Source organism: Hakea prostrata, chromosome 2 (genome assembly GCF_041222555.1).
Source record: "Hakea prostrata isolate BN-2017 chromosome 2, UWA_Hpros_2, whole genome shotgun sequence".
NCBI lineage: Eukaryota > Viridiplantae > Streptophyta > Magnoliopsida > Proteales > Proteaceae > Hakea > Hakea prostrata.
The window spans coordinates 13022500-13094588 of record NC_142601.1 but is presented as its reverse complement, the minus strand read 5'-3'; the positions used below and the strand labels follow the sequence as shown (position 1 = coordinate 13094588).

The window sequence follows — 72089 nt, the reverse complement described above, 5'->3', positions numbered from 1 at the left end:
TTCATTAGAACTCATTCCTTTCTTTGTATGTTAAATTGTATTATACAGATAGGTTTACCGAACTAGGAGAAGTTCAATACGATTGGAGCAACTCCTATGAAGAGAATGTAGCGGCACCAGGGGGTGATGGAGATGTATGTCATGAAGACTCCTACGGATGCATGGAGTGCACTTATAGCACCCATTGACAACAGAAGGAGACAAATCGCTTGGCATTTCGAGAAGTCTTTGGAGAAAAGCTGGATAGCTCCCCATATTGCTAGAACTACAGAGAACGCTTTAGCCCAAAGGCGAGTTGCTGGAATAAAACTGTTTTAGTTTAATTAATAGCTTCCGTTGAACTTGATAAATTTTGGAACTTGATTTCCTTTACTTCCTTTTCTTGATTCATTCCGTTGGTTTGGACTCCTGTAATCATTTTTATTGAATTATTTGAATTTATTCTTACTTATGATTATTATTGGTTGCATTTATTCTTATTGATGATAAAGCTGTGGATCCTGTGACGGATTGCACCCACAAGTTGTTGGGCGGGACTGATATCGGCGGGTGGGGTGTGACATTGTTCACCGCATCTCCTAGAAGTTCATAATAGACAAGAAAGACAACCGTCAGAAGCTCTTGCAACGACATCACAACCAGGATTCGATCCACGTCAAATCATGTCTTAGATGGAAAGTATGCAACGCCAGTTTTGGAAACACAAAACCTGATGAGATCATACATTTGACAAATCGGAATTCTAAAGTCAACCATAATTTTGGTACAAACATTACTAGCAGAACACAAAACTCCTCTTTCTTGAGTTGATACGGTTTTTAACCAAAATCCTCAGAAGCAAGAGTCGAGAAAGCATCCAAAGATTTCAGATCTAATCAAAGAAGGCTGTGGAGAAAGTTTAGTCCGGACTTCGATCCACTTCCTTTTGAGTTGGAAGATCAAATCTCAACTAGAGAAGATAGAAGAATTCAACCAAGCCAAAGTGGAAAAAGTAGAATTCCTGGAAGCAGAAGAGATCGAAAAGAGAACAAAAATCAGTTGGCAGCTATTCTAAAGTTCGTGGATCCGAAATTAGTAAAAGACTTTAGATTCTTGATGACTAGATCCAATGACTGGCGAACAAGGAAAACATGGAAGAATCCATAGATCGAAATCTATTTTTGAAGGAGATAATGAAGACTCCGTTACCTCACAATTTCAAACTTCCAATGTTCACAATGTACGACGGGAGTACTGATCTGCTAGAACATCTAGCTTAGTTCAACTCAGTCATGATGTTAACTAGAGAATCGGAAGCTTAGAAATGTCGGTCGTTCCCTTCTTCATTAAAAGGACTTGCAATGACTTGGTTCTTCAGTCTAAAGCTAAATTCAATTGAAAACTTCAAGGATTTAACCATAACTTCCTATGACATTTCCAAAGTAGCATGAAAAGCAACAAAACGATAAACAGTTTGGCAACAATCCGTCAAAGACTAGGAGAGTCGGTTCGCAGCTACATGAAGAGATTCAATCAGTAATCAATGCAAATCAAGAACCTGAATGAAGCACTGGCTTATGACACGATGTTCAGAGGCCTAATTGACTGATGACCATCTACTGGAATTTCTAATCATGAACAAACCAACAAACATTGCAGAGTTTACATCACAATGCAATTAGTATGCAAATATGAAAGAAGTCTTTTAGGCCAGGAAAGAAACTGATAAAGATGGAAGTAAGAGAAAATAAAATGGAATGTTGCAATCTAATCAAAAGGACTGAAGGAGTAATAGAAATTACTCAAGGAGTGATCACAGAGGCAGGGAAAATGATTCATGACCGGATCTAGATTAATGCACACCTCTGAACTCGAAAAGATCAGAAATTCTGATGCAAATTCGAAATCAAAAGTTTATAATATAGCCAGCACCAATGGTCGTGAGAGTGGAGGAGCGAAATCCAAACAAATTTTGTAGATACCACAAGGATCATGGACACGATACCTATGAGTGCAGAGTCTCCAAAAATGAGATTGAACGTCTAATCAATCAAGGATGTCTGGATTGATATGTTCAAAGAAGAAATGGGGGTCAACAAAGAAATGGTGAACAACCGAGGAACGGAAAGAGAAGAAAATGCAAAGAAAGACTATTGATTTGATTCTCCATCGAAAGATCACGAAGGTTCAAAACCTCAACAAAAACAGTCGCCAGTCATTATGATACTGGGGAGCATGGACCTAAACTCAATTGCAAAATTGAAGGCTCAAGCAAGGTTTGTTCATTCTTTAGAATCTCAGACAGTCTTAAAGCGGATCAGAAAAATGAAGGAGATAATCTTTAAAGAAGAAGAAATGTCTCGAATTCAGGAGGCTCATGACGATGCGATTGTGGTGATTGCTTGAGGTAGCAAACCGCGATGTTCATAGAGTTTTGATTGACACAGTTTCTTAGTAGATATCATGTCACATGAAGCTTTTTTGAGATTAAAACTTGATTATGGTGAAAGTAAATCCATGTGGAACCAGATTATTTGATTTATCAGGAGAATCAACTCCTGTCAAAGGAACTGTCGAGTTGACAATTACACTCGGATCTCATCCAAGAATAATGACAACAATGACAAAGTTCTTATTGATCATGAACTTGTCGGCATACAATATGATCTTGGAAAGACCAACCTTGAACTCGATAGAAACTGTCATTTCAACAAGACACTTGAAGATGAAATTTCCAACAGAGTCAGGAGTCGAAGAATGTCGATCTAATAACAAATTCTCCAGGCAATGTTACACAACATTCCTAAAGGACTCGAAAGCCCAAGGTAAAGCCTTGGCCTTTATTATTGAGATCATGGATAACAGGGACAAAGAAAAGATCTAGAGAGGAGAACTAGTAGAAAAACTTGAAAAGATCTTTTTCAAACTCAAAGATCCTGAGAGAGGAACGATGATAGGAGATGAACAAACTGAACAGGACAAAAAATTGTTGACAAAGTTTCTCATTCAGTTGTGTTCGCATGGTCAGCTCAGGACATGTCAGGACTGAGCAAGGAGGTAGCAGAGCACAACCTATGGATTGACAGCACAATAAAGCCTGTAAAGCAAAAAATGAGGAACTTCTCATAAGAAAAGCATGAGGCCATAAAAGTTGAAGTGAAGAAGCTGAAAATGTCAGAATTTATAGAACAAATTGAATGCCCAAAGTGGTTATCAAATGTGGTAATGGTAAAGAAGCACAATGGAAAATGGAGGATGTGTGTGGATTATACTAATATGAGCAAAGCCTATCCAAAAGACTATTATCCATTACCATGAATTGAACAACTAATAGATGTAACTTTAGGTAAGCTATTGTTGAGCTTTATGGATGCGTACTTTGGTTACAATCAAATACTTATGAAAAAGGAGGATCAACACCGTAGAGCGTTTATGACCAACCGGGAAAGCTATTGCTACAAGGTGATGCCCTTCGATTTGAAAAATGTTGGAGCAACGTAGTACCAAAGAGAAATGAACAAATTGTTCACTTACTAGATCGGCCACAATATGGAGTTATATGTGGATGATCTCCTGGTGAAAAGTAAGGTCAAAGCTGATCATCTGTTTGATTTGGAGGATTGCTTTGATGTTCTAAGAAGAAATGGGATGAGACTCAATTCTGAAAAATGTGTATTCGGGGTCTCGTTAGGAAAATTTTTGGGCTACATGGTCACACAATGAGGTATTGAGGCAAACCCAGGAAAGATAAAAGCTATACTAGATATGAAGTCTCCAAATAACATGAAAGACATTCAAAGCTTGACTAGGAAGAAAGCAACTCTGAGTAGATTTATATCTTGATCTAAGGATAAATGTGCACCCTTCTTCAAAGCATTGAAGAACTTGAATGCACAAAATGAGTTCAGATGGATAGAAGAATGCCAAATTTCATTCGAAGAATTGAAAAGGCGACTGATCAGTCCACTAGTGCTATCTCGACCGATTCCAGGAGAGACTTTGCAAGTATATCTATCCTCTTCAACAGTAGCAGTGAGTGCAATATTGATTCAAGAAAAAGGTATGCATCAAAATCAATTTATTTTGTGAGTCATACATTATTAGATGCTAAAACTAGATATCCTAAAATTGAAAAGCAAGCCTTGGCTCTAGTAGTAGCAGCAAGGAAACTTAGACCGTATTTTCAAGCACATTCCATAATTGTTTTGACTAATTAGCCATTGAAAAAGATTTTTCATAAACCTAATCTCACTGGGAGATTAGCTTCTTGGGCGGTGGAATTGACAGAGCATGACATAGGTTACAAACCCATAACTGCAATCAAAGCACAAATTTTAGCAGATTTCATCGCTGATGAGAGTGTCTTGCCACGCATGGATCGAGGAAATCCGAGTGAAATTCCTGGTATATGGATTCTCCATGTTGACGACTGGAGTCATTCTCAAGGATCAAGAGCAGGGTTTTAATCCTTTAGAGTCCAGCTATTTTTGTTGTTCAGAGTGAACTTCGCTTCAAGTTCCATGCTTCTAACAATGAGGCAAATGAGCTTAACCGAAGCCTTTTACGTAGAAAATTCCTGAAATTGTTTCTAAGTGTTCAGAGGTCTCAGTCGGTCGTAACCAAAGCCTCTGAATGATAAGAGTTCTTAGTTGGGCATAGTCGAAGCTTCTAAATGATAGGAAGTCTTAGTCGGGCGTAGCCGAAGCCCCTTCTTAGAAAATTCCTGAAAACTTTTCTAAGTGTTAGGAAGTCTTAGTTGGGCATTGCCAAAGCCTCTACTTAGAAAATTCTTGAAAATTTTTTTAAGTGTTAGGAGGTTGAGATCTCAATTGGTCATAATGAAGCCTTTGAATGATAAGAGGTCTTAGTCAGGCATAACCGAAGCCTCTACTTAGAAAATTCCTGAAAATTTTTTCTAAGTATTAGGAGGTCTCAGTCGGTCGCAATTGAACCCTTTTGAATTCCATCTATACCCACATGCCCCCATTCAAAAGTGGTTTGGTTTCTTCTGAAACTTAAACTTCATTGGAAATTTTGGGTCATATAAAAAAATCCCATTCGGGAGTACAAAAAATAGCTAAGGGTAAAAAAATTTCAAGTGCCTTGCATTCCACGATCGGTCCAGTTCTCGATTAGTTATTGGATTCTTTAGTTTGTAAGTGCCTGATCCTATTTGCTTCATGATCATGGATGGTCCTTCCCAGGAATGATGCAACTTCTTTTGATTCCAAGGGTTTGAAGCAGCCATATTCCTTAGAATTAGTTCTCTCAAATGGTACTGGCCGGCAATTTACGTTGGCATTGTAGTGTGATGAGATGCTTCGTGATACTGTGATAGTGTTGAATTTGGGCTATAACATTTGTTTGGACTTCGTCCAAGAGATCCAAGCTATCCAATAGACCTTGTTCGCTTGCCTTTTCTTCAAATTCCCGTTCTTTGAGAGTCCCAACCATTACTTCCATTGGAGCCAAGGCTTCTAATCCATAGGCCAACTTAAATGTTGTTTCTTCTGTTGGCATTCAAACAATTGTTTTATAAGCCCATAGCACGTTCGGGAGTTCTTCAACCTACAAGGCTTTATTGGATTCCAACATCTTTTTGATTCCATCTAGCAAGGTTCGGTTGGTTACCTCGACATTCTGTGCTCGATCATGTAAGTTCAACAAAATTGAGTGAATTGTGGGTTATCAAACAGTGTTCCATGATCGGTAACAAGAACTTTCGGGATGCCGAACTCTGTGTATGATGGACTCATAGTACAATTTCTCAACTTTCTTCTCGGTAATTGTAGCTAGTGAAATTGCTTCAACCCATTTGGTGAAGTAATCGATTGCCACAATCAAATACTCCTGATTGCCAGTTGCCTTAGTGAATTTTCCCATAATGTCAATCCCCCACATGACGAATGGGATTGGGTTGAGAATAGACGTCAGGGGTCTTGCTAGTCTTTTAGACACTATTGAATGTACTTGGTAGTTTCTGCAATGACGCACGTAGTCCAAAGCATCTTCTTGTATCTTCGGCCAGTATATCCTGAGCTTGAGCATTTTGTGTGCCAATGCTCGTCCACCCACATGAGCTCCACAAATACCCTCATGCACTTCTGCTAATGCACTCTTCAATCCTTCGGGCCCCAAACATATGAGTAATGGCCAACGTAAGATCTTCAGTATAATCTCCCAATTTGGATAGTGAATCTTGTTGCACAAACCCTTATAAGTCTGGCTTCTTTTTGGTCTTTAGGCAGCTTATTGTCTCGAATGTACTCAACGATCGGATCCATCCAGCATTGTTCTTCTTCCACGTAGGCCACTTCTTTGATCCTGGTACTAGGGAAGCCTAGTTCCTCAATATAGATCGAAGGTTCAAGGGTTTTCTCCTTCACATTGGCCAACCTTGATAATTCATCTGCCATGGCATTCTCCTTCCTCGGGACTTGAAAGACTCGCACCTCTTGGAATTTCTTCTTCAGGACCTGTATCATTTCCTGATATTTCTATAATCGGGCTCCTTAATCTCAAACTTTCCCTGCACCTAATTAACAATAAGTTGAGAGTCACTATAGACGGCTATCTTAGGTACGGTGAGTGCTTTTGCTATCGAAGACCAGCCAAAAAAGCTTCTCGGCCTCGTTATTGCTTGCCTCAAACTTGAACCTTAGTGCATACTGGATAATGAGCCCTCTTGGGCTCTTCAACAAGACTCCAGCCCCTGCTCCTTGTTTGTTGCCAGAGACATTCGCATAAATGTCCCACATAATCGGGGCAGTTTGTTTTGCCACTTCTTCAACAAAAGCTGTGGTTTCTACCACGAATTTTATGGCCGTTTGGGTTTAAAATCCACTTGGTAGTCACCAAGCTCTATCGACCACGCCACCATCTTTCCCGAAAGATCTGGCTTATAAAGTCTTTTCTTTAAAGGAAAAGTTGTTAATACCTAAATCGGGTGTGCTTGAAAGTAGGGTCTCAGCTTCCTTGTTGCCATCACTAGTGCCAAAGCTTGCTTCTCGATCTATGAGTATTTGGTTTCTGCATCAAGGAGTACGTGGCTGATATAGTAGATTGACCACTATTTCTTATCCTTTTCCCAGATGAGGACCGCTTTTACTGCCGAAGCCAAAGATGCTAGATATATTTGTAAGGTTTCACCCTTCTCTGATCGGGATAACAATATTGGTGGCTTTCCTAACATTACCTAGAGGTTCTCGAATGCTTTCTGGCACTCCTCTGTCCATCGTGCCTCTTTACTGCCCCTCAAATCCTTCAAAGCCTTGAAGAAAGATAAGCATCTTTCTCCCGACTGTGATATGAATCTGTTCAGAGCTGCCACGCGACCTATTAAGCATTGTACATCCTAAACGGTCTTGGCAGGCTCCATATCTATTAGGGCTTTAATCTTAATTGGATTCGCCTCAATTCCTCTCTAAGAAACCATGAATCCCAAGAACTTTCCAGAAGACACTCCGAAGGCGCACTTCTCAGGATTAAGCATCATTTGATACTTCTTGAGGACACTGAAGACTTCCTCTAAGTTTGAGACGTGACCAAAACGTGAAGGCTTTTCACGAGCATGTCAACTACGTAGGCCTTCATGTTCCTCCGGATCAAGTCTTTGAAAATTTTATTCACAACCCTTTGGTAGGTTGCTCCAACATTTTTTAGCCCGAACGACATGACCTTGTAATAGAAGCTTTCACAACCGGTCATGAATACAGTGAACTTCTCATCCACCTTATTCATTAGGATTTGATTATACTCTATGCGTCCATGAAACTCAAAGTCTCATAGCCAGTTGTCGCATCGATCAAGAGATCTATCTAGGGCAAAGGGTAGCAGTCCTTCGAGCATGCTTTATTTAGGTCTGTGTAGTCGGTACACATCTTCCATTTCCCATTCGCTTTCTTTACCATCATAACATTAGCTAACCAAGTTGGGCATTCAATCAGTTCAATGAATCCCGATCCCTTCAACTTTTCTGCTTCGGTTCTAATTGTTTCATGCTTCTTGATCGAGAAGTTCCTTCTCCTTTGGATTACGGGTTTGGCCTTCAAATCAATCCATAGTCTGTGCTCTGCTACACTTCGGTCTATTCCTTGCATATCTGTAGCAGACCATGCGAACACATCTACATTCTTTGAAAGGAACTCTTTCAATGCTGTAATGCTAGCTAAAATAACAGTATAGCAATAATCTAGAAATTCCAAATTAGATACTTGAAGTATAATGCTTTAAACAACCTAGCTAACAAGAAAGGAAAAAAGAAAGTCATGGCCATAAAGCTTGATATTAGGAAGGCTTATGATAGTCTTGAATGGAAGTTTGTGGAAGGAACACTTTCTAAGTTGGGGTTTTGTGATCAGTGGGTGAATCTTGTTATGTCTTGCATTAAATCAGTATCTTATCAAGTCTTGGTGAATGGAGCTGCTAGAGGTTCAATTGATCCTTCCAGAGGGATTAGACAGGGAGACCCCCTATCTCCTGCTATCTTTGTGTTATGTACTGAAGCCCTTAACTCTGTTCTCGTAGTTGCTCTCAAGAGAAACTTATTTCGGGCTAAGAGTAAGAAATAGGACTATTCCAATTTCTCATCTTTTATTTGCTGATGACACAGTGCTATTCTCAGAGGTCAATGTTCAGGAGTTTCATAACATCAAAGCTTGTCTAGATATGTTCTGTGCTGCAAGTGGTCAACAAATTAATCAACAAAAGTCTTCTATCTACTTCAGCCCTAACACTGCTCCTAGAATCAAAAGATGGTTGGCAAGGATTCTGAAAATTCTGTTGGGGGCCTCCAAAAAAATATTTGGGTCTCCCTTCGGAATTCAAAGCTTCAAAGAAGGAAGGGTTTAGAGAAATTCAAGAAAGAGCAAGTAACAGAATGCAAGGTTGGAAATCAAATCTCCTATCTATGGCTGGAAAAGAAGTGCTTCTTAAATCTATTGGCCTCACCATCAACAATTATGCAGCATCCCACTTTACTCTTCCCAAATCACATCATGAAAAAATCAGAAAAGATGCTACAAAATTTCTATGGGGTGGAAATGATAATAAAAAAAGATCTGTTGGGTGTCGTGGGAGAGGTTGTGCCAAGCAAAGGATAGAGGTGGGCTTGGTCTCAGGGATCCTTACATACAGAACTTGGCCCTGTTATGTAAATTAGCTTGGAAAGTTTGGAGTAATCCGGATGTCTACTGGGTAAGAATCCTGAAGCAAATTTACTTTCCAAACTCTGATTTTCTATCTGCTAAGGTGGGCTCTAATCCTTCTTGGGCATGGAAAAGTATTATAGAGGGCAGGAAGATTCTTAAAACAGGATTAGTATGGATTGTGGGGGATGGAGCATCTATACGAGTGTGGGAAGATTTGTGGATCCTCTCAAATCCCGACTTCAAGATAAAGAGCTGCAACAGAGATCAGAAAGGAATTGTATGGGTCTCAGAATTAATTGATGAAGACTCCAGAACATGGAGGAGGGATCTAATTAATGAAGTATTTGGCCAAGATGATGCAAAGGAGATTTTAAAAATCAGAATCAGCTTAACATCTAGGGAAGACAGAAAGTTTGGGGTCCAACAGAAGTGGTATATTCTCTCAGAAATCTACATACCATCATATCTTAAACTTGAAGGAAAGGGAGAGAAGCACTCAACCATCATCATCAAGAAGTTCTCACAGAGTCATCATAGATTCGGTGGTATGGAAAAATATATGGAATTGTCATGCAGCCCCAAAAATCAAACACATGTTGTGGAGAGCGTGTGCAGGAGCTTTACCTTCGGCGGGTGAATTATCCAAGAGGATCACAAATTTTGACCCTAGATGCAGCAGATGTGGTGAGTTGGAATCTACCGATCACATATTGTTAGACTGTCAGTTTGCACGCAGGGTATGGTTCGCATCTCCTTTGTCCTTCTCGCCGCCGGCTAATCCTTTGATGCATCAAGCAATTAGTGAGTGGAAATCATGTCTACCGAAAGCGAAGAAAGAGTTCAAGGAAGCTTCATCGATGATTGCATATGTTTGCTGGAGAATATGGAAAGCAAGGAACGAGCTCATCTTCGAAGGAGTGCAGTGGTCGCCGGAAAGAGTGGCTGAGAAAGCGACGGCTGAGGCGAGAGAGTTTGCTGAATGTTTCATTGAGAATAACCGAGAAGATTTGCAGCTTCAAAGAGAGGAGGCGATTAGGGTGCTTGATCGGTGGATTTGTCCGCCTGATGGGTTTGTAAAGATAAACGTGGATGCTGCTCTAAACAGGGGAGGGTGTGGGCTGGGCTTGGTGTGTAGAGATTCAAGGGGAAGGCCCATTAGAGGGTTAGCAATCCCAGCCCAATTTGAGTCGATCCTTGTTGGTGAAATGTTGGCACTACGTGAAGGTTTGTTATTTGCTGTGGAGGAAGGTTTTGGCAATGTCCTGATGGAATCAGATTCTGCGGAAGTGATCAGGTTCGTGACCAAGCTGGAGTTGATTCCTGTGGACATTCAAAACTTAGTGTGGGATGTGGTAACTCTTGCATCTCAGCTCCAAAATGTTTCTTTTGGTTTTGTTAAAAGGGAGTGTAATGCTGTGGCTGACTTCCTCGCGGGTAAGGCTGTGTCCGTTGCGTGCCGGACTCTTTGGCCTCTTTTGGATCCTGGGTTTCTGGATTTATGTAATCTTGATGCCTTGCGTGGGTCGCGCGTGAATATATAGACCTACTTCTACCAAAAAAAAAAAAAAAAAAAAAAAACCAAACCCCCCCCCCCCCTCCCCCGGGGGGGGGGGGGGTAAAAAAAGGGGTGTTTTTCCCTTACATATTTTAATAGATTAAGAATAGAGTCAAAGTTTAATCGGGTAAATCGATGATTAGATTAAATTAAACAACCTTAAATATTCCCTCTTAACCAGGAAACTCTTTTCTTCATCGAGATCAAACACGTGAGCTGACGCATTACAACGACACATCACACATTAAATATAACTTTCATTTTGAAGTGTGAAACCCGCAAGTGCTAAGTACTACCCAGACTAGACTACACAATCCATCTCCATCACCCATCACAGAAGGAGAAGCCTTGAAGGATACAACCAAGAATTTGATTACCCATTTGATGCCCTTACACCTACCGGTCCTACATAACAAGACCACAGTAATTTCGTGGCCCACAAAAGGACAACTGAGTAATTCCAATCTCTGACCCTCTCTGATCAACTTCAAATACTGTATTAATCATAATTGTTTAATGATAACCTCGTTATTCTCTAGCTCTTACATCAACTATTAAACAAAAAAGGTGATTTTTGAGATTATGAAAAGGAGAATCCCAAGCTCTTATGACTTATAAATATCACAATCTTATCTCACACATCCCTTCCCACTGTATTTTCTTTTGCAGGTCCTCTCTCAGTTTCTTGCTGTAAACGAGTGGACCTGAACTATTTATATCTAGTAACAGTAGAAGCAAAGGAGAAGGAGAAGAAGAGGAGTTGTTCAAGTTTCGGGTTTTGGGTGGATTAATCATGTCTGCAAAAGAAGACAACACAGGCTGCTGTGATCGACATTTATGTGACCCATGTAGATCTTTTGGGCAGAGGTGCAGTCGACTGGTGAAGGAGCAGAGAGCCAAATTCTACATTCTACGCCGTTGTGTCACGATGCTTCTGTGCTGGCACGAGTGTGGAGATCCTTGATGTTTGCCGTCGCCGCCGCCCGCCGGTGGCTCAACTTCCGACCTATCTGATCTATTTTTATTAAGTGTAAATAATATATATACACCAAAAGATCTTTTGTTTCCTCTCTCTCTCTCTCTCTCTCTCTCTCTCTCTCTCTCTCCTCTCTCTCTCTCTCTGTTTAAGTTTCAGGAGAAAATGTAGCTTGTCTGAGATTAAATTTCACCAGAAATATTTGTTTGTTACATTTCTGGGTGTTGTTCTTATCAGTTACTGAAGGTTTCTGAAAGTGGGTTTCTTGGATATATTAATGATATGGTTACACTTACACAGCAAGTTCCTTCTCTTTCTCTCTACTTTGTTTCTTCTTCTTTCGGCTCTTAAGTGCTAATAATCAATCGGACACAGGTGAAAACACCCATTTTGACAAGACAACGTTCTCAAGATGGGTCTTTAAGTATGTTTGATTATTCAATGATTAAAGACATTTAAGAAGAGCTTAACTCTAGCTTACCAAAAAGAATTAAAAAGAGCTTGACTCTCGATTGATTGATTGAAGATGTAGGTGTTGGCTTGGCCAAGGCTGTGTTGGTTTCAGACAATAAAAGGTGAAATAATAGGGTTTCAATCCGTTGTTCCCTTGTTCAGTTCATTTTCTTTTCTGGTTTTCGAAGAATAATTTCGTACAATCATAAGAGGAAGGTGTGGCCTGTGGGACTATCTGTCTGTGAAGAGTGAGCTGTAACTGGACAAGATGTTCTCCCTCCACTACATTGAAAACTTAAAATCAATGGACTAGTGATTCCTGAGCTAAACTAGTAGCTAGGGTAGGGACCTGTGGAGCTGAAGTGCTGAACCATCTGATGTCAGTAATCAACCAACAAGACTTTGCTCAGGTTTTTTTTTTTTGGCTGGGGGTTCTTATATTTTTCTGTAGTCCTACATAAAAAATTAATCGATGGAAAAAGTTATTACAAATATGGTTTTATCAGTATATAATTGAATCAGCTAAGGATTGGTGTTATGCCACTCAATTGATAGCCCAACCAAAAGAATCACCTTAATCAAGGGAATCTGCAACTATATTGCATGTCCTTGAAGTAAAACAAAAAATAAGCTAGATTTGCGACTACTTTGTCTAAGTAGTCATCCAACAAATCTTGGTAGTTAGCTTTTTACAAATGTATTCTCTACAAACAGGCTATAGTAAACCCTGTTCTAAAGCAAAACCAATACGGTATATCCAACCCAAGCACAAAACCAACTCACTTTGAGGAAGAAAAAAAAACCCTGTAGTTTCATTCGATTATAAGCATTTCCATTCTGATTTCGAAACAAAGATGATGAGTTGGATTAGCAAAGCTTGGATCATGGCTGCGAATGTTGGAGCCATGGAGGTATTGAAGGACAAGGCATATAATAGATGGAATTATGTTATAAAATCGCTTTATCCACACATCAAGGGCAATATCCGATCCTATTCACCAGCTAAAAAGGCGTCTTCTTTTTTGCGATGACTTCAAAGTTGAAATCCACTGAGAAGGTTGCATGTCAGAAGTTGAAGCAATCAAGGAGTCACTCAGAAAAGTTATGTTCTTGAGCTGTTGGGGTCCCAATTAACTTACTTTTACTTTTCATGTTTTATTTTCTTCGTCTCCCTTAGGATTCCTCAAAGAGTGTGTGTGATGACAAAACCCTGTACAAACGTGGCTCGTCTTCTCTGCCTACCTTCTGTCGATGACAACCCCTGATTGCCGCCCACACAGCTCGCGCCATCTGAGGCAGAGAGGCTCACCTGGTAGTCTCTTCGCCTCCCCTGCTCTTCTGTTTCGCCTCTGCCTCTCCCATCTCCACCCCCCACTTCCATCTTTCCCATCTCTCCCTCTCTACTTCTCCCATCTCCTCTCCACGACTCCCTTGCTCTTCAGTTCCGCCTCTGCCTCTCCCATCTCCGCCTCCCGCTTCCATCTTTCTCATCTCTTCCTCTCTACTGTTTATCCATCTCTTCTCCCGGCTCCACGTCATCTCTCCCGCTCCCTTTCTCACATCTCCTCTCTCCCATCTCTCCCTTTCTGTCTATTTCCTGTCGAGGAACTCCAGACCTAGTGTTTCTGGCTTGCTCTTCCCTTCCCTCCTCTGCTCACTTCCCCCATTTTCTTCTTCTCTGCTCGGAAAACCAGATCTGAAGTTTTTGACTTCAATCTGCAATTTTCCCGGTCGATCTCACCCGTCCTTCTACTCTCCCTTCACCGGCTACTCATAATCTGGTTGCAGCACTTTGTTTTCTTTCTTTTTTCGTTATCAAATAACAAATCAATTCTTTGGTTGTAGCGTTCTTTGGTGCACACCGCAGAACAACTCTAGCTCTGGGTACAAGTTCTTTTGTGGCGAGTTTGACAGGTACGCCTCTAAGGCAGCGCCGGATGGCAGGTATGAACCTTCTCCGGACTTTTGATGCTACCACTACAACCACCGCATGAGTTTTGTGTCCGCCCTTGAGGCGTGTCGTATGTCCTCCTATGTGGGTGTTGTAGGTCCGCCCTATGTGGCGTGTTGTATGTCCGCCTTTGTGGCATGTATTTTGTCCCCCTCTGTGGGTGTTTCTTTGGTGTTGTAGTTGCTACAGTTTTTGTTCTAAGGGTTCTTTGGGCGTGACCCATTTTGGGCTTGACCCAACCCTTAGCTTGGATGACCCTGTCTATTGCATGTACGATAGTTTGGTCACTTTCCGCTCCTTGTTTCGGTTCTCCTTGTGTATTCATGTAGCTTATGTCTGTATTTTCTTTAGTTCACTAAATGAAGTGCTGTTTACCACCCAAAAAAAAGTGATTTGGGGATTCCTGGGGCGCCTTTAGATTGTTGCAACTCCAACAAACTGTTTATGGAGAAAAATTTCTATATAATTTTGGTTTGACTTAATCATTTGCGTTTCTTGTTGCATGAATCTTAATTCTTCAATAGGGACCCTTAAATCAACTGATTTTCTAACCCTACGGATGATAGAAAACTAATCCGTTGTGAATAGGACTGCAACATGTTTGGCTTTAAAAACCTTGATCCTTATTTACATTGAAGATTCTAACTTAGGCCCTGATGATCCTGCCTCCATTCAAAACAGATTTGACACAGATCAATTTTGACCCAAGTTCTAACTAGTCGGTTGTTAGTCGTACATTTATCTGTGTGTTTGAATTCATATTGTCACTAATCAATTATGTGGTTGCTATTTGGCTTCCGCCATGAGAATAGAGCAATTGCTGAAACATCTTTCAGTAACACCAAAATTCACTTCAATTGAATAATTGAATTATGCCAAAAGAGATCTGAAGAAATCTGTTACCAAGAGAAACTAGAGTTTGCATTCGAAAATCTCGATCGGAGAGAAAAACAAGAGAAAATTGACCTGTCTCTTCGCATTTGTTTCCCAATTCGTCCTCCATAGCTGAATTCGATCGAAATTGCAGTTTTTTTCCCCCTCAAAGTAAGTCGATTTTGTGTTTTAGTCGGATACACCGTATCGGTTTTGCTTTGGAAACAGATTTACACATTTATGAAAAACTAACGATCAAGATTTTCGAATGGCCACGTGGCGCACATCTAGTGACTGCTGTTGCTGCCCAAATTTGAGCTGCCAAGGATTTTAGCATCAAGCGAAAGCGGAAAAAAAAAATTACCTTAGAAAGAAAGAAGAAGACCGACAAGCAAAAGTTAGCCATATACACCAGTAAATTAAAGGACCTTTTGTCATCTAAAAAAAAAAACCATACTTAGTGCACTACTGCAGGCTTTTGGAGGGTCAAAATGTATACTTTACCTTTGCTTTCACATAGAGGCAGGGGTGGACCCACTAAAGGGCCGAGTGGGCCATGGAGGATTCACATTCTCTGTAATTCATTTATTTACAATTCCCTGTAAATAAATCCAATTCATGGTGGGATTTTTTTTTTTTTTTTTGTTTTGTTTTTTTTTGTTTTTTTGTTTTTTTTTTGGTTGTGTTGGGGGGGGGGGGGGGGGGGGGGGGGGGGGGGGGGGGGGTTGGGGGGGGGTTTTTTTTTTTTTTTTTTTTTTTCCTTTCCCTTTTTTTCCCTTTTGCTAATGCACATGGGTTTAAATTCTAAAGATCCAGTCAATATACTTTTATCTTTTTGAAGTTCTTAAAAAAAAAAAAAAATTCTCTTCATTCACAAATGAGTACTGAATTTCAATTTTTTCTACTGTTTGAAAGGAAAAAACAGAACTTTGACATATGGGAGTTTGTAGTTCTATACATACGAGACTACTATTATATGCTACCTTAGCTATACTGTCAAATTTCTCTTGAAGCATTGTTGATTGAAACCTAGAGTAGTTAACATGTTTTGTTGCCTCCGCAACCACAATCAAAATATTTATAAGACTAACGGACCAAAATTTCTTAGGTATAGACAGAAAGGTCAAGATGTTAGGCTTATTGCACCAAATATTCTTGATTTATATTTCTAATCGTCTTGCTTTATCCATTCCTATTCGAATTATCACAAAAATCACCTCAGTTTTGTCTATAGCTACTATGCTTCCATAACTAAGATATTAGATATGTCCATCTTTATATATATATATATCCATGCTCCATCCTACATGGTCCAACCATATATATATATATATGCATGCATGCTCCATCCCACATTACTCCTCTTGACTTTTTTCTACTCTTCTTACAGCTTTAATTTCTAATCTCTGCATCATTGGTCGGTAAGTAACGTAACACATTAACAATATCGGACCACTAGAGTATGATTTTATTATTACAAGGAGAAGGTCGGTGGGCACGGCTCTGAACCCAACTGCACCCACAAATGGGAAAAAAAGGAAAAGTCAAGGGTAATCTGGTAAAAGTGGGGCCTACAAAAGAGCTGCTGAGACGTGAACTGTAGTTGACAGACACGTGCGGGTATCTGACACAATTTGTGTAGATGTGGTAATTGCACCACTCAAATAGTAATGGAGTCACATCTGGGTCAGAAACACCAGCAAGCGGAGCCTGCTCTGTCAGGGATCTCTGACAACCCATGCGCTCGAATCCCTATTATCTGTATCTCTCCTCATACGTGTTGACTCGGTGTGGGCCGTGCGGTTTGCCTCGGGGAACCCAACTCAGCCAGGTAAGGGTACCTTATTGGTCAAAGAAAGCAACCCTAATGCACGTGGGCTTTTTGAATCCCACGTGGGGTAACACCGTGTGGGGACCTTTTAATATTCCTTCTTCTACAGTTCTAGTGAAAAAAGAAATTTTACTCTACATGTAAAAAAATTAAATTAAATTAAAGATGTAAATCCATAAGTTCCAATAGTCTATCTTTATCTTGCACTGAGACATCAGACATGAATGGATCTATTCCCTCTCAGTGTCTAATCGTCCCCACATCCCTACAAATAATTATAGATTGGAATGACCCAAGTGTTCCAAATAATGGAAGCCTATAATCTCTACATCATGTAGATAATGCTTGATTTTATGAGAAATTCTTTGTGAATTAGTTATGAATGATTCTTTTGTTGTTTCGAGTGTAATGGTTTCTCATTGAATTGCACTCACGACATTGGACATATTAGTGGGATTCCATCTTAGTGTCTAATCATCCCAATGTCTATACAACTAACTACAAATGGGAGGGACCAAGCATTACTCCAATATCCCTACATCATGTGAGGTTGTACTTGTTCCAATCACCAATGAATTTGGTTTTAAATTTTTCTTTTTTCATTTTGTAGGTAGGGTGGGTAAGGAGACAGCAATAAATTCAAATTAAGACCTCTTATTGAGTATGGGCTTTAATTAGTCTAGTCTTTTTTTTTCCTAGCAAAATCTTCATTCCTCCTCAGTAAACCGAACTACAAAGGTTGGAGATTCGAGCATCGTAAATGAACCAATCTTACCTATTGGGCAAGGAGACTACTTTCCTAACCAAAGAATCAACACAATTGGTACTTGTTAGGTTTATCTTAAGCAATATATGGGTTTTGATTAATTACCGGGGTTAATAATTGATGGGGGTCTCAACACATTAGGCTAATGCACTGCCATTATGGTTGAGATGAGCCAAACCGGTCCATTGTGGAAGTGGACTAGGATTTGGGATTACTATTATAAATAACTATGATGGGGTCCCTCCAATCTCTCAAGTTCTTTTGTTCTCTTCTCTCTCCACAAGAAAGATGTACAGTAGAAAGACGAGGAGATTTGAGAAGGCTTCGTCACTCTGCAGATTTGGCATTCAAAGTTTGCATCAATCTTCTTCAATATATGTCTGGTGTAAGATAATGCCTAATACTTCTTAATATATTATATCGTATTCTAGTTCTTGCATGGTTTTATTATTGATTAGGGTTTTAAGGAAAACCCTAGAAATTCTAACAGTACTTTCACTTTCTTTGCACCCCTAGGTTGAGCAGGTGGGATTGGGGTCTTTTCTGGTCCATCACAGAAAGCTTGTATATAGAAAGGCTAAGTCCTTGGCTTTTGACTCACTGCTAGAAGCAATGTTGGAGGGCCTTATGCAGGAGTATCTCAACAACTCAAGCTTGTTGAGATGGGCATAGAAGTTTGGTCTAATTGCAAGGACCTATTAGTGTTGCTGCCCGAACCAGTAGATTGCGTGGATGGCCCTACTATATATCTCCTCTGTTGTCTACCTGGCGCAAGCTCTGTCACATGTATCTTTTTGTAAATTTCTAAATGGTTGTTGCATTAATATCTGAAACAATTAACCTCTTGGATTATCCGCAAAATACTTAATATGTTGATTCTCATGACACTAAAGAAAAACCAAGTAGTTAACAAGGCTAGGCTATCAGCTCAGAGAGTTTCCTCTGATGATGATAATAGAATGCTAGAAGCCATTCCTACCAATGAGGAAATTAAGCAGGCTCTCTTTTAGATGAACCCATTAAAAAGCCTAGGTTTTGATGGTTACCCCCTATTTTCTTCCAGCATTTTTGGTCACTAACCAGTCCCGAATTGTGTGAGTTTTTTTTTTGTTTCTTTTTTCTATACAAGAAAGCTACCTCAAGGAAGCAATTATACCATGTTTGCTTGATTCCAAAAATTCCCCATCCATCATAATCAATAGAACATTTTGGGCCCAAAAGTTTGATTTAAGTTGTTGTTAAGGTCATCGCTAAGAATCGCGTGTCAAGACTTAAGCTTTTGCTGTCAAATTTCATTGATCCAATTTAAGCAGACTCACCCAAATACTCATGGGGGTGATAACTCTACATGATCTAGGTTCAATGTCAGCCCATAATAATAATACGACATAACATAATCCAAGAGCAAGAAAGGAGAATAAAGTATCAAATCAAGGTCATTATATCAAAGTTATTACAGTTATCCATGAATTTGAATTCAAAGTCATTACCCAAAGTTAGTCAAGTCAAACATCAGAGTTTAAAAAAAGATTGTTCAACAACGAAAGTCTATGTTCTTGAAGAGGCTCAAAATACTAGGTAGCGCCACCATCTATTGGTTCTATAAGAAGGATATAACAAATGATCACAACGGCAACTACAACCTCACTGGTGATCGTCGAGGCCTCAATAGTACTCGACTCTTTAGGAGCAATCCAAACATGGGAACGTGTCTCCATGTGCCCCCGCATCCTCGCCTATCGGTACTTCATAGAATTCAAGCAACGACGTACTCTCCACTTGAACGGAGTCCTCATAACCTATAACAAGATCTAAATAGTATATATGGAAATGAATAAGTTCAACAGAACTCAGTGAGGTCAACATGACTATATATCATGCATTTATCGCACATTTCAATAAGCAATCTATGTATATGTATAAATAAGATGAATAAATGAATGAGTATGCAAGTATGCTCCTAACTCTAACAATAAAGTCTCTATGGTAAACTAGCATTAAGTTACATATCAGCCTCCTCTGAGTGGTCTCATTACTCTCCCTCAACATGAGACATCCCTTAGGTTCTCCACGGTAGTTGGGTCAAGTCACATCAAACTATGGCTGAGGATTAGGTCACCACTCTCTCACATCACCATTGTTTTGAGAACTTGAATGTATTAGAGATAAACCTAGGCCAATGCAATGTCATAAAGTTTCGTACTACATGTGGTCCATATACATTCCCTCATGCCTAGTGCCATTTTGGTCTAGTATCCTTGTGAAGTCCCTCGGATTTCTACCCCTTCAACCCGTGGCTTCAAAATTGAGAAAATTGGGCCTCGAGTTAATGACAAATGTGGGCCATTCAAGTGGAGTCCGAAGGGTTGGAAATGGAACCAATGTTGGTGGATGACCCTTGTGATGACTCATTAACTCTCCTAAAGTTTAATTGAAGAGAGAAGATTAATCATGATGGTGTAAAAATGGTGATCTTGGAACGGCCATAGATCGGTGATGGAGAATCCGATTGACGCGAATAAGGTATCAAAACGAAGAGCGTCGAAAGACCTTTCCAACAAGCCAAAGATCTCCCAATTTGGACTTCATTTGGCCCCTCAAATAGGGCCGGTCGGTCGGGCCTGTTGAACTGCCGGTCGACCGCCCCCAGCCTAGTTCGGGGCAAAATCGGGTTTTACCCTTTAAAACCCTATTTTGAAGCTCTCTTTCACTCATACTCACATTTTATGTTGCTAGTACGAGGCTGAGGCTCAAGAAGGAGGAGAAACCAAGGGAGAAGAAGGTTCCTAACCATTCGGAAGTGTGCCGGCACCCGGATCATTGCGGAATCGTTAGGAAATGTAAGATTCATCAAACCCTCTTTTTTAAGCTTAGTTTTAAGAGTAGTTCTTCGCAATAAATGATAGATTTGAGTAGTTGTTGCATGATAGGTGTTTTGAATGCTTGCAAATAGTTTCATTTATGTTTCTCTTTGGTTTGTAAGTGATTTATGCGAGTCGTTGCAAACGATTTTGCATTTTGGCTCTCAGACCCAACCGAGAGCACTCGCGAGAGTCCAAAATTGGGTCTTTTTGATTGAGATGGAATTTGATCAAATTGAAGGTATACTTAGGACCCTATTGCTGCCAATTAGACATTCCCAAAGTTTCGTTTCGATTCGACTTCGAATCGATGGTGAAATTTGATTTTCGCCGAAACTAGGTTGAGAAATGTGGGTTCGAAACAAGTGGGCAGATTAGGCTTTTGTTGGGTGATTTTGGGAACCTTATTAAAACTCAATTGACTTCTAATTTATGTCTAATGATCCTCTTACATGATTAGGTTTATTTTGATTATAATCACCAACTCGTAAGTGTGATTTTGTGGAACTTTGGAGAGTTTATGCTAACTAAAAAGGTGAGGAATATACTCAACCTTATCTTGCATGTTTAATTATGTAATTAAATTTCATTATTGATATATTGCCTTGCTTTAATATTTATTATCTTGTGATTATGTGTGGGACTTTGCATGAATGAAAGGTAAGCAAGTATTTTTGCTTCTATTTTCAATATTCTTTGAAAACAATATGAGAATGTATGAGATGGATGAGATTGAATGGATTGAGTGTTTTCTTTTATTTTCAAATTCTAAATCATTGATATAAAGATATATGGATGATGTTGAATTAAATTACTCTTTTTATTTTATGTTTCAAACTAGGGTTGTGGGTTCGCCCATTACACTAGTGAACTTACATGAGTATGCATCTAGACTTAAGTACATGAATGCTAAGTGTCTAGAAGTGTTTGGCTAGGTAACCTCATGAGTACTACTACCCTTCCGGCAGGGGTATTGAAGCCGGTTAACCCTGATGTTAGTGGCTGGGTCTTGAGCGTCAAGCAGGCCCACTATCATCATAGAGAGGTAGGGTTGCATATAATAGATAAGGGCTCCTGGGCGCTCAAGACCGGTGAAATGATCTGTGAGAGGACATGGAGAGCATCATGTCCATTATATGTGGATGACCACTGGGTTAAGGAATGGGATCCAACAAATGCCTCCCGTTGAGGATTCCATTCATAGGTGGAAAGGTATTGAACCAAAAGGGCACTAGGCATGAGGGGAGATATTCGGACCATATATAGTACGAGATCGTATGACTTTGCATTGGGCTAAGATTATCCTTGACACACGCCAATCTCATACCAAATGGTGATGTGAGAGAGTGGTGACCTATACCCCAACCATGGCTTGACAAGACTGTACCCAACAACCACGGAGAACCCAATAGACATCTCTTGTTGAGGGAGAGTGACTGAGACCGCCCAAAGGAGATTGGTGTACAAACTTAATGCGTGTCTACCATAGAGACCTCATGATAGAGTTAGGAGCATAATATCATAATCATTCATACATCATATCACTATCATTAATTACATTATCGATACTCAAGCTATATGTGTGATGTGAAATCTTGTGTACGAATGCATGATATGATGTGGAATCTTGTGGACGAATGTATGATAAGATGTTGAGTTGACCTCACTAAGTTCTGTTGAACTCATTCCTTTTTATATGTCTGTTTCTATTAGAATATTCTGCAGGTTATGAGGACTCCTTCCAAGTGGAGGATTCGTTGTCGGCAGGCTTTCTTGAAGGAGTGACTGAAGAAGATGTAGACTTGCATGGAGCTTCATGCCCGTTCAAAGACTATTCTTATGAGGTTGGATTCCATTAGGGAATCAGTTTAGTTTAATTTCCGCTGCAACAAACTATGCTTCCTTCAAACTCTGATGTCCATTTTGATTAACTTTAGATAATGGATGAATGTAACCTTTTGATCAATCAAGTTTGATAACTTTATACTTGAACTTAATTTATTCTTGTTCTTTTAATTATGCTATATCTTGTGTTGTATGGAATTGTCACTGAACCTAGGTCTTGCGGTATATCACCCCCACGGGTATTCGGGTATGGCCGGATCCGGCTGGGTGGGGTGTGACAATCCTTCTCCACCTAGGAATGGCATCCTCAACCAAAGCATCTGTTGGACCCGTTAACCCTATGGTCATCCACATATGTTGGGGCAGATGCCTCTCATGTCTCCTCATGGCTCTCTAACCATCTTTTGGACTCCCCATGAGCCCAACCCTAACATATGCAACTCTACCATCACATGAGAATGGTGGGCTTGCTCAATGTACATAAGATCCAACAATGCCACCATGGGTCACTCGGCTTCAATACTCCTGCCGAAAAGGTAGTAGTACTCAAGGGTTCACTATCCAACACATCTAGACACTTATCGACCATGTACCTAATAAGTCTAAGTGAATGTAAAGTCACCAAAGGTAATAGACGAACCCACAACCCAGTTAGTAAATAAATATAAGTGGACCAATGTCCTACCATCCATGCAAAGTCTCACGCATTTCATAATAAATATACAACATCGATATAAATGAGAATTTAGAGTAAATCAAATACACAAGATAAGGCAATGTAACTCACCTTTTAAAGACAAGATTGATCTCCAATTTCCAAAGCAATCCACAAATGAGAGTACAAATGACCAAAATAACCTTAGCAATATGAAGATCAAAACGGGTATCAATCAAGTATCAATTGGGTATTGAAGGAGCCAAAACATAGTCCCAAACCAGGAGGTGGTTGGATAGGCCTCCCAAGGATGGTCGACCGCCCACCCTAAGGTGTGACCAAGTTTGGTCGATTTCGAACTCTTCTCAAAATCAATTCACTTAGGGGTTTTTGGGACTTCAATGGGACACTAGTATTGTCCCAAAAAATACTTTCCAGACATCCTAACAAGTCCCCAAACAAAAAGCCCCAATTTGGCTCTCAAAGAGTCTCCCGCGGGCATCTTAGAGAGGTCCAATCAGTCTCAAATGCAAAGGGTTGCATGAACCAACATTCAAAGGGGTTAAGACACATAAATGGAGACAAAATTGAGAATTTATTACTGCCCAACATAAAAAACCACCACAACATTGCATTCAATCTCTATAAATACCTTCAAAAGTTGTTGGAAAAGAGGGTTTCATGAGTGTTTTACCTTTATACACACGTTTACCACAATGAATTGTGCTTTGGCACTTCTCCACGTGCAAGTCTTACCACAATGAATTGTGATTTTGCACTTCTCCATGTGCAAGAATCCCACCAAACTTCAAGGTCTTCACCACTCCCAAGCTCTCAGCCTCCCTCTAGCATAAACAATGCATTTATAAGGTAGAAGAAACATGAAATAAGGTTTTAAACCCAAAATCTCGAAACTGCCCCGAATCTGGGTTGGGACGGTCAATCCATCCTGGCAATCGGCCCCAGTCGACCTGCCCTCTATCTCCTTCATGCGAAGGTTGATTTCAATGGGCTTCAAAGGTAGAAAGCTCATTTCAAGGCCTAATCATTGGTGTAGTTTACCTTGACCTTTGAGTCCTTCAGCATCGATTTATGGGCATGCCAAAATCTTCTTTTAATGCCTTCCGGACTGAGTTTCTATCTCTTCCTAACTCCATTAGAGTGGTCAGGTCTTCTTCGTGGTAATCCACTTCCAAGTTTGGTTTTCGAACCTCTGTGCTCAATTCGGATGGTCTAGAGTTGTCGTATACTCGAGCTCTAGGTTCGTGGACCTAAAATGATGGGTTAATGGGTTAGGATTTTAGGGGATTTCATAGGGAAGATCAATTTTTGATAATGTGTTTATTTCTCATAAGGCGTATCACTACTTCAGGAAGAAGAAAAAAAGGAAAAAGATACTATGTTGCAACAAAATTTGATATGCATAGAGCTTATGATAGAGCCGAATGACACTTCTTGCAGGCATTGTTGAGAAATTGGGGTGTAGTAAGGTAGTTGTTGGCTTTATAATGGAATTACTCTCTACAGTCAATTATAGGATCTTGGTAAATGGTGGGGGTAAGATGTGATATTCTCCCTACTCGGGGTATAAAGACAAGGTGATCCCTTGTCACCAGTGCTTTTTGTGATATGCTCCCAAGCTCTTAGCTCTTATATCAAACTTGAAGAAGTAGCACATCACTTACGGGGAGTGAGGATTAAAAATAAAACAAAGAATATTTGTCACATCCACCCAAATACTTGAGGGAGCGATTCATCGTCACAAGATTAGGTCTCAAACAATCACATACCATTCCACACAATAGACCAAAAATGAGCAAGAATAAATTAATGATATAAATAGTAATTTAAGATGTAAATCAAGTAACACAGTTCTCAGAAGGATCTCAAAACTAAATCAGAGTGCAGAAGTGATGTCAAAACCAAAATAATCAACCAAAAAGAAAAGTTCAGTCAACTCATAAGGTTACAACAGGTAAGTGTCCTTACGTAAAATATAACTACGAATCTAAAAAAATCTCTATATCATGAATCGTATTTGTGAAATCCCCCAAACCCTAACCTAGAAATCCATATTGTAGGTCCAAAAACTTGGAGGTGGGAAGAAGGCAACTGTGGGCCACCCAAGTAGATATCATTGGTTGGACTTTGAGCCAATGGAAGTAGATGGAGATGATGCTGAGTTGGAAGTTCTATCAGAATTTGCAAAAGATATAACTCGGACGTTGACGGACTTGGTAGATGGATCAAGAATACGGAGATGACACGTGTAAAAGATCCCAAAAAATTAGGTAGGACTCTTCTATAGCATAGAATAGGAGCTAAGGCAGAGCTCGGGCATTTAGGGCCTTAACTTTGCTCCTAGAACAAAAGTCCTAGGAGCTAGTTGCTTGCCCTAGTCGCCCCAAGCGACTAGCCCAATTTCGAGGGAAAAATAGCCTTTTAGGAAAAGTGATTTTTGAAGCCCTATTTAATGTTATTTCATTCTAAAACGTGTCATTATGTTCTAAAGACGTCAGAGAATGTCAGAGCTCCTCAAAGAACCCTCCCCAAGGTGAAGGAAAGTGTGGAGAGCATTCGTCAAGATTTTCGAATGCCATTTTGCTTTCTTAAATGTTAGTATTCATCTTCTTCATTCTAGTTCTCTTCTAAGATTGATTCCTCCTACTATCATTTGAATAAGAATGACAAAATGACTTTGTGATTAACAAACTAAATGAATAAAAGAAAGGTGAATTACACAAAAGATATTAAATGAAAAATATGTAATAGAAGGAACTATAGTAAGTGGTACGAGTGTTTGGAATCAATTTTCCCTCCCCTAAATTTATATTGTAAATGATACAGCAACACTGCAGCACGAAGTATATCAAAGAACTTGGAAAAAATTACATACGGGTATCTTCCAATCCACATGCAATAACATTCTAATTCAACATCCTCCTATTCCTATGGAGAAGTGAACTGAGAATGCAAATTATGCCAAGTTCATCTCATGGCTATGTGAGGTAGGTGAGTATTCCTACCCTATCCACTAAATAGCTAAACCCAAATAAGGATTAAGCTAACTCACGCCATTCAACATTTATCTAGACTTAATTAACTTTCCAATTAACTAAAATCACAACATTCATTCATGGATGTTTAGTTAATAAATGAAATTACTCATAAACTAATATGCTGAATTCATTGATAATAGATTGTGCTACAGTAAAGCTAAATAAGACTGGATAATTATAGCTCAAAATACAGGTTCAGGTACTCTTATTGTGAAATCCCCCATATTTCTACCCCTTTAACCCGTGGTTTCAAGACCGAGATCCTGCGCCTTGATTCGGTGACAATCGTAGACCATTCAATTTGAGCCCAAAGGATTGGAAATGGAACCAATGTTGGTGGATGACCCTTGTAATGACTCAAAAACTCTCCTAGAGTTTAAGTGAAGAGAGAAGATTAATCCCAATGATGTAAAAATGGTGATTTTGGAACGTTTGTAGATTGGCGATGGAGAACTCGATTGATGCAAATAAGATATCAAATCGAAGATTGTCGAAAGACCTTTCCAACGAGCCAAAAATCATCAAAATCGGAGTTTGTTTGGGGGTCCAACCATGGACCAGAATTTTGGGCCGTTTGGGTGAACCAACCCCCACCCCGTTTTCTATTTAGGGGCAAAATTGGAATTTCGGATTTTTAAACCCTATTTATGTTTTATCTCATCCGTAAACGCATTTTTGGAGGCTAGAAAGAGGCGGAGGCTTTGGAGAAAAGGAGAAACGAAAGAGAGGAGCGATTTTCATCCTTCTAAAGGTTTTTATGATCCGAATCTTCGCAAAATCACTAGGAAATGTTAGTTTTCTTTAACCCTTCTCTTTAATCATAGTTGGCAAGAGTTTATCTTCTCTTCTTTTGTGGAGATCTTGAAAGGGAAGGTTGTTAGGTATCTTGGATGCTTTCCCTTCTTGTATTAATGTCACTTCCTAGTTTATGGGAGTAATTTCTCTTCTTTTCTTTTGAGGGATCTATGAAAGGGAATAATGATAGGTACCCTAGATGTTTATATTTTCTTATATTAATGTTTCCCTTGAGTATGAGAGTAATGGTAAGATCCCATGCTAAGGTTTACGCATTTTGACTCTCTAGGTCACCCACGGGTGATTTATGAGAGCCAAATTTAGGGTTTTTTGAGATGTGTCAAATTTAATCAAATTGAAGGTACATGTGGATCCTTTTGTTGCCAATTAGACTTTCCCAAAGTTTTGCTTCATTATAGACTTCAAATTGGTGGCGAATTAGAGATCATTCACTAGTGAGGTTGAGAACTACCCTTTTTAACCTAGTTTTCAGATTTGGGTTTTCGTGGGAATATTTTAGGATATCCTTTGAAACCCAAATGGGCTCTAATTTGTGATAATTATTTCTTTTGCATGAATAGGTTAATATATCTTTACTCACTAATTTGTGGGAAGGAATTACTGATCTTTGGAGAAAAGAATCAAGTGGAAGGTGAGGAATATACTTAACCTTATCTTGCATGTTTAATTATGTTAATTAATTTTTATTATTAATATCTTGATTTTCTTTAGTGTTATCTTGTGATTATATCTTCTATCTTTCAATATCTTTGAATAGTGATATGAGATGGATGATATTGAATGGATTGAGTTTTTCTTTTACTTAAAATTATTGTTATGAAAATATATGGAAGATATTGAATTAAATTTCTCATTTTATTTCATGTTGCAAACTAGGGTTGTGGGTTCACCCATTGCCCTAGTGATCTTATGTGATTGTCTAGGTAACATTGGGGAATGGGGAATGCCCTTTTGGCATTTCTGCCATAGGATACCAGAGGAGGCGGTATGGGATGCATTCCTATGGTGTCCTTGGCTCTTTCCCGATTACTGATTTACATATTTAGGGCATGTCTAGAAGTGTTTGGTTAGGTGACCTCATGAGTACTACTACCCTTTCGGCAGGGGTATTGAAGCCGGTTAACCCGTGATGTTAGTGGCTGGGTCCTGTGTGTCAAGCATGCCCACTATCATTATAGAGAGGTAGGATTGCATATAATAGATAAGGGCTCATGGACGCTCAAGACCGGTGAAATGACCCGTGAGAGGACATGGAGATCATCCTGTCCATTATATGTGGATGACCACTAGGTTAATGAATGGAGTCCAACATATGCCTCCCGTTGAGGATTCCATTCATAGGTGGGAAGGTATTGAACCAACAGAATACTAGGCGTGAGGGGAAATATCCGGACCATATGTAGTACGAGACCGTATGACCTTGCATTGGGCCTAAGATTATCCTTGACATGCGCCAGATCTTATACCAATGGTGATGTGAGAAAGTGGTGACCTAATCTCCGACCATGGCTTGACAGGACTTTACCCAACAACCGCGGAGAACCCAACAGACGTGCTTGAGTGCCGTGAGGGAAGAGTGATGAGACCGCCCAAAGAAGACTGGTGTGTGACTTAATGCGTGTCTACCATAGAGACTTCATGATAGAGTTAGGAGCATAATCATTCATATATCATATCATTGTCATTAATTACATTATCGATATTCATGTTGTATGTGTGGTGTGGAATCTTGTGAATGAATGCATGATATGATGTTGAGTTGACCTCACTGAGTTTTGTTGAACTCATTCCTTTTATATGTCTTTTTCTATTAGATTATACTGCAGGTTATGAGGACTTCTTCCAAATGGAGGATTCGTTGCTAGTATATCTTCTTGAAGGAGTGACCGAAGAAGAACTGGACGCACATGGAGCTTCATGCCAGTATCAAGATTGTTCTTTTGGATTGGATTCCATTAGAGAACTAGTTTAGTTTATTTTTCCGCTACGAATAAAACTACTCTCTTTTCTTTTCAAAACTCTAATGTTATACTTTTATTTTGAAGTAATGGATGATTATAACCATTATTTTGATTTTGATAACTTTATATGAGAAACTTGATTTATTCTTGTCCATTTAATTATATTATTTCATGTTTTGTATGGATTTGTCACTGAACCTAGATCTTGAGGTGAATCACCCCCACGGGCATTCGGGTATGACCGGATCCGGCTGGGTGGGGTGTGACACTTATCATCCCAACACAATAAGAACTTAGCTCATATCAAAGTTCAAAAGCAGAGAAATATATACAGTCATCAACATAGTTCAGTATGAAGATTTAAGAATTATAAAACCAAAATTAGAAAACTAGGAGATGCTTCCACACTGCTCCAGCTTCCTATCTCCAGTAGGTCTGCTTCTTGCACGAGCTCTGCTTCCTCTTCTCTTTGCTCCTGCAATCTGCCTTTCTTTTCATCCTCCTCCCTCTTTCTCTTTCCCCCAAAAATTCCTTCAATCATAGGGTAGAACATGTCACATCCTCCCAGCCGGTACCCTACCGCATACCGTGTGCCCCCCACGTCTACACCTCCCACTACATAACTACTACATCTATAATGTGGAAACCTATCCATAAACGTCTAATTCAATACTTATCGTTCCTGTTAATCCCCTCTCCCCTGCTCTGTTACTATCTTCCCCGTTGGGTACTTTTTCTCCCTTTTGCCTCCTTTGTGTATCTCTTGGCCCTTCTTTCCCTCTTTGCTCTCTCCTCCCTCGGTCTTCTTTTTGTCCCTCCCTTCCTTGCCTCTTCGCTTCTTCTTCTGCCGTCTTCTCTCTCTTCTCCTTGTCTTTTTCCTCTTTCCTTTCTTCTTTCAACTTGCTATGTTGGCAGCATATATGATCTACTCTATGTATCTGGTCTCTTTGGCCTCTTTGTCTACCCGTCTTCTTTGGAAGGTCTCAATCACTCATCATCGTTGTTGGGTCCGCATCCCTCGGACATTCCTGGCGGGTTGTCACCACTCTCTCCATCACCTTGGTCTGTCCGGCGCTGTCGGGTCCTGCCTGCGTCTTCTACTTGTTACATCGTCGATCCTCTCCTTCCTCGTCCCCATCCTTTCCGTATCCTTCCCTGAGTCCTCTGTCCCGCTCGGACTCATCACCCTATTGATCATCCACTATGGTCGGCTCTCCTCCTCTCCGGGTTGGTTCCGGTCTTGCGCCCGTGAGCCCAAGTCTCCTTGCCCCTACCTTGGCCCCCACTGTGTTCCTGTCCTCTCCGGTTGGTTCCGGTCTTGGCGCCCTGATCCCCATTGCTACCCGGTCGTTCTCTCATACCCCTCCGTTGGGTCCATTGGGACATCCTGCCCCTACTAGCTCCTGATATGTCATCCCGTTTGGAGGTGTCCGGGCATCTCCCTCCCATAATATTCCCGTGTGTCCCGGTGTCGGACACCTCTCCTTTCCACCATCTTAGCATCACTGCTCTTCTATCTCCTTTGTCTTCTTTGGGATCTATTCTCCTTGTTTTTGGTGTATCTCTATCTTTAGCTGCTCCTTCGGTGCCGGTTATCTTGTGATCTATTTGGACTATCTGTATTCTATGCTGATTCTCTTCTTGTTTAATACCTCCTTCCTTTTATATCCGGAATCCTGATCGTTCTTCCTTGGGGGTCCTCGTGTATACACTTTGGGTCCCTCGATCCACTCCCCCCCCGGTTGCTCTTCTGGTTGTCGTCCCCTCTCCCTGCCGTGCCTCTTTTGATTGTTCTTTGGTGTTCGGTCTATCGGGGTACTCTCTGTTTCTCTGGGCCTCCTTATCCCCATCGATCCTTGGCGTTCCTTTGTCCCTGGTCTTGTTCCCTGAGGTGGATCTTCTTCGGGTTCTCTCTTAGATCTTCGGATGGCTTAGCTTCTTGCACCTCCTTTGTCTACCTGATTCTGGACACTGTTGTGGGCCTTTTGTCTTCTCCCTTCTCTCTGATCTTGGATCCGGAGATCTTCTCGTTTCTTTCTGGTTTGATCTGTTCCTTCGCTTCATGTCTTTGTCTTGTTCGCCTCTATCCTTGGATGATCGGGACGTCCTGTTTCCTCCTCTCCTCCCTCCTCGGACGTGGGGGGGGGGTCTCCTTTGTGGGGGTTTCCTCCTCGTCCCGGTGCGGGATGCTTCGGTCTTTGTTCGTCCGTTTGGAGGCCTCGTGGACTCGTTGGACTTAAATAGAGCAGAAACCTTTGCCGCCCTCTTGGTCGTGGTTGTCGCGCCATCGCCGCTTGTCGAATCCACGGGATTGAGCCCATCAATCCAATCCTGGGGTTTTGCCCTGTCGTGCTTCCTTGGTGTGCCTTCACCAAATGGGCCCCGTCCATCCTTCCGTCTTCATCGTTCGTCCATATGACTTCATCATCCTTTCTGGTTCGCGCCCGTCCTCCCGGGTGGCCCGCGCTTCTCTTTCTCGGGTCCGGCCCTCGGTTTCCGGGTCGGTTGGGCTGGGTTTTCGCTGCGCTATAGGATTAGAACATTCCCTTTCTGATATCCAGGGCTGAGATCATTCACGTAGTGACAAGAAGGAAATCCATTTAGTTAGCCCTTTTTAGTCATTTCACCAAGGTGATACTACGTGAGTTCAATCTGGGAATATTCTGCTCCGTGATGCTGCAACATCTTTACAGCAATTGAGAAGACATGTTCTTCTTCTATCTTCCATATTATGTCTTCATCCTTTATGGTTTTTCACCTACAATACCAAGAGAAAGAGGGCTGATCAAATTCATCCATTAATTAAAGAGAAATTCATGCATGAATGACATAAAGGACCTTTACAAGATTTAAAATGCTAAAACTCACTAAAACAACATCTAATGACAACTAACACTAAAATAAAGATTAAAATACTCTTGAATCAAGCTATCTCAAGTATAAAATTACCAAACTTAACTCTATTTCATAGAGTTATCATCGGGCGGGTCTGATATCGGGAGGTGGGGTGTGACAACCAAGGCCTAGTTGAAAGCTTCTACTTGTTGTATCAACCTAATTCTTCTATCCTCTTTACTTTAGAGTGAATCCCCACTCACTCTGGCTCATCCGTGAATCTTTCGAATAGATTTCGTAGAAGACCTAATATTGGATTCGTTAGATTTTCACTCTTGTTGCTTTGTTTGCTCTCTAAACTATGATAGATCATGTTCTAGTATGATTTTCAGAATTTTCTAACTACTTTCGGAGTAGTTTAGAACCCAAATGGGAAGCTTTCTATCGGTTTGAGCCAAATATGTCCATACACAGAAAGCTGGTTGCATGGTTGGGTTGGCCCTGGTGACCCACCCATCAATTAGCCCATGCTCTAGTAGATTGTATGTTTAGGTTGATTTCCTGGTTGCCCCAGGCAACTAGCCCAACCAATCACACCCTATTGTGTTGTTTGTGTTGAGTTATGAAAAACCCACCGAATAGAACAATCAGCAAATAAGAGAAAAGAAGAACACAAGAATTTACATGAAAAACCCTTAAAGGGAAAAAAACCACGAGCAAGAGAGAAAACTCCACTATAGATAAAGAAATATACAAGAGGGAAGATTTTGGAATGAATTACATGTGAAGGGGGAGGCATCTTTTTATAGCCTCTCCCCATCCTACCTTCTCCCACATCTACTCAAACTGGGACTAAAACTCTCAACAAACTCCCACTTCTTTTCGATGTAAGATAACAACTCCCACTTCTACTAGATGTGGGACTAAGACTATACAACAATCTCCCACTTGGAGATTAGATTGAGAACCAATTAATCTCCACACCATTTTCTATCTTGCAACCAACATGTTGTCTACATCTTTGTCAAGCCATACAAGGATCTGTACCAAATGAACTTGTCAGTGTTGATTGCCTTTGTCAATGCATATGCTAGATTCTCTTTCGTGTGGATTTTCTGCATGTCCACCCTTCCGTCTTCCACCACTTCACGAACAAAATGATATTGTACTTCTATGTGTTTTGTCCTGGAATGAAAAGCTAGATTCCTTGCAATGTGCAAGGCACTCGACTTGTCATAATACAAGAGAATCTTCTCATATTTGTGCCCAAGTTCTTCCATGAATCTTCTTATCCATATTGCTTCTTTACAAGCTTGTGTAGTTGCCATATACTCAGCTTCGTTGCTACAACTATCTGTAGTTTAGATACCCAGCTCACAGCTCCTCCTGCAATTGTAAACACATAGCCCGTAATGGATCTTCTTTTATCAAGATCACTTGCAAAATCAGAATCAACATATCCTCTGATAGTAAATTCAGATCCTCCATAACATAGAGCAGCATTCGAGATTCCTTTAACATATCTTAGGATCCTCTTCACGGTAATCCAATGCTCTCGTCCTAGATTCGCCATGTGACGACTAACCACTCCCACTGCATGTGCAATGTCTAGTCTAGTACATATCATAGCGAACATTAGACTCCCCACTGATGATGCATACGGTACTCGAGACATCTCCATCCTCTTGCTTCATTGCTAGGACACATACTTGAGGATAACGTGAAATTAATAGGAAGCGAGGTAGAAACTGGCTTACAATTTTTACATATTGAAGCGGCGCAAGATTTTCTTTAAGTAATTCTTCTAAGATAGCCAAATCTTCCTGTTATTTCACTCTCGGTGAATTTGCATCCCTAGAATCTTGTTTGCGGGTCCCAAGTCCTTCATTTCAAATTCCCTAGCCAACTGAGCCTTTAATTCTACGATATGATTTTTGTTGGGGCCTGATACCAACATATCATCAACATACAACAACAAAATAATGAAGTCATCACCACCAAACCTCTTGTAATACGCACAAGGGTCTGAAGCAAGTCTGTTGTATCCAAGGCTCAATATGAAGGAATCAAATCTCTTATACCAACATCTTGGCGCCTGTTTTAAGCCGTATAGAGATTTGTTCAACCTGCAAACCAAGTTCTTCTTTTTTGGTTCTTCAAAACCTTCTGGTTGGAGCATATAAATTTCTTCTTCAAGATCTCCATGAAGAAATGCAGTTTTTACATCTAACTGCTCAAGATGTAGATCAAACATAGCACAAAAGGCCAGAACCATCTGAACAGTAGTAAGTCAAACCACTAGGGAAAAGATTTATGTAAAATCGACACCTTCTTTCTGAGCATATCCTTTGATCACCAATCTTGCACGATACTGCTCTACTTGATCATCACTGTTTTGTTTGACCATTTGTTACCAATGGGCTTCCTTCCGTGCGGTAAAAGTACAAGCTCCCACATCTCATTCTTATGAAGAACTTCTAGTTCTTCCTGCATAGCTGCCATCCAAAGTGACGCTTCTGAGCTATCAATCGCTTATTTGAATGTTGATGGCTCTCCATCTTCTGTTAGAAGACAGTATGCAACATTGTTCTCCATAATATAATCAGATGGCCAGGTTGGTGTATGTCTTTCACGAGTTGATTATTGAACTTCTATAGTTGTAGACTCAATTGGTACTTGTTCCTCGTTTTCTGATTCTGCTCCAGAAGAATTTTCTAGATTGGACTTCTCTTCCTCCTGAACTCTTGAACTCTCCGAATTTTTATTGAAGTGCTACTCACATCTTCCTTCTGCAGCTTGTTTTCTGCAAAAATGACGTCTCTGCTAATGATGACCTTGTGGGCAATGGGATCCCACAGTCGATACCCTTGACTCCATCAACATATCCCAAGAATCTACACTTTCTAAATTTTGGATCCAATTTCAAAATTTCTTGGGAATGATACATCACGTACACAAGACTCCCAAATGTGTGCAGGTGTGAATAATCAACTAGCTTGCCAGTCCACATCTCCATCGGTGTTTTCAGATCAATCGATCTTGATGGTGATCTATTAATCACATAGCAGGCAGCGTTTACGGCTTCTGCCCAAAAGGACTTAGCCATACTTGCAGTTCTTAGCATGGCTCTCATTCTTTCGAGTAGAGTTCTATTCATCCGCTCCGCTACTCCATTCTGTTGAGGAGTGTAAGCCACCGTGAATTGTCTCTTGATGCCTTCTTGATTACAAAACTTAACAAAGTCATCCCCCTATATATTCTCCGCCATTGTCTATTTTAAGGCACTTGATTTTCTTCTCAATTTCTTGTTCAATTTGCGCTTTAAATGTTTTGAAAACTAAAAACACATCTAACTTCTTCTTGATAGGAAACACCCAACATCTTCTGGAATAATCATCAATAAAAGATACAAAGTACCTTGCTCCTCCTAGAGATGTAACAGATGCATTGAACTTCAATCTATGCTGCTTACTTGTAACACAGTGCTCACAAAAGGGTAATGAAACATTTGTGAGGCCCGGGAGTAATTTCCGTTCGGCGAGAACCATCAACCCTTGCTCTGACATGTGGCCCAATTTTTGATGCCACACTTTTGTCATCTCTTCCGCAATACTGGTTGATGCAACTAATGCTTCTGCCTCCAGACACGTTTCTCCCATTAATTTGTACAAATTTCCAGCGCCCCTTTCAGCCTTCATTACAACTAGCGCTCCTTTGGCGATCCTCATCATTCCATTTTGGATGCGCGTCTTGCACCCAATTTCATCTAACTACCGAAAGACAATAGATTCTTCTTTAGGCCCTTCACATGCCGCACATTTTGAATAGTGCGTATCATACCATCGTACATCTTCAATTTGATGGTACCAATTCCAGCAATCTCCAATGCATGATCATTTCCCATGTACACAGACCCTGTAGAGATAAGTTCATAAGTGTGAAACCAATCTCTGCGAGAGGTCATGTGCCATGTTGCTCCCGAATCCAAGATCCAAGCATCAGTGAGCTCCAATCTATCCTTGGATACCGTTGCTGCTTCGCTGTAAGAAATATCTCCTTCAGCAATGCACCCTTGAGATGTTTCTGCCTTATCTACACCCTTTTTTAATCGACACTCATTTTTTAAGTGTCCCCTTCTGCCACAATTATAGCACTTGAAATTCTTCTTACCCCTAGATTTTGACCTCCCTTGATTGTGACTCCCACTGGAATCACGTTCCATTGACCTTCCTCGCGTCATAGACAAAGCTTCTGCTTGTTGTGAGCTTGCCTGTCTATCTTCTCTACTTTTTTGTCTATTTTCTTCTTCAGAATTGCAACAGCGACATCATCAAATACTAGATAATCAGAAAGGATATTACTAGTTAAATTGATGATGACTTGGTCATATGAATTTGGAAGACTTTGGAGTAAAATTTCAGCACGTTCCTGTGGCATAACATTATGTCACAACGTTAAAAGTTGAGAACATAACGAAGTCAGAGTATGTATGTGTTCTGTAACTGATGTAGATTCTGATATCCGTGAGGTATACAACTTTCTTTTCAAGAAAATTTTGTTGTGAAATGACTTGGCTTCATACAATTTGATGAGATGATCAAAAACCTCCTTAACAGTTTTCTTCTCTTCTATGCCCACTAAAATATCATCAGATAATGCCAGATGCAAATTGGAAAGGCCATTGCATCTATTCTGTTCCAATTTTCGTTATCTGTGATCTCCTTCGACCCGATTATTGATGGCTTCCAAGCAGTTATCCTTTATCAATAATGCTTTCATCTTCATCTTCCATAATGAGAATTTTGTGCTGTCAAACTTGTCGATGTTGATCCTTGCTACCATTGTTTCTATCACGAACTGTTGTTGACTACAGAATAACTCCCACTATTTCACGTAAAAAGTATCTCCTCAGGTTACTTCCAACTGGTATATTGTTGAACCAAAGTACACCAGGAAAATTTCCAGGAAAGACTAGAGAGACACAATCGGTCCGCTTAAATACCAGACTCCTTAGACAAAATTTTCCTAGACATGCACTTAATCACCCAATATACCTTTCCAGGATACCCGAAAATAAAACAAACACGTGAATAATGACTTCAAAATATTTCTGCAGCACCTTCTATAGGATGAAAACAAAACCTTGCTTTGATACCACTGTTGGGTTATGAAAAACCCACCAAATAGAACAATCAGCAAATAAGAGAAAAGAAGAACACAAGAATTTACGTGGAAAACCCTTAAAGGGAAAAAACCACGGGCAATAGAGAAAACTCCACTACAGATAAAGAAATATACAAGAGGGAAGATTTTGGGATGAATTACATGTGGAGGGGGAGGCATCCTTTTATAGCCTCTCTCCATCCTACCTTCTCCCACATCTACTTGAACTGGGACTAAAATTCTCAACAAACTCCCACTTTTTTTCAATGTGGGATAACAACTCTCACTTCTACTAGATGTGGGACTAAGAGACTATACAATAGGTTGCTTGTTTCTCTCTTCAATGTCAAACCTCTACGGTTATCTCTAACTTTGAACCAACATGTTAATAGGAGTTTTTGGGAAACGTGAACATAGTCTTTAGCTATTTTTTTACAATGTTAAATCGATAGCAAGGTGAGGACATTCACTTGTACATAACCATTATTACATTCTTGATTGGTATGAAACTTGCTTATATGGTCACATGCTAATGTTTTAGGGTTTAAGAATGATAAATATAACTCTGAAATTTGGTATACATGTGATTAATAATGTTCATGATATATGGATCAACATGTGACTCCATGGACTTAGATTGATTTATAAATTGAGATTGTGATTGAGATTGAACTTTCTTGCCATGTGAATGTAAGTTGTGATTGTGAATTGGGGAATACCTATTTGGTTGTTTCTATCTTATGACATCAATGGAGGTGGTATGGGACACAATCCTATGATGCCCCTAAGCACTTTTCACGATTATTGGATGCTATGACTAGGGAGTCTAATGGAGTATGGTTAGGTATCCTATCATATCATCACCCTATCGGCGAGTTATTGATGCCGAGTGACCAATGGCAGTGGTATTTGGTTAGTAGGCGCCCAAGATTGCGAGAAGCATAGGGGACACAACATTGTCATGGGGGCTCATGGGCGCCCCAAGAAGGCGAAAAGAATGAGGGGACACAAGAGCTTCCCGCCCATTATATGTGGATGAACAATAGGGTTAAGGGAAGGTGTAGTCTGAGAAGGAAACGTTGACTCTAGATGGGAAAGGATACTGAACCAAGAAGGCAAAAAGTGTGAGGGGAGGGAGAGTGTTGAACTAAACCCCAGCCATGATGATAGTCCAAGAAGGATGCCTTTACCCCTTACTTGGGATCTCAAGACCGATAACCAACCCATGAGAGATCAAAGTGACAAGACCTCCCCAAAGGAGGCTGGTTTTCTACCTTAATGTGTGTTTGCCAATAGAGACTAGCATCGGTTAGAGTATAGTTGAATACTTACATTTTTCTTCATATCATATTGCACCATGTGATGTATTGCTTTGGACTGTGATATTGGTATTTCTGTTTGTGAACTGCTCATTGAGTTCTTTTGAGGTCACCATTCAGGGAAATTGTTGTTTTAGATGATTATGCAGGTGAAGAAGAAATCCCAAGCTCTAATTTGGAGACAGTTCCCATATATTATGTAGTTGAGGAAACAATGGAAGCTGACTATAGCTAGTGGTACGATCGATGTACCGGTACATGGCCCCGATCAACAATGATAGGAGACACCTCATTTTTCAGTGAGACTATGAGCTGGAAATTGGTCCTAAGTTGCAAATGTACAAGCAATCCGAGAAGAAGGTGAAACACTTGGACACCTAGGATATTTTGACTTTTCTTTATTCTTTCCAATTGTTTACGTTAGATTTGACATCACTTCCATGCTCTGATCTATTTTGAGACCCTTTTGAGATTCTTAATACTCAATTTAATTCTTTAATATTGTAACATTAATTTATTCTTGCTCATGATTGGACTATTGTATGGAATGGTTTGTGATTGTCTGAGACCTTATTTGTGGGGCTATGGATCACACCCCTGGGTATTCGAATAAATGGATACCGGTTGGGTGGATGTGACACACTAATCCTGGTATTTGCAGCTGTAACATGAACATTCATCATCATTTGCGTCATAGTCCCCAAAATCTTGTACACTATACAGATCTATCACCTGTGCTTCGTAATCTAATATGCAGCATATGTATCTACAATAAGATCTAAAGCAACAAATTCCCTAAAAAGGGTGAGCTTAAAAGAACTCAACGAGTAGCTCACAAGCGTATAACCATAATCACAATTTAAATTAGAGCATCATATAGAGTATCATGATATGAAGTGAAACGCAACAATGTTACTATACTCTAACTGATGCTAGTTTCTATATGGTAAACATACATTAAGATAGAACACCAGCCTCTTATAGGTAGGTCTCGTCACTCTGATCTCTCATGGGTTGGTTATTGGTCTTGAGATCCTGAGTAAGGGGTAATGGCATCCCTCTTAGACTATCACCATGGCTGGGGTTTAGGTCACCACTCTCTCACATACCATTGGCATGTGAACTAGCATGTGTCATGGATATACCTAGCCCAATGCAAGTCACCTACTCATTCACATCAACCTAGCTTAAGAATACCTCCCCTCATGCATCTCACACTTTTGGTTCAGTATCATATCCTACTAGAGTCAATGTATCCTATGGCTCCAACCAACTCGGACTATGCCTCCCCTTAACCCTATTGGTCATCCACATATAATGGGCGAGAAGCTCTCGTGACCTCTCACGGGTTAGTTACTAGTCTTGAGAGACCATGAGCCCAAGCCCATTATATGCAACCCTACCCATGAATGACCCCTCCACAATGTGGTTGTGCCTTCTTATGGGTTGGTTACCCATCTTGAGCGCCCACCACCCCACACCGCTGTCATGGGTCACTCGACATCAATATCCTTGTCAATAGGGTATGATATTACATGATTCCTAACCATACTCTTCTAGACCTCCTAGTCATGGCAAACAATAACTGTGAAAAGTGCCTGGGGGCATCAGAGGATAGTGTCCCATACCACCTCTACTAATATCCCGAGCCGGAGTGCCTAGATAGATATTACTCAATTCACAATAACAACATACAACGAATCCCCCCCCCCCAAAAAAGGAGTAAGAGGTTCAAATCAAAATTCACAATTCACAAACCAATTCAAGTCCATAATGCCTCAAGTTTGATCCATACATCAATATCAATAACAATAGACTTGTATTCTGTAATTTCAGAATATAAACAATATCTCTAAGTCTTAGAACAGCAGCATGTGTATCAGTATGCAAATCTAATATCAATTTAGAATGTAATAATAATTATACACAAGTGAATGTCCTCACCTTGCTATTGTTTTGCAACTTCGAAAAGACACTCAGAGGGTATTCTCACACTTCCCAAAAAGTCCTAGTAACATGTTGGTTCAAAGTTAAAAATAACCCTAGAGGTCCTATATCGAAAAGAGAAACAAAACCCGAAACTTCAGGGAGTGGATGGTCAGATGGGTTGCTTGGGGTGACCAGAGCAGTCAACCAGGGGGTACTGTTCACTTGGGTTGGTTGCTCAGGGTGACCAGGTCAAGCAACCAATGCACGAGTATAGACAAAATCGACTCAGTTTTCAACAGGAAGGCTTCCAAATTGGGTTCTAAACAACTCCAAAAATACATAGAAAATTCCAAAATAATATTGGAACATGATCTAACATGATTTGAGAATTTAACAATGCAAAAGAAACGAAAACCTAGCAAATCCTAAGTTAAGTCTTTTTTCTGAAATCAATCTGGAAGAATCACAGATGAACCAAAGTGACTAGGGATTCAATCAAGGGCAAATAGAAGAGATAAATTAGGTTGATTCAGTAACTAGAAGGCTACTACTAGGTCTAAACAGTAGAAAAAATCAATCGCGAAAGAACGGGGATGAGTACTAACCTTAGAGAAAGTTACTTCGCTACGCGGAAAGCTTTTCGGAAGATCTCCACACTGCCTTTTACCTTCTTAGAGCACTCTCTGACGAGGTCTGACATCCTTTGACGGCTATGGATCAATAACACGTTTTAGAATGAAAACACATTAAATAGAGCCTCACAATCTAATTTTCCAAAATTCCCCTTTTCCACCCCAACCAGGCTTATCGCCCAAGGTGTTAAGGTCGACCAGCTCTTGGAACTTTTAGGAGCATAATCAAGGCCCTGAAGGCAGAAAGCCCATAGCTCTGCCCTAGCTCCCATTCTACACTCCAAAAGGGTCTTGCCTGATTTTCGAGATCTTCCACATGTATCATCAATGAACACTAAATCCATCTACCAAATATGTTGACGTTCAAGTTAGATCTCCTTCCAAACTTTGATAGAACTCCCAACTCAGCATCATCTCCATCCACTTCCATTGGTTCAAATTTCAATCTTATGTTGCCTTCTACCTGCACTCTGGATTCTTGGACCTACAATAAAGATTTCCAGGTTATGATCATGGGGGATTTCACAATATTTCTCACCTTTTTATTCATGGACAACAGTATTCTATTTTTAGAGGCGAACGTGAATGGATTTTCAATCTGAAGGAGGCTCTTACATTGTTCTATTTAGCAAGTGGACAATAGGTAAATTATAAGAAATCCATATTAACATTTAGCACTAATACTCCTACAAGAATAAAGAGACGGTTTTGGCATATTCTAAAATCAGCTATGGAGATAGATTGACAAGCATTTGGGAATGCCGATAGATTGACTAAGTATTTGGGAAAATCGGAGATGTTTCAGGTGTTGAAGGAGAGGCATGCCAAGAAATTATTAGGTTGGGTTCTGCAACATATGCTAGAAGAGAGGTGTTGATTAAGGCTTCAGCACAACCAGTATGCAACTATATTGGTATGCACTGTAAAATTCCTAAATCAATTCTTGAAAGAACAAGACAGTAACTTTCTCATTTCTTTTGGGGTGGGAAGAGTGAAGGAAAGGTGATACATTGGCTTGCCTGGGATAAAATAACTTAAAGTAAGCATAATGGAGGACTAGAGGTCAAAGATAATGAGTTATACAATAAATCACTACTTTGTTGCGTAGCTTGGCATTTGTTTGCTAAACCCAATAGTAAGTGGGTGCCTTAACCATGAAAGTTATTCATTTCCCACCATCACCTGTTCTGCAGACTAGACTGGAATCATCTCCATCATGGGGGTGGAGAAGCATATGAGAAGGTATTAAGGTGGTGAAGCAAGGGTTAATTTGGAAGGTGGGCAATGGGGAGGACATCAACATATGGAGTGACAAGTGGATTCCATCGCTAGAAGAAAATAAACTTCATTGAACTGATCATATTGACCCTATTAAGGCAAAAGCAAGACTGCATTTCTAGAATTTGTGAAAGCACAGGCTAAGGCACCAAGAACACTACAAAGAGTAGCAACCCATCACATGATCAACAATGGATTCCTCCTGCAACAGATTGACTGAAATTGAATTTGTGATGCATCTTGGCAAAAAGAAGAATCAGCTGGTGGGATTGATACCACTTGTTAGGGATAATGGATGCATAACCACGAACGGAGAAGAACACAAGCAAAGCACACAAAGGAAATTTAACGTGGTTCGGCAAAACCATGCCTACATCCACCAGAGAAAAAAAAAGTTTCACTATTTCCAGGAAACCTCACACCACTCTCACACCCACAAAGTGCTACCCTTTGCTTGCCCCCCATCCTTATCAGGATGGGTTCCTCAATCCCCTACAGGGATTGATTCTCCAATCTTTCTAAAGAGATTGATGCTTATAGGTTATCCCACAGAGACTATTTATAGGAAAACCTAAAACCCAAATCCCAATGTAATTTCAATTTTACCCCAGTATTAGTAATTGATCCAAACCTTGTTTCAATTACAAATACAACCAAAACCATAATTACATGCAACAACAACAATAAGCCTTTTCCCAACTAAGCCCTCTTGGGGTCCCCTACAAGACACCCAAACCCATGCTAGATACAAGGCCTAAGTATACATATCCTTTCTCAGCACTTCTCCTAATGTTATCTTAGGATCTACCCCTAGCTCTTCTAGTTGCTTCAATATGGATTATATCACTTCTCCGAGGGCTTTTATAGATCTCCGTAGTGCAAGAGACCCCAGACGCTGTCAGGCTTATCACTTATGGGAGCAACTCCCGGACCAGGCTCTAATATGATCGTTTCTTATCTTATCCATCCTAGTTTTGCCACTCATCCATCTTAGCATTCTCATTTCTGCGATAAAATTATATGATTCTTTTCAACGCCCTGTGCACCGTACTCTATATGGGGGTTTTTTTGTTTGGCCGTCACATAGGACCCGTTGGGAGGTGATCCACTCCCTTCATCCACCCTATTTTAATTCTTTGGGAAACCTCATCTTCTAAATCACCTCTTTTACTTATGATTGAACCTAGGTACCTAAAACAATCACTCGAGGAATCTCTTCATCGTCAGTTCACATCGATTCTAGATGATATCTCAATTTACAAAACTCATATTTCTGGCCCACATAATACAAGACACCCAAACCCAACAAGGAGTAATATGAAGAAATGATCAATTAGAATTTTGTTGTTCTTCTTTTTATAGTGCAAGAGAGGTGAGGCTTTGGCATCGGTTTAGCTATATAGCAGTAGTTGATGAGTCGGATTGTTGGGAGGTGTTAGGTCCTTGGAGAACATGACATCGGTGCCCATCTCTCTTTCCATGGTTGATGATATCTCAATTTTGAAACTCCTCGTTCCAATTTTGTGTTTTTCAGATGTTTCTCGTTTAGCTATACGAGTTGATGATTGGGGCTTTGCCCCAGAGGAAACATGACATCGGTGCCCATTTCCTTTCCATGGTTGATCAGTCTTTGTAACTCCTCTTCCATGAGTTTTGTTTCCAAATGAAAACATCAATTTTGAAAAACATGGATCAATGATCTAAATCTTAAAGCACATGAAACGGTTGAATATACAAATCACATGACACATGTAGAGATGCCTCAACCGTATACTTGCATTTGTAAAAGCTTAATAACTTAAATTTATGTTCAACTTTGATGTGTGCAGGGGTACATAATTTAGAGCTAGACAACATAGGATGGAGTGTGGGATTAGTATGAGAAGGCCAGTTAAAATATCTAAGCACAAGAGGACTAGGGAAGGGAAACATCATTGAAGCACTCTTGTTTGTATTAAAGAATGGAATAGCCCAAGCACAAATCAACAACATTCAAATACATGACATATTGTGCAATGAAGAAGAAGTGCTAGAGTTACTCCAACCACTAAATTACAAGAGGTGGCCAATAGCTCATGTCCCAATTTTGGTTGATATAATTAGTATTACTAAGGATATTAACCTTAAGGGTTTTGGTGAGAACACACTCCACCAATGGTTTAAGCACCTAGCTTTCATGTCCTCCATAGACTATAATAAGAGACTAAATGTAATAGATCTCTAAACTCTATGTATCTGCTACTCTAAGTAATACTAAGCTTTTATTTACTAGCAAAAAAAAAAATCTTCACAAAAAATCCAAAAGATATCTTTTAAAAAAAAATCTTTTAAACATAAGTCAAAATAAAAGAAATATTTTTAATAAGTTGATGGCCCATGCAGGTCTCGAACTTGCGACCTTCGCGTTATTAGCACGACTCTCTAACCAACTGAGCTAATAGGCCACATGAAAAATAATTTTATAAAAATTATTTGTCAAAAAAAAAAAAAAAAAAAAAAAAGAAAAAAAAAAAAAAAGAATAAAGCCCATACTCAATAAGAGGTCTTAATTCTATATTGAGAGGGAGTGGAAAAACTACAATATTCTCTTAACATATATTACTATTTTGAGATTTATTCCACGTGTCTAAAAATAGAAGAAAATCTAAGTAATTAACAAGATCAAGCTATATCACCCCCAAAAAGATAATAAAAAAAGATGTAACTTCCAAATTAAAATCTCAGCGACCTCATTGTGCAATCTTAGCAATCCACATTCCCATATTAATTGAAGATCAAAACAATAAATCATTCTATATCAAGAGCATCTTATTCTGTGCAAGAATCATATGTTGTATTTCCTTGTAGACTTTGATATTTCCATATTAGAGTAGATGTTACATCTACTATAAATATGTAATGCACACAATTCAATGAAGATAGTTCGATTCATCTTATCCTTATTTTCTTCAGTGTCTTTAATATATCTTCTTAATTCATTTTATAACACGTTATCAATATGATTTCGCTCAAAGTGTTCGATTCATCTTATCCTCATTTTCTTCATTTTATAACACGTTATCAGTATGACTTCGCTCAAAGTAGTTGTGTTTTGAGAAAAAAAGACAATAGACTATATAATATTATGCTTTTCATTCAAATGTGAAAATTACGATTGACATTTTCGCGCTCATTTTCAGTAAACAATAGAGTTTTTCTTATCCATCTTGCAATGTAAGTACCTTGTAATTATAGTATGAAATCTATTGAATCGCAGAGTCAAACAACTGATGAATTATTAAGTCATAATTCATAAGTTTTATTAGTATAAAAATGTTTCTTTTAGAATTTTATCAATATCTGAATCTATTAAAAAAAATGAAATATTATGGTACTTGCATGAATCTTCTTTTTCTTTTTTAATTAGTTAGTTGATTGGTGATTGTTCGTATTATTATTTTTTTTATAAGTTAAGGTTTTATTGATAATGTGTATACAATTTTTATTTTTGTAGTAAAATAAAAATATATTTGTGATAATAAAAAACTTATTAATATGGCATATGATTCAAGAATTTTTTTTTCTTTAAAGGATCCAATATTTCAATTCTTAGATTTATTATATGCAATGTAGCATATAATTTATATCTCATTTTTTATTTTATTTTGTGTTAATTTTATCCTATTAGATCTATTATAGCATAATATTCAGTATTTTACTGATGTGAAATATATATTATTTATAAGCATAAGTATATAAAATTTAATATTGTATTACTTATAGAAGCCTGTGTGGTCATGCAATACATTGTGAACTTCAGGTTCACATTATGACAACCCAATGTATTGCATGACCACATAGGCTTCTATAAGTAATACAATATAAATTTGATTTGATTTGATTTTGTGAGCCTCGCTTAAACAGGCAGTTCATAGCTACACTTGTTACAGATGAATCTTTATGTGAGAGCAGCCCCACAATTTTTTTTATTACCGGTGACTTCTATCTCGTGCGTAGAAGGTGTCAATCCATTCGATTCAGATAAAGATGTAAACGGATTGAATTTTGCTCGGATATGGTAATATTTGTATTCGAATTTGATTATTAAACATGTTATTTGAATTTGAGTCCCCGTTGGATCTATAAATTTATGAACGAATTAGAATTTGTTTACTAATCGGATTTTCGGTTCATATCTGATTATAATTCAAAGTAATTGGAGTGTTGGGCCCAATTAATGTTGTAGAATATTGGTAGTTTAATGTAATTATTTATAATTAATGAATATTAATGAAGGGATACTGATGTACTCCCAAACATTAAATATTAATCGTGTATGGATATCGATATGGATAGTATCCATCAAATATCTAATTGAATCGAATAATATCGGTCTCAAAATTGACATATCTAAATTTGAATCCAATTATTAATCCCTGGCTTGGGTGTTGGATGCTAAGGAAGTTTCTTGGTCTTAGAATTCTGGTAATATATATCTCTGATGGCGGATTGAAACACTAGGCTCTACCACACTGCTTCTAGGATAAATCTTCTTATAGGAAAATTAATTATGTTAGATAAGATTGAGATATAATATTTGAACTTCGTAAAATTGCTTATGTGTTTGTATAATTTATGACTAACCTTTATACTTCAGTTAGACCCCTGGACACTTCAAGTTCGGATCATTCCCCATCGGGAGAGCACTTTGTGCTCGTTGACAGCTTTACAACCACAAACACATGGGGCCCACAAGATTAGGTAATAAGATTTTTTTAAAATTTTTACTTGTGGGTCCCCACATAGTTTGTAGTTATAAAACCGTCGGAGGAGATGATCTGGACTCGGACACTCCTTCGTGGAATGTCTCTTTCTCCTGGTTGCTTCGGTTGAGAATGCTATAAGGTTAGCAAAAGTAAAAAAAAAAACTTGATTATTTGATGGTTTTGTTTAAAAAATTCAACATTTAATACTTGTAAGAAAAATGATCTAATGCTGGTTTTTTCTACCTAAAAAATGTCAAAAGACTTTTCAATAAAAAAAAATTGGCTAAAAGGATGCAAGACATGCGTCTCTCTTTCATGTTAGTGGAATTTAATGAATTTCACCAGCATTTATGTTGGAAATATACAATGTTCAGATGTGTTTTGTCTCACAATCAACATAACCCATATTTCTTCTATCAAGGCTCTCTAAAATCTTAGGTTTACAAAGTGAATATTAGCAAGAAGTTTTTCTAACAAAAAATTTACATCGAAATAGTTAGAGTTTCGTTTGAGAGAGAATTCTTTCACAAACAAATTAGTGAATGGGAGAAGTATTTTAATATTATTTGAATTACAATTCAAAATTTTAAATTTTAAAATATTTAAATTACAATGTGTTTACAATCAAACTCTACAACTTGTTGATACTTTAACTCAAACTCTTATTGATCAGTTGGAGATAAGATCAATGGAGGATTTAAATTTGAATTAGAATTCAGAGGCTTATCCTTTACAGAAATAAAATAGGTGAACAAATAAAGTAAGTGGTTTCTAAAATGTCAACTTCCTATTGAAAATAGATGATGATATTAGGTATAAAATTGATATAGGATCATCAAGGGAAGAAAAAACATTATAACAAGGAAAAAAATGAAAAAATGATGATATAAGACAAAAAACTACCAAGATATTTAATCAATGAAGATAAGAGTCGGAAAATATTTTGATTCTTGACTTATAATAGAAAATTTTTTCATGTGGCCTATTAGCTCAGTTGGTTAGAGCGTCGTGCTAATAACGCGAAGGTCGCAGGTTCGAGACCTGCATGGGCCAAAAAGTCGAGAAGATGCTCTGATATGGAATGAATATTGATGACTTAGTTAAAGAAATGTGTTTGAAGTCCTCATCTAGAGGTGACTTCTCGCGATAAATAGGGGACATTAACTCTAGCGAAATTTTCCCGTGCTGATTTCCCACTTCTGGATATTTTTTTACATTTTCCCTCTCCCTTCTCCAGAGCTTCTCTCTCTCTCTCTCTCTCTCTCTCTCTCTCTCTCTCTCTCTCATTTTTTGCATTTTCACCATATTTTGGTACGATCTTCGACATATACAAGTACATCTTGCTTCATTATTGCCAGATATCACGTTGCTTCTGTCGATCAAGCGGTGTTTTTCACAGATCTTGGAGTTTTTTCATCAAACAGGTAACCATTCTTGGGGGCAGAAGATCACCGCTAAAGAGGTGCAGCTAATGATTATTTGAAACACTATCAATATCGTATGACATGGGATCATTTTGTGAGATTGTTGGGGGAGCATCACTGGAGGTAGTCTGAGTCATAGGAGTTCGATCCACCTAGGCACAGTACTTGGTATTGAGAGTTCGAGATTTTGTATAGTTGGATCATTGGATGACTCTATGTATTTGTAATTTATATGGTTGGATGATTCTATGTATTTGTACAATAAATTGTAGACTTTAGATGATTTGGTTTTTATGAGTTTTTAGATTTTTAGTTTCGGGGCTTTCGTCCGCATACAGTAGGACATGGGTCGATTAAGAACATTAGTTTAGGTGATATTTTAGGTCAAAATAACACTCCCAATGTGTTTATTGGCCTCAAATTAGGCTACATGTCAAATTTCAGGTCAAAATGACCTGAAATACCCTTCAAACAGGGGGTTTGATTTTTCATCGAACCCCAACCAAAAGTCGCCCGACTTTTGGTGACATGTCGCCCGAGTCACCGTGTCGCCAGGGTCCGACACGGCGACACGGGCCAACATGTTGAACCTTGGTCCTATCATATGCAGGAAGGTTAGCTCTTATTCGCTCTGTGATTATGGGAATTTTTTCTTATTAGTCTAATGTCTTCTACATCCCCTCAACATCTCCCAAAAAATTGAAAGCATAATGGCCAAGTTCTTATGGAAGGGTAATTCTGAGAGGTGTAGCTACAAGGTTGCTTGGGAAGATGTATGCCGTCCAAAGCATGAAGGAGGCTTAGGTCTCAAGAGGCTTCATGACTGGAACCAAGCTAATTTGATGAAGCATGTTTGGGTGTTGGCTTCAGATCACTCTCGCTGTTGGACATCATTTATTCACCATAGATGGCTTTCGACGTGTTCTATCTGGAGTCTAGAGGTGCCAACTCAATGCTCTTATTCCTTCAAGTGCATCCTCAAGGCTCACCACCTTACTCTTCCCCACACTTGCATTGTTCTCAAAGATGGTTTCGGTACTTTCTTATGGGATGACCCATAGACCCCTGGCGATCCTATCCGGAATGAGGGTGTTATTATCTCTGAAGCCTTGGGACGTAAACCGGATGACAAGGTTGCTTCCATTCTAAATACCGACGGCACATGGAAGGACGTCACTGTTGACATCACCTTACTTCAACAATGGGATGTCATCAAGGCCATTCGCCTCCACTCTCGGCAAGCTCAGGATTGATTGATTTGATGCGCAACACCGAATGGTGTTTTATCTCTCAAGTCTGCTTGGGATATAGTCCGTCACCACAAATTGGAGGCCCCCTGGTCAAGAGTAGTGTGGTGTTCTACCAACCAACCTCACTTCTCTTTCATTACTTGGCTTCCATGCAAGGAACGACTCCCTACCAAGGACACCATCGGGATGCTCATATTGGCTCATGGTGCATCTTCTGCAGCAGTGACATCAAATCCATCGATCATTTATTTTTTAAATGTGGTTTCACAAAGCCTATATGGACACAAATCCTTACTCTTAATGGCTTCCACAGACAAATTTTTGATTCTTGGCACACTGAGTTACAATGGGTCCAAACACACTTCCAGGGATCCTCTCTAGTCCACAGGGTACGTTGCTTTAGCTTCACAGCTTTTATCTACTGAGTCTAGCAGGCAAGAAACTACAGAATACACCGTCAGGAAGCTACCTCTTACTCTACCATTCTAAATCGTATTCTCTTAGACACCAGCCGGCGCTTCTCAACAGGTAACTTCGATGTGGAGGATAATTATGTTAACATAGCTTTTTTTGAAAGATGGGGTATTTAGGTCCAATTCCATCATCATAGGAGTTCGCTTCATTGTTGGATCAGACCCCAACCAGGATGGATGGCAGTAAATTGTGATGGCTCTGTCGCTAGGGTGCGTGGTGGTTATGGTTCTATTGGTAGAATTTCCACTGGTCAAGTCATTTTTGCAGTAACTGGTGGAACATCCTGTTGCAAATGGAATTAGAGGCAATAAGATGCGGGTTAACACATGCTCATCAACATGGTGCGACTAAAATTCAGGTGCAGCCTGATTCCCAACTTGCAGTCCACATTGTTACTGGCAGGTTAAGTGCCCCTTGGGCAGTTCTGTACCTCGTGGAAAATATTGCCGACCTTCGATCGACGTTCCAACATTGTGTTGTCCTTCACCATTTGCGTGAAACAAACCATTGTGCTGACTTCCTCGCCAACATGCAAGATTCTCTCTTGAGATAAGCCTGAGCCCTATCGCCCTCCCCCATAGGCTAGCTAAGCTTATTCAGTCTGACGCCAAGGGGAAACGGTATCTCAGAATGTAATATTTCCTCTTTTTTCTCTCTTTTTTCCAGTTTAATATAAAGCACTCTTTACCAAATATATATATATATATATATATATATATATATATTTTTATATTTTTTTTTTTTTTTTTTGCTTTAAAACTTTTCCTGTGGCCTTTGCCGGTGGGCGCGGGGGCAGCATTTTTTTTTTAAGTATTCTTCTTACTTATTTTGAGTTATGTTTGAAAGTTTTTTTTATTTTTTTTTTTTTATTTTTTTTAAGATATCGTTGTTATTAATGGAGTAGATATATTAAAAACAAGGGATAAATGATGACAAGGCCATCAAATTGTCTTCATTGAATTGTATGCATTATATATTTATAGTAGAAGTAACATTTCTCTGATAGAAAATATCAGAATCTATAAGGAAGTACAATATATAACTCTTGTACAGAAGAAAATGCTCTTGATATGAAATGATATATTGTTATGATCTTTAGTTAATATGAAAATGTGAAGAGCCCAGATTGCACATTGAGGTCACTAAGATTTTAATTTAGAAGTTACATTATTTTGGAGGTTTTGGGCATCCACAATTAGTATTATTTATAACATTCCTCCTTGCATGTCCATCAATAGAATGTATCCCGTTAAATATTTACTAAAATAAAATCCAATGGGAAAAAACCTAAATGAAGAAAAAAGAATTCACATATCTAAATAATATATATTGTTAACTATTTTATTTAAAAACCTTTACTAGAAAAACCCAGTGGGACAAAACTTTGGTGAAGAAAAAAAAGTACAACACTTCTAATGACAATTTTATTGAATATCTTTGAATTTGTATATCTCAGTCTCATACACCAGCTTCTCAAAATTTAAAGTAGGCAATGACTCAGTAAATAACTCTGTCAAATTATCACTTGAATGAATTTTGTTGAACATTAATTTCACTATTTTGTTGAAGATCATGAGTAAAGAAGAATTTTAGTTAAAATATGTTTTGTTCTATCAATTTTGATGTATTATATCTTCAATTGAGCTATGAATGTAATATTATCTTCATATAATATTATTAAAATTCATTTTTTTAATAGAATACTACATGTTTCTTGAATGTGTTAGGTTATTGATTTTAATACAATACATTCTCGACTTGCTCTATTAATCACTATTATCTCTACATAATTTGAAGATGTGACAGTTATAGTATATTTTGTTGAATGCAATGAAATAGCTGTAGTTCCACTTGTAAATAAATATTATATTTGAGATCTAATTTTCTATGGATCAGATAAATATCCTGCATCTGCATAACAAGTAAGTTGATGTTCATATTCATTTGAATAAAATAACCCTATGTCAATAGTTCCTTGAAGGTATCAAAATAAATGTTTTAACACTAGTCATGTGTCTTCGTGTTTGACAAAAACTATTAGTAATATACATGAATGCCCTATTGCATTGAGACATAATATTTCAGGACCAAGAAGTTTTTCATAGTTTTTTTATATCGAAATAGATATTTCTTTATGTCAAGTGATCTCACAACCATTGTGGTACTCAATGAATGTGCTTTATCTATGTAAAATCGTTTCAAAATATTCTTTATATAAAATGATTGATGGATGACTATTCTATTAATCAAATGTTCAATTTGCAGGCTAAGACAATATCTTATTTTTCTAAGATCTTTTATTTCAACTTTCTTCAAATAATCTATTGCTTTGAAAGTTCTTTAGGATTTTTTATGATGTTTAAATCATCAACATATACATTTATTATAATAAGTTAGATCCATATAATTTAATAAACATACAAGAGCAAATTAGATTATACCACATATGCTCTAATTGTTTTAATTCATATAATGATCTTTGAAGCCTTACTACACAAAACTTTTGGGAATTTTATGTGTTTTAAGAATTTTGAATTCTTAAGAGATTTTCATATAAATTTCATGCTCAAATGAGCTACATAAATAGGCTGTAATAAGATCCATTAGACACATGTCAAGTTTTTCATTTATTGCTAAACTAATAAGATGTCTAAAGGTGATTGCATCTACCACAAGAGATTTTTATATAATCAAGCGAAAATCTTTGTACTACAAGTCGTGCTTTATATCTTAGGATTTCATTTTTCTCATTCCATATTTGCACAGAAAAATAATTTGTACCCCACTGGCTTTACATCTTCAGGTATTTGGACTACAAGTTCAAAAATTTTATTTTTTGAAGTGAATTCAATTATGTTTGAATTGCATATTTCTAAGAAAATCAATCATTTCTTCAATTATATTTATCAATAAATTTATGTTCTAGATCCTCGTCTTGTTTCATTATTTCAACAATAACATTATATGCAAAAATATTATCAACCACTATATCTTTTTTGTTCCATCTTTATCCTGTAGTGACCTAACTGATAGAGATCTCTTCATTTTTAATTTTTTTAGGTGTTTGAACTTCTTTTGAAGTTGTATGAAAAGGTATATCTTCAGTATTTCCATATACAATTGTCTCCATATTATGATCATCTTGATAATTTGCTTTTTTTTTTTTTTTAGAATTTTTATTCATAGAACCAATTGATCTTTTACATTTTATATGTGATTTAGTTTTATTCGCATTGATAGATTGTCCTGCTAGGACATCAATCCGAATTTGAGCATTTGTAGCTGGAATATTAGATTTAGTAACTATTGGCAGGTCAATAAATCTAACAATTTATTCATAATACTTTATAAATGCATTATCTTTTGAAGTTCAGGTTTACATTACTCAGTGTGAGAATCAAAATGAGACAATTATAATGCATTCCAATCAATCTTTTTTTTCAACCGTTTATTCTCTCACTTTTATGTTGAAAAAGTTAATTCATCAAAATAATAATGAACAAGTCTTGTTTTAAATAAATCTCCAGTCATTGGTGAGCCATTGAATTATAGAAGGAGATTCAAATCAAAGCTAGATAACACAGGATGGAGTGTGGGATTAGTATGGGAAGGCCAGTTAAAATATCTAAGCACATGGATAGAATAGCCCAAGCACAAATCAACAACATTCAAATACATGACATATGGTGCAATGAAAAAGAAGTACTAGTGTTAAATCCCCCGGATTTCTAACCCGTTAACCCATGTATGTTTTCAAAACCACGAACCTAGGCCTCGAGTCGACGACAACTATGGGCCATCCGAGTCGAGCCCGAAGGTTCAAGAGTGGACCCAATACAAGTGGATGACCCTTATGGTGACTTGACACCTCTTATAGAATTTAAGAGAAGAGAGAAGTTTAGTCATGAAGGTTTTAAAAGCCTATATTGGCACGTCCGTAAAACGATGATGGAAAATCCAAATGACGAGGTATTTTCACCTATGATTAGATCTTTGAAAGACCTTTCTAGCAAGCCAAAGATCTCCCAATTTGGACTTTGTTTGACCCTTCAATCAGGGCCGGTCGATTGGACCTGCTGAAAGGCCTATTGCGACCGCCCCCAACCTGGGTCCAAGCGGCAGGAATCGGGTTTTACTCTTTAAAACCCTATTTCTAGCAAGCCAAAGATCTCCCAATTTGGACTTTGTTTGACCCTTCAATCAGGGCCGGTCGATTGGACCTGCTGAAAGGCCGGTCGACCGCCCCCCAGCCCAGTTCGGGGTAGAATCGGGTTTTACTCTTTAAAACCCTATTTCTAGCAAGCCAAAGATCTCCCAATTTGGACTTTGTTTGACCCTTCAATCAGGGCCGGTCGATTGGACCTGCTGAAAGGCCGGTCGACCGCCCCCAGCCCAGTTCGGGGCAGAATCGGGTTTTACTCTTTAAAACCCTATTTTTAAGCCATCTTTCACTCATACTTGTTAGAGATACAAGTATTGAATAAGAGTATTGTATTGAGTATTTTCTCTTAGATACCGTATCATGTATTATTCTGTCATACTATAAATACACATGTGTTATTCTCATATTGAGATAACAGAGATTTCACTCAATATTGTCTAATATGGTATCATTCGCTCATTCGATCCTGTCCGCTCGTCTCTGTTTCAAAGATTATTTCTGATCTTTCTTGTCTTTTCTGGGTTTCAGCTCTGTTCACGAAGTTTCTTGTCCTTTCTGTTCACGAAGTTTCTTTAAGTCTCTGTTGTAGATTTGCACCAAAATCTTGCGATTTTGTTTCAGATCTGAAGTTCTATGTTCCGATCTTGCGATTATGTGTTTGTGCTCTTTGCTGAAGGTCTGTGATTCTGCATTTATGTGTTTGCTGTTGTGCGATCTTGGTTTGCTGGTGTGTTGGTTTTGATCGTCTGCTCTGCTGTGTTGGTGTTGCTATCTGCTGTGTTGGTTCTTGTGCGATGTTGCTGCTGTTGTGCGCTCTTGCTGCAGTTGTGCGATGTTGCTGTTGTTATGTGATCTTGCTACTGTTGAGTGATCTTGCTGTTGTTCTATGATCTTGCTGCTGTTGTGCAATCTCGCTGCTGTTGTTCGATCGTTTTAAGTGGTTCTTTGCTGTATCTTTCTTCAATTGTTTGGGGCTTTCTTGCAGTGTTTTCTCCATCGTGTTTGCAGATTCTTTTGCTGATCTTCTTGGCTTCTTTCTTGTGATTTCTTGATATTTTTGGTGAAATGGCCTCTGATTCCTCTACCTCTGCTCCACCCTCTGCTATGTTTCCATCCATTGAATCTTCTTTTTTCTCTGTGTCGAATGCTCATCACTTTTTGTCGGTCAAACTCAATTCCAACAATTATTTAGTCTGGCGCTCTCAATTCATGCCACTGCTTCGCTCCACTAGTTTGATAAGTTTTGTTGATGGCACGAACCCTTGCCCTTCTCCTTATCTTGATTCCTCTGTAGTACCTCATGTTCCTAATCCAGCTTACTTCACTTGGCAGAGGCATGATCAGTTGGTTCTTAGTTGGATCTTAGCTTCCCTTACTGAATCTGTGCATTCTCAAGTGGTTGGCATTTCTACCTCTCTTGCTGCCTGGAATGCTCTCTCCTCTACATTTGCATCCTCTTCTCAAGCTCGGGTGATGCAACTCAGAATGCAGCTTCATAATTTGAGGAAAGGCTCTGACTCCATTACTGCTTATCTTCTACGCATCAAACAAATTATAGATGCTCTTTCTCTAGCTTCTCAACCTGTATCAGATTCTGAGCAAGTTTTGTTCATTTTGGGAGGCCTTGGATCTGACTACCAATCTTTTGTCACCTCTGTGACTACTAGAGAGTCTCCTGTTCAGCTCATTGATCTTCAGGGACTCCTTCTATGTGAAGAAATAAGGCTTAACAATGCTCTTCGTGATATCACAAATCTTACTGCTCAAGTTGCTCAATTCTCTCTTGGTTCTGAGCCTTTTCGTACTGCTCGGTATGTGCACTCCAGGACTCACTCAAGAGGCTTCTCTTCTCCTCGACCAATTGCTTCTTCTCGGGGTTCCTTCGTTGGTGGTAGATATGCAGCTAAGAGGTGCACATAGAGGTTATGGTGGTCGTTATGCTAACAGAGGTGCTGGTAGAGGTGATCGTACATTTTATTGTCATATTTGTGATCGGACTAGCCACACATCTCGTTATTGTTTTCAGAGGTATGCTTCTGAGTCTCCTCAAGTTAATATGGCTCATACTGCTGCTCATCACCCTGTTCAAAATGCTGCCGCCCGATGGGTTCCTGACTCTGGGGCTTCTCATCACCTTACTTCTCAATTACAAAATATCCATTCACCTGTGGAGTATTCAGGTGTTGACTCTGTTATGATTGGGGATGGCTCAGGTTTGCCTATACGCCATATTGGTATAAGCTATTGAGGAGCTTTTGGTCAAGCTCCGGGAAGAGTTTGCTCTCAAGGATTTGGGTACTGCTAGATTCTTCTTGGGTATTGAGCTTATACCATTATCTAATGGTCTATTACTTTCTCAGCAACGATATATTTGTGAACTTCTTCAGCGTGCTGGTTTGTCTGATGCCAAGCCCATATCCACTCCTATTATGACTTCTCATCGCCTCTCGCGTACTGGCGGAATGCCCTTGTCTGATCCGACTCTATTTAGGAGTCTTGTTGGTGCTTTGCAATATGTCACCTTGACACGGCCAGAGATTGCATTCTCTGTTAACAAGCTTTGTCAATTTCTTGCTTCCCCGACTGATGATCATTGGGTGGCTTTAAAACGTTTACTACGATATTTGAAAGGTACCATTCTTTATGGTCTTCATATCACTCCATCATCCTCTTGTTCACTAGCTGCTTTTTCTGATGCTGACTGGGCTGGGTGCCCTGATGATCGAAAATCCCAAAGCGGATATCTTATTTTTCTCGGTGATAATCTAGTATCTTGGCAGTCCCGCAAACAGTCTACTGTTGCCCATTCTAGTACTGAGAGTGAGTATCGTGCTGTTGCTCTTGCTACTACTGAGCTTACTTGGATCCAATCTCTTCTTTCCGAGTTAGGCATTTCCCAGTCTTCTCCTCCAGTCTTATGGTGTGACAATATTGGGGCTACTTACCTGTCGGTGAACCCTGTTTTTCATACTCGAACCAAGCATATTGAGATTGATTTTCATTTTGTACGTGATAAAGTGGCAAAAGGTGATCTTCAGGTTCGCTATATTTCTACTCTGGACCAGTTAGCTGATATTCTCACCAAAGGGCTTTCATCTACTCAGTTTCAACTTCTTCGGTCCAAAGTCAGGCTACTTCCAGGACCCTTGACTTTGCGGGAGGGTGTTAGAGATACAAGTATTGAATAAGAGTATTGTATTGAGTATTTTCTCTTAGATACCGTATCATGTATTATTCTGTCATACTATAAATACACATGTGTTATTCTCATATTGAGATAACAGAGATTTCACTCAATATTGTCTAATAATACTCGCATTTTACATTGCTAGTACAAGGCTGAGGCTCAAGGAGGAGGAAAAACCAAGGGAGAGGAAGGTTCCTAACCATTCGAAAGTGTGTCGGCACCCGGATCTTTGAAGAATCGTTAGGAAAGGTAAGATTCATCAAACCCTCTTCTTTGGGCTTAGTTTTAGGAGTAGTTCTTCGCAATAAATGTTGGATTTTAGTAGTTGTAACATGATAGGTGTTTTAAATGCTTGCAAATTGTGAAATCCAGTCCAAACCTAGCCAGGACACCCTATTTGTTTTGGGTTAAAGAAATGCTTGTTTAATGTTAGACCTTGAAGTCGGACCTTGATTTCAATGTTGCTATCTTTGAAAGCCTTAGGAGGTCATGTCCGACCTTTTTGCTTAGGGTAGATCCAATTTCCCAAAGTGAAGGAAGAAGTCCTTGTGGGCCCTCTTTATAGAAGACATGGTGCTTGACCCGAAACCCATGGACATTGACGATGATGCCCCTTACTTGAGTACATTGTCAGTGTTTAGTGAAATTATGCAAATTGAAGAAAGGTGAACTAGTTGAAGTATCTAATGAACTCCCGTGCACAATACAAAGGTATTTCCTGAAACTAGACTTCTTGATTGACTTGTAGAAGAAAACCCCACTCAATTTGACCCCGTATAGCCCTCCGAATCCCTGTCCGAAGTTGCTAAACTATTGCTGATTTTTCTGCTGAACTATGCTTGGTGGATCCTACTTGGTCGATCCCATCGACCAAGGAGCATCAACCAAGGCTGCCCAGATTCGAGTTAATGATTCCTTTAGAATATTCCACACCCTATTTATGCTAGCCTCGTGTTTTGAACCCTATTCTAATCAAAGCAACACCTGAGAACGTGGAGAAGGTTCCCCAAAGCTCCTCCTTGATATTGGTGAAGGATATTCTACTCTAATCATAGCAAATCACTCTCTCTTGCCTCCATTATCAAATCCTAAGGTATGACTCTCTCTCTTGCTCTCTATCCTACTCACTCCTCTTCTTCTTCTTACTATTGAGACCATGGCCAAGGTGCTGCAACCTTGCAAACACCTTGTCATGGGTGTCTCCTCCCATTTACATTAATTTCCCTTCATTCTTACTATACCTCACTTTCAATTTGATCATTGCATATGCCTTACCATGATTCATTGCTTAGCAACTTGATTTATTGTCCTAAACTGAAATTTGGAGTATGATTAATCTAATTAATAGCTTGCAAATGATTGTAATCTTGTTCCTAACCCATTCCCCCACTAATTCCCTAGCTTCCCTTTCAATTACATTGATTTCTTATTTATGCTATGATTCTTGTCTCTAGAACTTAGTATTCCAATTTGGGGCTTTCTAATTAAACCATTAGATGATGTTAATTACTTGCTTAGATGTGTTCTTATACTATTATTAATCATCCCTCCAAGTTTTGGATCAATCCGAGCCCCGGAAAACCAATTTCAGACCAAATCACCAAAATACTCTATGCAGCCTCGAGACTATCCTTGGTCAATCCTGCTTGGTCGATCCCATCAACCAAGGAGCATCGACCAAGCATGTTACTGAACTGTGTTCTTTGCCGTTATGACTCGTTCGACTTCCGATTTTCCCGATTTCTTCTCTAATCTTTCATTTATGTTTGTCTAGGGTCTTAATAGCATCATTGGATCATTCTTTTGTGACTTTTGGATCATCATCATCACAGTTAAGGTAAGGATGGTTATCGCCATATAACATAGATTGTATGACTTTTACACTGTTGTTGGCAACTTAGTAGGCTTAGTTTATTAGTTGATTTTAGACATCATATGACTACTGTAGTTACCTTATGATAGTAGTACCATGCTTAATTACTTTGTTTATCATGTCTATTTATTCTTGTCATTTACTTATACACTTGATCATGTGATGTTATCACAAATCTTTCAATATGATGATGTATCGTTGATATATGATATGATGGAAATAAGCAAGTGATTGCTTAGGTATAAATTGCGATTTGGGAGTGTCCTATTGACGCTTCTTTCCTTGGACATCGGAGGGAATAGTATGGGATGTTCTCCGAAGATGCCCATCGACGCTTTCTCGGATTATTGGATGACATACATAAGACTTGTCTAGTAGTGTGGCTAGGATGTCCTTGTCGTGTCAGACCCGAATCGGAAGGGTATTGAGACCGAACGACCCGTGGTAGCAGTGGGGATTTGTGGGCACTCAAGACCGGTGAAATGATCTGTGAGAGGTCATGAATCACATTGGGGGAGCCATTTATTGGTAGGATTACAAAAAGCTAGACTTGGGCTCACGGGCACTATTTGTGAATGACCAATAGGGTTGATGAGTCCGGTGGGTATATCCATGACTCTAGTGTGAAGGATACCGGAAAGGATCCCAAGATATCTTAAATGGTTGAGGAGGAATGGAAGTATCCGGATCTGAGTTGACATGACTGAGTAGATGACTTGCATTGAGCTAGGCTTTACCGTGACATGCGCCAATACTTATACCAAATGGTGATGTGAGAGAGTGGTTACAAAATCCCTAGCCAAGGAATGTCCGAAAGGGATGCAGGACCCATTACCGACCGGCTGCCCAAGATATCTTAAATGGTTGAGGGAACCCAAGATATCTTAAATGGTTGAGGGATTGAGCGAACCTACCCAAAGAATTATGGTGCTATGACTTAAAGCATGTCTACCTTTGAGACTAGCATTCATATAGTTAGAATCATACTTGTATCATGTGTTTCATATCATATTGCATCATGTTATGGCTTGTATCATATGGCATATGTTTTATGGAATAACTGCCTTGCTGAGTTATTTTGAACTCACTCCTTTTTTCAACATCTTTTGTTAGACTTTCCTGCAGGTACTGCTATTGTTGTCTATAATGGTCAACACTTTGAAGACCAAGTTAGTGACTCACACAATACTGGTTATGGCGACTAAGTTGATGAAGACTATCAGTACGAGATTGGTACTTATCTGAAGCAGTCCGGCTTTTACACTTGTGTGACAGTGATCGGATATCGTCCTATTCTCTTTTGACATTTTATTTTGATTTGTTGAGACCGTAGTTTAGTTGTTCCCTTTTTTTAATTTTGAGAACTGGTTGTAACCTTTACTTTTACTCAATACCTTCCGCTGTTATTGTAGAATGGGGTTCCCCCTTCATTTCACTTTTTGACTATGTATTTTATTGGTATCATTTCCGCACTCTAATATTCTTTTGTGATCCTTCTGAGGTCCTTTCTTGACTTTTGTAGGGTACCCCCTGAGTGGATTTAGGGTGGATGTGACACAAATAGTTTCATTTATGTTTCTCATTTGTTTGTGAGTGGTTTGCATATGGTTAGACTTGGGCTCACGGGCGCTTAAGACCGGTAACCAACCCGTGAGAGGGGGGGCCCGCCAGGGATGATCAATAGGGTTGATGAGTCCGTAGTCCGAGTTGGTCGAGTGCCATAGGATACGGACTCTAGTGTGAAGGATACCGAGAAGGATCGTCGTGGACGAGGAATGGAAGCACCTGGATCTCGACTTGATGTAACTAAGTAGAAGACTTGCATTTGGCTAGGTTTTTACCCCGACATGCGCCAAGATTTATACCAAATGGTTGTGAGAGTAGTGTGTTGACTTAACCCCTACCAATGTTTGTCCCGAGGGATGAAGGACCCATTACCAAATATTGCTCAAGACCGGTGTTTTAAATGATCCGTGAGAGAGTCCAAGATATCTTAAATGGTTGTGGTTGTGAGTGGACTTTCCGTAAAGAAGTACGGTGCTACGACTTAAAGCATGTCTGCTCTCAGAGACCCGAGCATACATAGAGTTAGATTCATTCATTCATTGTTTGTCTCAGATCATATTGCATTTATGATTGTTCTGGAATCTGCCATTTATGTTACATTATGGACCTTTTAATCGCCAATTAGAGTTTCTTTGAAACTCATTCCTTTATTGTACAATGTTGTTAGACTATCCTGCGAGTACGAGTACTATGACTGTTCCTATGAGGAAGCGCAGATCTAAGAGACATATCTCCGGAAGGTGATTGCGGTTACCACAATTACGTCAAGATTCCACGGGTGGTTATGCTCCGTACGATGCTTAGTCCGACCATTGAGTGGAAGCCCATTGTGCATTTATGAGATCTATACATACAAGGATGTCGTCTACAAAGTGGAGAATAATTTAGTTACCCAATGTACTTGCTACTGGGATTAGCTTTTATCTAGTTTATTCTTTAGAGCTACTTTTCCGCTGGATGTAAAGTGGGATTTTTGCTTCACTTTACTTACCATGTTGTGTATCCCCGATTATATCTATTATTCCGATTCATTTATGATTCATTCTTTCATTATTGGATCTATGATTTATCTTCCGCACTCATGTTATGATTGTTCATGATTATGTTATTGTTTATGTGGGAGGTTGATCAATGGAAGGTACCGATCTTGATGTTAAATGTTATTCTTGGTATTCGGAACTTTATATTGATGATGTGTATACGATATGAGAACATATGTGATGGATGATGTAGAATGTGATTATTCTTCTTAACTAATCTTGTCAATTGGGGTTGTGGGTTTGCCCATTACCCTTGACCTCATGTGATAGTATCTATTTTAAATTGCATAAATGATAAGTGTCTAGAAGTGTTGGGCTAGGAATCCCTATGAGTACTACTACCCTTCCGGTAGGGGTATTGAAGCCGGTTAACTCATGAAGCTAATGGTTGGGTCCTGGATTTCGAACAGGCCCACTATCATCATAGAGAGGTAGAGTTGCATATAATATATAAGGGCTCCTTGACGCTCAAGATCGATAACCAATCCGTGAGAAGACATGGAGAGCACATGTATATTATATGTGGACAACCACTGGGTTAAAGAATGGGGTCCAACAAATGGCTCCCGTTGAGGATTCCATTCGTAGGTGGGAAGGTATCGAACCAAAAGGGCACTAGGCATGAGGGGAGATATTCGGACCATATGTAGTACGAGACTGTATGGCCTTGCACTGGGCTAGGATTATCATTGACACACACCAAATCTCATATCAAAAGGGGATGTGAGAGAGTGATGACCTATACCCCAACCACGGATCAACAGAACTTTACCCAGCAACCGCGGAGAACCCAATAGACGTCTCTTGTTGAGGGATAGTGACTGAGACCGCCCAAAGGAGATTGATGTTTATACTTAAAGCGTGTCTACCATAGAGACTACATGATAGAGTTAGGAACATCATATCATAATCATACATCATTTAGGCTATATTGTTAATCACATGCTTATCTTATATTTATGATGTGGAAATGATGGATGAATGCATGACATGGATGCGAATTATCCTCACTGAGTTCTATGAACTCACTCTTTTATTTGTGTATATTTTAGACTTCTCTGCAGGTTATGAGGACCCCACTCCTATGGAGGATTCTTCAGTGGGAGATTTCCATGAGAGTGTGATCGAGGAAGAGGTGGATGCACATGATGCGTCATGCTCCTGTCTGGATTGTTCTTATGGAGTCGATTTCCATTAGAATCTTCTTTAGAGGCTTTCGCTATGAACAAACTATGGACTTTTCTTTTAAACTATGATGTTTATGACTTTGATTCTAAACCTTGGATGATTGTAATCGATATTTTGAATTTTAGATTTTAATACTTTAACTTGATTATTCTTGTCCTTTTAATTATGCTATATCATGTATTGTATGGAATTGTCATTGAACCTAGATCCTGCGGTGTATCACCCCCACAGGTATTCGGGTATGGTCGGATCTGGCTAGGTGGGGTGTGACAGCTAGAGTTACTCCAACCACTAAATTACAAGAGATGGCCAATAGCTCATGTCCCAATTTTGGTTGATATAGTTAGTATCACTAAGGATACTAACCTTAAGGGTTTTGGTGAGAACACTCTCCACCAATGGTTTAAGCACCTAGCTTTCATGTCCTCTATAGACTATAATAAGACACTAAATGTAATAGATCCCACAACTCTATATATCTGCTACTCTAAGTAATACTAAGCTTTTATTTACTATTAAAAAAAATAAAAAAACCTTCACAAAAAAACCAAAAGATATCTTTTAACCATAAGTCAAAATAAAAGAAATATTTTTAATAAGTAGATGGCCCATGCAGGTCTCGAACCTGCGACCTTCGCGTTATTAGCACGACGCTCTAACCAACTGAGCTAATAGGCCACATCAAAAATAATTTCATAAAAACTATGTTTGAAAAAAAAATAGAATAAAGCCCATACTCAATAAGAGGTCTTAATTCTTTTTTTTTTTTTCTTTTTTTTTTGGGGGGGGGGGGAGTGGAAAAACTACAACATTCTCTTAACATATATTACTATTTTGAGATTGATTCCACGTGTCTAAAGATAGAAAAAAAATCCAAGTAATTAACAAGATCAAGCTTTATCACCCCCAAAGAGATAATAGCAAAAGATGTAACTTCCAAATTAAAATCTCAACGACCTCATTGTGCAATCTTGGCGATCCATATTCTCATATTAACTGAACATCACAACAATCTATCCTTCTATATCAAGAGCATCTTATTCTGTGCAAGAATCATATATTGTATTTCTACTATAAATATGTAATGCACACAATTCAATGAAAATAGTTCTATTCATCTATCCTCATTTTCTTTATTGTCTTTAATATTTCTTCTTCATTTTATAACACGTTATTAGTATGACTTAACTCAAAGTGCTCGATTCATCTTATTCTCATTTTCTTCCTTGTCTTTAATATATTTTGTTCATTTTATAACACGTTATTGGTATGACTTCGCTCAAAGTACTTGCGTTTTGAGAAAAAAGATGATTGACAATATACCATTATGGCATTATGCTTTTCATTCTAAGGTGAAAATTATGATTGACATTTTTGCGCTAATTTTCTTTAAACAATAGAGTTTGTCTTATAATATGAGATCTATTGAATCGTAGAGTCAAACAACTGATGAATTATTAAGTCATAAGTTTTATTAGTATAAAAAGGTTTCTTTCAGAATTTTTTTCAATATCTGAATCTATTTTTAAAAAATGAAATATTATGATACTTGCATGAATTTTTTTTTTCTTTCTTAATTAGTTAGTTAATATTCATATTTTTTTTAATTCCTGTAGCAAGTAATGGTTTGCTATTATCATTTCTTACATTTTTCTTTTTTAATATTTTTAGATATTTATTTTGGTAATTATATTAAGTGGCATGGTAATTATTAGTTGTGCATATATGTATTCTGGCATATAATTTATATCTCATTTTTTTTTTGTTTTATTTTGTGTTAAATTTATCCTATTAGATCTATTATAACATAATATTCAGTATTTTACTGATGTGAAATATATATTACTTATAAGCGTAAGTATATAAAATTTTAATATTGTATTAATTATAGAAGCCTGTGTGGTCATGCAATACATTGTGAACTTCTTATTCACATTGTAACAACCCAATGTATTGCATGACCACACAGGCTTCGATAAGTAATACAATATAAATTTGATTTGATTTTGTGAGCCATGCTTAAACAGGCAGTTCATAGTTACACTCGTCACAGATGAATCTTTATGTGAGAGCAGCCCCACAATTTAATTTAGTTTTTGTCATTACCGGTGACTTCTATCTCGTGGGTATAAGGTGTCAATCCAACTGATTCAAATAAAGATGTAAACGGATTGAATTCTGCTCGGATATGGTAATATTTGAATTCAACCTCAATTATTAAACATGTTATTTGAATTTGAGTCCTCGTTGGATCTGTCAATTTATGAACAAATTAGAATTTGTTTAATAATCAAATTTTCAGTTAATATCCGATTATAATTCAAAGATTGGAGTGTTGGGCCCAATTAATGTAAAGGAATATTGTAGTTTAATGTAATTGATTATAATTAATGAATATTAATGAAGGGATATTGATGTACTCCCAAACATTAAACATTAATCGTGTATGGATATCGGATTTGGATAGTATCCATCAAATATCTAATTGAATCGGATAATATCTGGCTCAAAATTGACATATCTAAATTTGAATCCAATTATTAATCCTTGTCTTGGGTGTTTGATGCTAAGGAATTTTCTTGTTCTTAGGATTCTAGTCGTACATATCTCTGATGGCGGATTGGAACACTAAGTTCTACCACACTTCTTCTAGGATATATCTTCATAAAGGAAAATTAACTATGTTAGATAAGATGGAGATATTATATTTGAACCTAGTAAAATTGCTTATGTATTTGTACAATTTATGACTAACCTCTATACTTCTAATAGACCCCTGGACACTTTGAGTTCGGATCACTCCTCGTCAGGGGAGCACTGTGTGCTTCGTGACTGCTTTACAACCACAATCACAGGGGCCAACAGGATTAGGTGATGAGATTTTTTTATTTATTTATTTTATACTTGTGGGCCCCACATAGTGTGAAACCCAGCCCTAACCTTGACCCGGAAACCCTGTTGTTGTAGGTCCGATAACCCGAAGTAACGTAAGAAGTCAGCTATGGGCCATTCTAGTGGAAGACTTGGTGGCTTGCTTGGAATCCATGAGTGTTGATGTCAGTGTTCCATTTATGAAAACTGCACCCTGATGAAGATGGAATTAGTTGATAGACTTGGAGTACTCTCTGGCTTGGTTCGAAGGCATTTCTACCTACTAGGTAAGTCACTTATTGTGTGTGCAAAACCCCTTTCTGTTTGGATTTGATCCGAGCCTTCATTTCCCTGTTTTGGACCTGCTGTCCTGATTGGTCGACTCATTGGTCGACTGGGCCAGTCGACCAATCGACCAATGAGATCTGATTTTGCTAATTAGGTTTTTGCTTGCTCTATTTAAGTCCAATCTTGAGTCTACTTCGTATTTTCTGCCTCCAAACTCTTTGGAACGTACTAGAGCCCTCTACAAGTCATCTCCATTGCGTCCTTGGTGATTATCTTGATGGATCTTCGTCAAAACTCGTGCTTTTACACAAAAAGGTATGTGATCATCCTCTTCTATGTTTCATCTTTGATTCTTCATTATTTTTATTTCCTTTTCTGATTGAGGACAATAGTAGTGATGTTGTATCTCTGTTGCAACCATCACTATACTCTTTCCCTCTCTTTTCCTAAGGATCTAAAGCTTGGTGGATGATCTTCATCAAGATCATCACCTGCTTTTGAAGGAAAGCTTGTATTCATTCTCTTTCCTTATTTAGATTGATGTTCTTCAGTCTTAGATCTAATTTTCTTGAAGATCTATGCATGTTTTTCATGATTCCTTTATCACAAACAGTGATCCATCATCCTATTGTTCTTGTCCATGATTTTTACTATGAATTCTTCAAGAACCATGATTGATCTAATTATGGTAAATTTTTGTTTCCTAATTTGTAATTTGAAGACTTGATTTGATTAGTGTTTTGGAATCCTCTATATACTAGCATACTGTCATTGTAGTTTCCCCCTTGTTTGGTACCCTTTTGAACCACCAAATTCGGTTTTATATTCTAAGAACTCTGATTTTTTAAGGCCACTGTCTCTGTTGGTCGACTCATTGGTCGATTGAGGCAGTAGACCAATCCAATCGACCAATGAGTACAGCAACCCCATATTTGGTCTGTTTTGGATGTTTTGATATCTTTCCTTCTAGGTATCTTTCCTAATATGTTATATATACTTGTTTAGGACTTTCTTCCCAAGTTTAGTCAAAGTCTTACTTGATTCCCTAAGATCCTTTTGCGAGTTATATAAGGTAAGGATGGTTATTTCCTTAACTACATAGATTGCATGTTCTAGTTTCTATATTTATTTCCTTAATTAGATGCTTACACTGATATACTACTAATGCAACTACTTTGAATTACAGTACCATTACTTGTTTATACTAAATTGATTCATGTATGATTTACTTACCAAATATATGCAAGTTGGATGTTATTATTGATTTCTTTCCATATAAGAAGTTACCATATATGTGACATTATGGAATTATGTTTGTGAATGATTAAGTATGGTTTGGAAATGGGAGGTGTCCTTTTGACACTTCTGTCCTTGGACAACTATGGGAATATTATGGGATGTTTCCGGAGATGCCCTTTGGACACCTTCCTAAACTGTTGGATGACATATTTAGGACTATCTAGTAGTGTTTGGCTAGCATGTCCCGTTATGTCAGACCCTAATCGGAGGGGTATTGAGACCAAACGACCCGTGGTAGCAATGGGGATTCGTGGGCTCTCAAGACCGGTAACCAATCCGTGAGAGGACAGGAATCACATTGTGGGGGCCATTTGTTGGTAGAGTTGATTATGGATAGACTTGGGCTCACGGGCGCTCAAGACCGGTAACCAACCCGTGAGGGGACGTGAGAGCTTCCCATTTACCATATGTGGATAACCAATAGGGTTGATGAGTCCGTAGTCAGGGACTATGAGGACTCTAGTGTGAAAGATACCGGAAAGGATCACCAGGGGCGAGAAATGGACGTATCTGGATCTGACTTGATGTAACTGAGTAGGAGACTTGCATTTGGCTAGGCTTTGACCCTGACATGCGCCGGTACTTAGACCAATGGTGATGTGAGAGAGTGATGACTTAACCTCCAACCATGGACCCACTACCAAAAGGCGTTGTGTGATGAGACATTCCTAAAGAAGTACGGTGCTATGACTTAAAGCATGTCTACCAATAGAGACCAGCATACATAGAGTTAGAATCATATTGCATCATGTGTTTCATATCATATAGCATATTACTCTGCTTTGAAATCCTGCCATTAAAGTTGTTATGGATTAACTGTCTTACTGGGTTTCCTTGAAACTCATTCCTTTTGTACAATGTATTGTTAGATTTCTCTACAGAGTTCTGAGTATCATGACTGCTCGTATGAAGAAGCCCAAGGAGAAGAGGCATATCTCCAAGAAGGTGATTGCGGTTACGACAATTACACTAAAGATTCCGCTGGTGGTTATGTTGCGTACGATACTTAGTCCGACCAAAGAGTGGAAGCGCCCTTGAGCCATTTTTAAGATTTATACTTATAGAGATGTTGTCTATAAGATTGAGAACAATTTAGTTACTTATTGTACCTGCTATTGGGATTAGTTTTCATTCCTTTTCTTTTAGTACTACTTTTCCGCTGGTTGTAGAGTGGGATTCCGCCTCACTTTACTTATTGATCTAGACATTTTGATTGTCTTTTGTACTCTGATTGTATATGATTTATTCTTGTTTTATTTGGATCTTTTGTTTATCTTTTGCACATTGATTATTTATGTTCATGATTATGTTATTGTCTCTGTGGGAAGCAGATTACCTCGATACTTGATCTTTGGGGCTGTGGATCACACACTCGGGTATGCCAGGTAGGGTACCGGCTGGGTGGATGTGACACATTGTTTGTAGTTATAAAACCGTCGGAGGAGATGATCCGGACTCGGACACCTCCTTCTTGGAATGTCTCTTTCTCCCGGTTGCTTCAATTGAGAATGCCTGCGGGTTAGCAAAAGAAAATAAAAAATAAAACTTGATTATTTGATGGTTTTGTTTAAAGAATTCAACATTTAATACTTTGAAAAATGATCTAATGCTGGTTTTTTCTCCCTAAAAAATGTAAAAAGACTTTTCAACAAATAAAAAATTGGCTAAAAGGATGCAAGACATGCGTCTCTCTTTCATGTTAGTGGAATTTAATGAATTTCACCAGCATTTATGTTGGAAATATACAACGTTCAGATGTGTTTTGTCTCACAATCAACATAACCCATATTTCTTCTATCAAGGCTCTCTAAAATCTTAGGTTTACAAAGTGAATATTAGCACGGAAGTTTTCCTAACAAAAAATTTACATCGAAATAATTAGAGTTTCGTTTGAGAGAGAATTCTTTCACATACAAATTAGTGAATGGGAGAAGTATTTTAATATTATTTGAATTACAATTCAAAATTTTGAATTTTCAAATATTTAAATTACAATGTGTTTACAATCAAACTCTACAACTTGTTGATACTTTAACTCAAACTCTTATTGATCAATTGGAGATAAGATCAATGGAGGATTTAAATTTGAATTGGAATTCAGAGGCTTATCCTTTACAAAAATAAACAAGGTGAACAAATAAAGTAAGTGGTTTTTGAAACGTTAACTTCCTATTGAAAATAGATGAGGATATTAGGTATAAATTTGATATAGGATCATCAAGGGGAAAAAAACATTATAACAGGGAAAAAATGATGATATAAGACAAAAAAAACTACCAAGATATTTAATCAATGAAGATAAGAGTCGGAAAATATTTTGATTATTGACATATAATTTAAAATTTCATGTGGCCTATTAGCTCAGTTGGTTAGAGCGTCGTGCTAATAACGCGAAGGTCGCAGGTTCGAGACCTGCATGGGCCAAAAATTTATGTTTAAAAAGAAAAAATTTAAGGATTCTTCTACTATTTGAGCGTTAAAAGATTAATATTTTTAAAAGATATATTTGTTATTAATGGAGAGATAATTAAAAACAATGATAAAATGAAGACAAGGCGACAAACTACTCTTGAGGCTTTAGGTAGAAGTAACACAATAGAAAATATCAGAGTCTACAAAGAAGCACAATATATGACTCTTGTACAGAAGAAGATGCTTTTGATATGGAATGATATATTGTTATGATCTTTAGTTCATATGAAAATGTGTTTGAAGTCCTCATCCAGAAGGTGAACACAAAAATTAACTCTAGAGAAATCAGGTCCTATCCATGGTTCCTCGTGTCCCTATCCATGGTTCCTCGTGTATATCGCCATATTGCCGACTTCTAGCGATAAATAGGGGGATTCGGGCGAATTTTGCCCGAATTTCCCACTTGATTTTTTTACATTTTCCCTCTCCCTTCTCCGAGCTTCTCTCTCTCATTTTTTGCACTTTTCACCATATTTTGGTACGATCTTCTACATATACAAGTACATCTTGCTTCATTATTGCCGGATATCACGTTGCTTCTGTCGATCAGGCGGTGTTTTTCACAGATCTGGAAGTTTTTTCATCAAACAGGTAACCATTCTTGGGGGCAGAAGATCACCGCTAAAGAGGTGCAGTTAATGACTATCTTGAACACTATCAGTATTGTATGACATGCGATCATTTTGTGAGATTGTTGGGGGAGCATCACTGGAGGCAGTCTGAGTCACAGCAGTTCAATCCACCTAGGCACAATACTTGGTATTGAGAGTTTGAGATTTTATATACTTGGATCATTGGATGACTCTATGTATTTGTAATTTATATGGTTGGATGATTCTATGTATTTGTACAATGAATTGTAGACTTTAGATGATTTGGTTTTTATGAGTTTTTAGATTTTTAGTTTCGGGGCTTTCGTCCGCATAGAGAAGGACATGGGTCGATTAAGAACATTAGTTTAGGTGATGTTTTAGGTCAAAATAACACTCCCAATGTGTTTATTGGCCTCAAATTAGGCTACATGTCAAATTTCAGGTCAAAATGACCTGAAATGCCCTTTGAAACAGGGGTTTGATTTTTCATCGAACCCCAACCAAAAGTTGCCCGACTTTTGGCGACTTGTCGCCCGACTTTTGGCTACTCTGTCGCCCGAGTCGCCGTGTCGCCAGGGTCCGACACGGCAACATGGGCCAACATGTTGAACCTTGGTCCTATCATATGCAAGAAGGTTAGCTCTTATTCGCTCTGTGATTATGGGAATTTTTTCTTATTGGTCTAATGTCTTCTACATCCCCTCAACATCTCCCAAAAAATTGAAAGCATAATGGCCAAGTTCTTATGAAAGGGTAATTCTGAGAGGGGTAGCTACAAGGTTGCTTGGGAAGATGTATGCCGTCCAAAGCGTGAAGGAGGCTTAGGTCTCAAGAGGCTTCATTACTGGAACCAAGCTAATTTGATGAAGCATGGGTGTTGGCTTCAAATCACTCTCGTTGTTGAACATCATTTATTCACCATAGATGGCTTAAAAATGTTCTATCTAGAGTCTAGAGGTGAAACCTAAATGCTCTTATTCCTTCAAGTGCATCCTCAAGTCTCGCCGCCTTACTCTTCCCCACACTTGCATTGTTCTCAAAGATGGTTTCAAGACTTTCTTATGGGATGACCCATGGACCCCTGGAGGTCCTATCCGGAATGAGGGTGTTATTATCTCTGAAGCCTTGGGACGTAAACCGGATGACAAGGTTGCTAACATTCTAAATACCGACGGCACATGGAAGGACGTCACTATTGACATCACCCTACGTCAACAATGGGATGTCATCAAGGCCGTTTGCCTCCACCCTCGGCAAGCTCAAGATAGATTGATTTGGTGCCCAACACCGAATGGTGTTTTATCTCTCAAGTCTGCTTGGGACCCAGTCCGTCACCACGAATTGGAGGCCCCCTGGTCAAGAGTAGTGTGGTGTTCTACCAACCAGCCTCGCTTCTCTTTCATTACTTGGTTGCATGCAAGGAACGACTCCCTACCAAGGACACCATCATAGCATGGGATGCTCATATTGACTCACGGTGCATCTTCTGCAGCAGTGACATCGAATCCATCGATCATTTATTTTTGATCATTTATTTTTTAAATGTGGTTTCACAAAGCCTCTATGGACACAAATCCTTACTCTTAATGGCTTCCACAGACAAATTTCTAATTCTTGGCACACTGAGTTACAATGGGTCCAGACACACTTCCAGGGATCCTCTCTAGTCCACAGGGTACGTTGCTTTAGCTTCACAACTTTTATCTACCGAATCTGGCAGGCAAGAAACTATAGAATACACCGTCAGGAGGCTACCTCTTACTCTACCATT

At 38.8% G+C, this 72089-nt stretch overlaps 1 protein-coding gene and 4 non-coding genes across 5 annotated transcripts; 3 read left to right on the top strand and 2 right to left on the bottom strand.

The window, feature by feature from the left end:
• Positions 1-11310: 11310 nt before the first annotated feature.
• Positions 11311-12421, top strand: ROT4 (DVL family protein). Its single transcript, XM_089142849.1, has one exon. The coding sequence runs from the start codon at positions 11477-11479 to the stop codon at positions 11645-11647; it is 171 nt and encodes a 56-aa protein (XP_088998975.1). The 5' UTR covers positions 11311-11476; the 3' UTR covers positions 11648-12421.
• A 31835-nt stretch (positions 12422-44256) lies between these two features.
• On the bottom strand, positions 44257-44330 carry TRNAI-AAU (transfer RNA isoleucine (anticodon AAU)). The gene has a single exon. It is a non-coding gene; the product is annotated as a tRNA-Ile (tRNA).
• Positions 44331-47610: 3280 nt separating this feature from the next.
• On the top strand, positions 47611-47684 carry TRNAI-AAU (transfer RNA isoleucine (anticodon AAU)). Its single transcript has one exon. It is a non-coding gene; the product is annotated as a tRNA-Ile (tRNA).
• Positions 47685-63399: 15715 nt separating this feature from the next.
• On the bottom strand, positions 63400-63473 carry TRNAI-AAU (transfer RNA isoleucine (anticodon AAU)). The gene has a single exon. It is a non-coding gene; the product is annotated as a tRNA-Ile (tRNA).
• Positions 63474-69603: 6130 nt separating this feature from the next.
• TRNAI-AAU (transfer RNA isoleucine (anticodon AAU)) lies at positions 69604-69677 on the top strand. The gene has a single exon. It is a non-coding gene; the product is annotated as a tRNA-Ile (tRNA).
• The last annotated feature ends 2412 nt before the right edge of the window (positions 69678-72089 follow it).

Coding starts and splice junctions, on each gene's coding strand:
- ROT4 (XM_089142849.1), top strand. CDS start 11,477: ATGTCTGCAAAAGAAGACAACACAGGCTGCTGTGATCGACATTTATGT.